The sequence below is a fragment of the Narcine bancroftii genome, chromosome 1, assembly GCF_036971445.1.
Source record: "Narcine bancroftii isolate sNarBan1 chromosome 1, sNarBan1.hap1, whole genome shotgun sequence".
Taxonomy (NCBI): Eukaryota; Metazoa; Chordata; class Chondrichthyes; order Torpediniformes; family Narcinidae; genus Narcine; species Narcine bancroftii.
The window spans coordinates 82,951,784-83,023,872 of NC_091469.1; the positions used below are offsets into that span (position 1 = coordinate 82,951,784).

At 42.9% G+C, this 72,089-nt stretch overlaps 2 protein-coding genes across 3 annotated transcripts in view; both read right to left on the minus strand.

Moving 5' to 3' along the window:
- Positions 1 to 44,252: 44,252 nt before the first annotated feature.
- Positions 44,253 to 52,748, minus strand: fem1c (fem-1 homolog c). Of its 2 annotated transcripts, none has more exons than XM_069931245.1 (2): positions 51,871 to 52,748; positions 44,253 to 49,915 (listed from the first exon to the last, which is right to left on the minus strand). In XM_069931245.1, exons 1-2 carry the CDS (start codon positions 52,454 to 52,456, stop codon positions 48,606 to 48,608), a joined length of 1,896 nt encoding a protein of 631 aa, XP_069787346.1. In that variant the 5' UTR covers positions 52,457 to 52,748; the 3' UTR covers positions 44,253 to 48,605. The 2 variants fall into 2 exon arrangements, with proteins under 2 accessions (XP_069787346.1, XP_069787354.1); XM_069931253.1 differs by having other exon boundaries at positions 51,913 to 52,747.
- An 8,940-nt stretch (positions 52,749 to 61,688) lies between these two features.
- The window catches only part of tmed7 (transmembrane p24 trafficking protein 7), an 18,859-nt gene continuing 8,458 nt past the window's right edge, over positions 61,689 to 72,089 (minus strand). Inside the window, exons 2-3 of the mRNA XM_069931263.1 lie at positions 65,879 to 66,124; positions 61,689 to 63,640 (exon numbers count right to left, since the gene is read on the minus strand). Coding sequence (XP_069787364.1) covers positions 63,404 to 63,640; positions 65,879 to 66,124 — 483 coding nt within the window. The 3' untranslated portion in view covers positions 61,689 to 63,403. The remainder of the gene's footprint in view (positions 63,641 to 65,878; positions 66,125 to 72,089) is intronic.

A 72,089-nucleotide genomic window follows, 5' to 3' on the forward strand; every position in this document is an offset into this window, starting at 1 on the left:
ATTCCCTTCCCCTCCCCTTATATAAAAAAAAGAAAAAAAAGTTCAAACTCTTATAAAATTCTCCATATTCTTCATTTATAACATCTTCAAAATTCTCTATCAAAATTAACTTAATTTTATTAAACTCTTCTCCCTCAATGTATTTGTACTTAATTTTCTTCTTTCTCTTCTTATTACCCTTCCCCTCATCTTCCTCTTCATCTAATTCAACATCCTCAATTTTTGACTTATTATCTTCTGTGACATCATCCTCTTAAAAAAGAAAGAAAAAAGAGAAAAAATCCCCCCCCCCAAAAAAAGAGAAAAAAAAACTCCTAATTCCCTCTCAATTACAATTAGAAAACAAAAAGAGTTAAAAAAATATTTATTTTTAAAAAATAATTAAAAAAAACCTTCACTTCTTAACCCAAAAATTAAAAAGAAAAAAAAAAACAGGTCGGAGGTCACAACTACCTCCTCCTGTTTAAACCGCCCAAAGCGGTAACTCCCCCAAAATATTGGGTGTGAGATAACTCACAGGTAGCTGATGACTTCTGGAAACTAGTCCCCACTCAGTTCCCTCTCCCAACTCCCATTTCATTAAATTATCATCATTATTTAAACTATTTAAACTCTTTTCAAAAAAAAGATAAAAGATTTATTTTTTTAAATCAACGTTACCACTTCGATCACCATTGCTTCCATTTCTTTTAAAAATCTGGATCCAACCTTACATCTCTACTCTCTTTGGAGACCATGAAGAACTAAATCGTTCCTGAAACTGCATGATTGGTAGAGACTGAGCAAAGTCCATAGCCTCTTTAGGATTGTCAAAGAATTTTGGCTAATTTCCATCCTAAAAAATCTTCAGTACCGCAGAATACCTGAATGTTGCCCTATGTCTTTTTTTCCACAACCGTTCTTTCACAGAATTAAATTCGCGTTGTAATAGCATAGTATTAAATCTCCATCTTGAAGCTTTCTGAACATCTTGTGAACTCAAATATTTTAATAATAATAATGAATGATCCAAAACCAATCTAGCCTTATACTCCACAGATGTAACCCTATCCTGCAAATGTGTTGATATTAAAAAATAATCAATTCTAGAAAAAGAATTATGTCGCGAGGAATAAAAAGAAAAATCTTTCTCTGTAGGATTAACTCTTCGCCAAATATCAATTAAATTCAAATCTGCCATCATATTAATCACTTGGATTGCCATCTTAGACTTCTTAATCACTCTTGGGTACTTATCCAATAAAGGCTCCAACACCACCTTCAAATCTCCCCCAATCATCACATTAGAGTTCGATTGTCCAAGTAATAAAGACATATCCACAACAAAAGCTGTATCCTCAACATTAGGAGCATAAACATCAAGCAAAGTCCATGCCTCATTAAAGATTGTACAATTTAATTTTAATAATCTTCCACCATTTTTCTCTTCACTCTGTAACTAAAATGGTAGATTCTTATGTTCCAAAATTGCCACACCTTTTGCCTTAGAATTAAACGAAGAATAAAAAATGTGCCCAACCCATTCACGTTTGAGTTTCAAATGTTCCTTATCTATTAAATGAGTTTCCTTTGCCATTGCGACCACCGTTTCTTCCATTTCTTCCAGAAATCAAATTCCTTTCTTGCAGCTTTGCCCTCTTTGGAGGAGACCGTGGAGGACTACGTCGTTCCTGGAATTGCGTAATTGGTAAAGACTGAGCAAAATCCATAGCTTCTTTAGGATTATCAAAGAACTTTGGTTGATATCCATCCGGAAAAATCTTCAGTACCGCAGGGTATCTAAATGTTGCCTTATATCCTTTTTTCCACAATAATTCTTTCACAGAATTAAATTCACGTTGTTGAAACATAATTTCCTGACTCAAATCCGGATAGAAGAAAACGCAATTACTCTGAACCATCAAAGGAGATCTGTTTTGCTGTGCATTTCTAATAGCCATATGTAAAATAGTCTCTCTATCACAGTAATTTAAACAGCGAACCAGAACAGGTCTTGGATTCTGTCCTGAGAAAAGTCTCCTTCTCAAAGCTCTATGAGCTCGTTCCAATATTAAACCTTCAGGAAACTTATCTTGTCCCAACACTTGTGGAATCCATTCAGTGAAAAATTTTCTTGGATCTGACCCTTCTATGCCTTCTGGCAAGCCAACAATTTTCACATTATTCCGTCTAGATTGGTTCTCCAAATAATCAACCTTTTTTGCTGAATCTTTATTCTGAATCTGTAGCATTTCAATTGTTTTATTCACATCTTGCAATTGATCTTGTACATCAGATAATCCTTGATCACACATCTCAAGTCTTTCAATAGTTTCGACTTTAAAAGCTCCATAATCAGCCATCTGTTGAGTATTGACATCCACCAATGCATTAATCTTAGAAGTAAAATTATTCATAGAATCTCCTAAATGCATCATTGAAGAAAATATCTTATGTTCAAGACTCTTGAAAAGTATATCAACATCAGTAGATCCAAACATGGTGGGATCCTGCTGTTCTTGTGGAATCAGAGGACCTTCTATCCCTTCTTTTAATTTAGTAGCTTTTCTTGCAGTTTGACTCTGTGTAACAGCCCCTGTCACAGACCCTCCAGAAGTATCAGGAGGCTGATGATCAGGGTTATCTTTGATCCAAACCTCCTTTAAAAGCTTTGTTACGTCAGTATCTGGAAGAGCTGTTATAACTGATGGTATATCTCCAACTGGTGGCACCCCAGCCAATTCAGTAGTCAAAGTCTCAGTAGACGTTGTTTGAAATACTGGCATCCGGCCAGCCCTTTGTTCTAAAGACTGCTGAAAACGACCATCAGAAAGGTAGACCTTACGAAATCAGAACGGAGCTCCAAGGGCGAATTCTTCGCTTCTTTTCCTGGATCCATTTCACGCTGAGTCGTGGCTTTTTGTAAACAAGCAGGCTCAGATAATTTCGGAAAATATAATTTTTTAACAATCTGTTGATGTTTCCTTTTACTTTTTTTTTTAAACAAATGTACCATTAGGTATTAATTCAACACCTCATACTATTTATAAACTTTTAAAAAAAGTTTTAACGGGCACTTAAAGACAAAACAATAAGTTAGTGTCAGGAGAGGACTGGAAGGCACGTCTGTTCCTTACGCCATCTTGCCACGCCCCCCCTTTCTTGGCAACCTTGATTTTTTTTTCTTTTAAAGTTTGCAGAAAGTCTTCTACCTCATTCTTTTTCATGAAAAATTGCCGGTTGCCTTCCACTACTTCGACCCTCAAAGTGATAGGATATATCATTGAGTACTTCAAGTTTTCAAAACATATAGTTGTCTTTTCATATCTTAAAATTCTTTTCTTTGTTTAATCAAGATCAGGCTAAAATCTTGAAAGAACAGTACCTTTATGTGATCAACCTCAAGCAGGCCATTATTCTGTTTAGGGTAATCATATGCTGCCTCCTAGAATTATCTCCTGTTCTCAGAAGCTTAAAGGTCTCACCAGAACTGGTCTTGGTTTCTGATCACCAGCACTTCTGGGTCCGAGTGTTTGGAGAGCTCTCTCAATATGGAGTTTTTCTCCAAATTTGTCTTCTCCCAACACTTGTGGGATCCATTTTTGAAAAAGAATTATTTAAAAATTAATTATTTCCTTTTGTTCAATAATTTGGACATTATTCTGCCAACTAAAATTCTCCATATGATCAATTTTGTTGAGCAGTCCTTGTTTATCCAACTCCCATTCTTTAGCTTTTTTCAGAGCCTTGAGTTTTTCATACACTTTGGTCAATTTAAACTCTGCTCGACCCATTCTCTCCATCAGGTCTTCAACAATCTCTTTTATTTTGGTCATTTTTTTCCATCATATCTCTCATCATCGTTTCAACACTTATGAATCAGTTACTCAAATTCTCCACTTTTTTTCCCTCAGATGATGCTCAGATCTTGCCCCAACTCCCCAGCTTTACCTGGTTCTGCCCGAAGAATTGCCATTTTTGCACTGCTCCCTTTCGGATTTTCACCCAACGTTCCTGGTTGAATAGGGACTTCTTCAGTCTTTGTTCTTGGTGGCCTTGGCTTCTTCATGCTGATTTTATCCAGTTTTGATGAAATGAGTCTTGATTTTCAAGTTTTGACCATCTATTTAGTACTCTTCACAGAGAGCTCGACCAAAGCACATCTAAGTCCTTTGCATGCCATGCAACCCCACCTCACCCCCCTCCCCAATACATTCTTATCACTCCTGACATCAGGGTGAGAGTTTAAGAGTACACAAGAAAGAATTTCTTCCCTGCGGCCTTCAGGCTCCTGAATGAACTGTACAACTGTGTGCTCATGCTGCTCTTGGTGCTAATTGTTCTTCCATTTCATTATCATCTTGTATTTTGTAAAATTGTGCTCTTTACATGGATGTAGGAATGTCAGAGATAACCTGTTAGCATGTATGCAGAACACTTCTCATTGTATGAATCAATTCGTGACAAATAAAAACATAGCTGGTAAAAGTGATCTCAGAAGAGATGAAGCAGCGAGGATGAACAAGTCCATCAAAATGCAAATATTAGAAAAAGGAAAAGGAATCTCAGGGTTGTATGTGAAGTCATGCATGTTCTCTGACAAAAAATCTGAAATATAATTGAATTTATTACTTTTTGTGTTATGATCAAAGTCAAATTTTGATGATAAAGTCATGCTTTTGTAATTTTGTACCAATCAGTAAGAGGATTAAGAAACGCAATGGTTACCATTTTAAAACTCCAGCAGCTCATGTCTTGATTTTTCCTTTCCTTAAAGAAGATTCATCTGCAGAAGATTGATCTTTGGGCACACCCTAACCTGGATGATCGAGCCATTAAAATAATCTAAAATTTGACCTATAATAAACAAAAGAATCTGCAGATGGTGGGGTGGAGTTAAGTGCACAAAAGTCCTGGAGAAACTCAAAAGGACAAGCAACATTCATAGATGTTTCAGGCCTGAGCTGAAGTGTCAAAAATCAGCCAGACCTTGGAATAAAATGGTGGTAGGGGAAGGCACACAGGCTAACAGGTAGAAGGTATAAGGTGGATACAGGTGGCCAATTCTTCCATTTCAACTGCATCCACCTTCTGCTCAGCAGAGATAGATGACCTGATGGTGAAATGCAGACCCTTCGACCTACCCAGGGAATTTAAAGCCATGCTGATTACTGGAGTTGATGTTCCTCCTTCATAGTGCCATCTGCAAAGCACAGATGTTCCACCCTGATAGTGCCATGATTGCAGCTGGCAACTTTAAGCATGCCACCCTAAAAGGAGTTCCACCTCTGTTTCAGCAGCAGATCAACTTTGCCACCAGAGGAGAGAACAGCACGAATCAGGTGTACATCAATATCTCTGCTCCTCGCCACCCCACTCCCCACCAAGGATACAACTCAGACAATACATCAGTCCTGCTTAATCCAAGCATATAGAACACTAAAACAAATAAAGGCAGTTTGGCAGGAAGATCAGAACATGGCCAGAGTGTGAGGTCCACAGCACCGCTGCTTTGAGACCATGGACTGGAACTATTTCAGGGAGGCAGCCAACAGTCATGTTAACATTGAGGGATCAATTGCTTCACAACTAGGGCTAACCAGAAACCACAGTTGGATGCAGAGGTCTGGGCCCTTCTCAGAGCTGGTGATGCTGCCTTCAGGTCAGAAGACAAGATGGCAACAAGATCACCTAAACCTGAAGCCTCCATCAATTTCGAACTCTGGCTGCGTTGCTTCAAAGCGTTCCTGCAGATATCATCTGCCATCGCTCGATCAGACAACAACAAACTTCAGGTACTACACTCCCGGGTCAGGCCCTTGGTGCACTCAAATGATCAGGGACACCACGCCATACCCAGAGGCAATGGACATTCTGAAGTGCCAGTAGCTGAAGAAGGTAAACAAAGTCTATGCGAGACACCTCCTGACCACTCAAAAACAATGAGATGGAGAATTGAGTGCCAAATACAGCTGGCCCCTACGAACTCTCAGACGGGCCTGCAACTGCAAGGTTGTGACAGCCACAGAGGACCTGATTCGAGATGCACACATCTCGGGCATCAGGTCCAACTACATCCATCAGAGACTGTTGGAGCAAGGTGAGCTCAATTTGTGGAGAGTGGTCAAACTGGCGGGCATGCAGGAAGTGGTGCTCTTGGATGCCGCCATCTTCGAAACCCAGCAGCACCAAGTGTGAGCCTTGGCGCTGCCGTTTTGGATGCCGCTATCTTGCGACCGAACACATGAACTCTCCACCACAGCTGCAGACAGTGACCTCCATCACAATGGATCAAGGTAGTCCTCATCAACTCACCAGATCGATGATGGACATCCAGGTAAACAGTCACGTAACAAGCTGCCTGTTCAATAGTGGGAGCATGGAGGGCTTCATCCACCTGGACACGGTGCAGTGCTACTCCCTCATGGTTAGGCCAGTGACTCAGTTTCCTTGGCCTCGAAGTCCCATACTACTGATGTCCACAGCTACTGCATAGAAACCCTGACCATGCAGGCCACAGACTACAAAGTTTTTAAACTCCTAGTGATGTCACAGCTAGGCACTGCCATGCTACTGGAACTGGACTTCCAATGCCACCTTAAAAGCATGACAATGGAGTATAATGAACCCCCCCCCATCGTCTGTAACCAGCTGTTAAATCTCCCACTGCGCTTCACCAGCAAGAACCACCCCCCAAGCGTCTATCCCCCAGTTTCCAGCTAGCAACCCAAAGATTGCCCACATTGCATGAACTGTGTACTCTCAACCTTCAAGATTACTCGTCCTCCACTGTTCGCTAATCTCACCCCCTAACTGCAAACTGTTGTCACCAAAAGTAGACAGATGCAGCAATTACTCATTGAGGGGATCATTGAAGCTAGCACCAGCCATGGGCATGCCCAGACATATAAATATACAAATAGTGGTAGACCACAAGCTGTGCTACTCCAGCAACTCGAGGTGCATGTGACAAGGGATCAAAACTATAACAGACCACAAGGCAACCTTGTGAGTCAAAGTCAATGACACCTCCTTTCTGGACAGGCAGAACATCTTCAATGCACAGTTTGATGAGAAAAACAGGGGTATGCCAAAGAAAGCTCTAGGTCCCCCTGATGAACGAGCCCTCTGCATAACCATGACTGAAGTGAGGAGAACCCTATCCAAAGTGAACTCAACGCAGCAGGACCAGACAATATACCTGGCCAGATACTGAAGACTGCACATACAAACAGATAAAGGTCCTTAAGATATCTTCAACACATCACTGCCACTGTCCATCATCACCTGGGTTTCAAGATAGCCACCATCAACCTGATACCAAAGAGGGTGACAGTAACAGGCCTCAATACCTGCTGTCATGTGCCACTGACCACTACAATTAGTAAATTGTTTCGAGCGTCTGTTGAAAGAATACATCAAAGCGCACCTCCCAGATCCACCGGACCCTTTTCAATTCACCGACAGATGGAACTGTTCCACTGATTATGCTGAAGCCTTGAACCTGAAGAATAGCACCTCATACGCCAGGCTGCTGTTGATTAACTTCAGCTTAACATTCAATACGATCATTTCCCCAGGGGGTAATGGAGAAGCTGTCCTTGCTGGGACTCAACATCCCTTTCTGGAATTGAATTCTGGACTTCCTAATGGAAAGACCACAGTCTATCCGAGTCGGCAGCATAACATTAAATACCATCACAGAGGACTGGCGCACCTCAGGGCTGTGTTCTCAGCCCAGTCCTATTCACACTACTGACCCACCACTGCAGCGCCAGAGTCATCAGGTGTGCAGATGACTTATCAGCAGTTGGCCTCATCTGCAACAACGATGAGTTGCACTGCAGAGAGGAGCTGGAAAATCTTGTGAAAGAACAATAATGAGTCTCAATGTGGACAAGACAAAGGAGATGATTGTGGACTTCAGGAGGACAGGAATGATCACCCTCCACTACACATTAATGATTCAGTACTGGATGGAAACCACCAAGTTCCTCAGAGTCATCTTAATAAGTGATCTATTCTGGGCACATAACATCTCCTCACTTGTCAGAAAGATGCAGCAGGGGCTGCACTTACGCAGGAGACAAAAATGGGCAAGGCTGTCAACTATCTACAAGGAGCTCTATCGAGAGTATAGTTGCTGTAGAGCATTGGATTAGAGGTCAATAACAGGTCCATAAGAGCAGCAGAGAGGATCACTGGGGTCCCCACCTCTCCATCAACATGATCTGCCATGATTGTTGCATGAAGAGGACTTGCAAAATCGTTGAGGATCCAACTCACCCTGCACACAGGATCTTCCAGCTACTCGCATTAGGAAAGAGATACAGGAGTATTAGAAGCAGAACCACCAGGCTGAAAGACAGATTGTTCCCATGGGCAGTGAGATTGCTGAATGACTGATGAACTGCTCATACAAACTTTGAGGCTCTCCATGAAATGTTATTTAATAACTTATGTTCAGTATATTCGTACTGCATAGATTACAGCACAATAGAGGCCTTTCAATCCACGAGGTTGTATCTTTCTATCTACCTACCCAAAAATACTAAACCCTCCCTATGTCATAACTCTCTATTCTCTATTTTTCTTTCATCCATGCTCCTGTCAAGAGTCTCTTCAATGCCCCTATTGCTCCAGACTCCACCACTACCACCTGTCAAGGTATTTCAGGCAACTACAACTGTGTGTGTTTAAAAAAAAAACCAGCCCTGATATCTCCCCTAAACCTTCCTTCCTTCATATTGCACAGATTTCTTCTGGTGTTTGCTGTCCACATTATCTATACCTCTCTTAATCTTGTAAATCTCTACTGAGTCATATCTCATCTCTCTTGGCTCCAAAGAGAAAAGCCCCAGCTCTGCTAACCTTCCCTCATAAGACATTCTCCAATCCAGACAACATCCTGGTATATCTCCTCTGCACCCTCTCCATAGCTTCTACATACTTCCTGTAATGAGTTAACCAGACTGACCACAATATTTTAAGTGTGATCCCACCAGAGATCTATAGAGCTGCAACATCACCTCACGACTCAATTCAATGCCCCCAACTAATGAAGCCCTGCATCCCAGAGGTCTTCTTAACTATCCTATCAACCCACACAGCAACCTTGAGAGATCTATGGATTTGGATCTCAAGGTCCCTCTGTTCATCCACATTAAGTATCCTACCATTAACAATGTACTCTGCCTTAAGGTTTGACTTTCTAAACTGCATCACCTCATACTTACCCAGATTGATCTCCATCTGCCACTTTTTCATCTAATTCTGCATCCTGTCTACATTTTGTTGTAACCAACAACAACATTCAACACTATCTATAGCAGCTCCAAACTTCATATTATCTACAAATTTACTGATCTATCCCTCCACCTCATCATCCAGTTCATTTATATAAATCACCAATACCGGGGTCCCAGAACAGATCCTTGCAGAACTTCACTAGTACTGACCTCCAGATAGAATACTTTCTGTCCACTACTATCTGCTTTCTACATGCAAGCCAATTCTGAATCCATACAGTCAAGGTTCCACAGGTCCCATGCCTCAACTTTCTGAACAAGTCTTCCACTGGGGACCTTGCTAAATGCCTTACTAAAATCCAGATACACCACATTTTCCAGTCTACATTCATTAATTCCTTCTGTCACCTCCTCAAAATAAAGGTAATTATGCATAATCCATGACCTTTCCCTTATAAAGTCATGCTGACTATCCCTGATAGTCCCTGAGAAATGCTCGTAAATTCTGTCCTTCATAATCCTCTCCAATGGTTTGCCCATCATTGATGCAAGACTCACTGGTCTTTAATACCCAAGATTCTCCCCATTACCTTTTTCTAAACAGGGGGATCATTCTCCAATCCTTCAACACCTCTCCCATGGCCAAGGTTGACACAAAGATCATGCAAATGCCCCAGAAATCTCTTCCCTCCCTTCCCATAGCAACCTGGGTATATCTCATCCGAGGGATTTATCAATTCTCATGTATTAAGCACTTCTTTCTTAATCTTAAGATGGTCCAGCACATAAGCTTGTTCTATTCTGATGTCATTTTTTTAATGTGAAAATTTTATTAGCATCAACATACATTTCAAATTAACTTGCTATAACATGACAAAATAGATACTAAATAATTTTCAATTTTCACCCCCACCCACCTCCCTCCAACCTCTACAGATAGGAAAAAAAGATAGAAAAAGAGAAAAGAAAGAACACATTCATCATAATTATTATAACCACATTAATAATACCATAATATTTCTTGATGAAAATACCATTTCCTGGTGGGGGGTGGGGGGAGGGGAGATTGGATTAGAAGATCTAGATTAGTCTATATTCATAAATCTCACATAAAGCTCCCCTATTTGACAAAATTTATCATAATAATCTCTCATAAGTAATTTTTTTCTAATGGAAGACAATATTTTCTTTCATCAAACCATTCTTCTATTTTAACATTCTTTTCCAATTTTATGTTTTAGCTACACACTTTCTTGCTATTGCTGTTACTAAACACAAAAATCTATTATATTTATCCAATTCCAACTTAATATCTTCATTATATATTATCCAACAGAAAAATTCTTGGATCTAATTTAACCCTCACTTTTAATATCTTCTCTAAAATAAGAATTCTCTCCAAAAATCTTTTAGCTTTTCACACGACCATACTGAATGCAGAAAAATTACCAACTTTTTTTTTAAACATCTAAAACATTAAGCAGAGAGATTAAAAATATTTTTTCTATTTATATGGTGTATAACACATTTGATGTAAAAAAAATTATATTGAACCATTTGATATCTAGCATTAATTGTATTAGTTACACTCTACATAATTTCAACCATGTACCTTCTTGAATTTGAATATTTAAATCCTATTCCATTTCAATTTAATTTTATACAATTCCTTTTCCTTTGTGTCTTGTAATTTATTTTACATAATGGTTATAAAATCTTCGAATAATAACAGTATCTGTTAGAACATTCAAAATGACTATATTTTGGAAGTCTCAAATGTATATTTTTTCCTTTAACTATGATCGTAATTGATAATATGCAAATATTGTATTGTGTAATATCCCATATTTCTCCTTTAATTGATCAAATGTCATAAATAGTGAACCTCAAACAATCTCATTTTCTGTATACCTTTTTCATTCCAATTATCAAATAAAAAAGTTATTCATTGTAAACTCAAAAAGCTGATTTTGTTTTAAAGTCAATTTGAGCCTCTTTCCACATGTATCCTGTTCCATATTCCAAACAAATGCTTTAAAATTGGTATTCCTTTTCTACCTTTAAGAATTTCATAATTCCATTTATACAATATTTTGTCTGGATTTTCTTCATTTATGTTATTCATCTCAATATCTACCCAAGATACTTTTTCTTCCCTTTGATACCAAGCCATTGGCTTGGGGATGGTATGCAGTGGTGTGATGAAGCTTGATCCCCAAGTGGTCTGCCAGCTGTGACCAGAGGGCGGATGTGAACTGGGCACCCCTGTCACTAGTCATGTATGTCGGGACTCCGAAACTGGCGATCCAGTGGGCAAGTAAGATCCTGGCGCAGGACTCGGTTGAAGTGTCTCTCAGCAGGATGGCTTCCGGCCACCTCATCGCACTGTCGACCACAGTCAACAAATAGCAGGCATCACTGGACTCCGGAAGGGGACCCACAATGTCTATGTGTAGAGTCAAACTGCTGTACTGGGGTCTTTACATGGTGCTGGACCTTGGAGGTCTGACACTGCATGCAGTTTCTCACCATCTGGGCCACCTGTTTCTTGAGGCCATGCCACACGAACCATTCTGCCACCATGCGGACCGAGGGGTGAGCAAAGTCATGGACCATGCTGAAGGCTTGCGGTCTCCATTGCGGTGGTACAAGTCACAGAACAGTGCATTGAGGCTGTCCAGCAGTTTGAGTTCTCGGAGCCAAAGGCCTGTGATGGCGGTGTGGAAAGCTTGTGTGTCTGCAACCCCCTTCTGCACCTGTGCTACCTGGGTGAAGTCCAGGCCGGGGCGAGGCTGTGGATGGTGGGCCTTGAGAGCACGTCTGCAACGACATTGACCTTACCCACTCGGCGTCGGATGTCGGTGGTGAACTCAGAAACGTAGGACTGCTGGCGCGCCAACCAGGGATCCTTTGACATTGCGAGGGCCTGAGTGAGCGGCATATGGTCGGTGAAAACAGTTAATGGCCTGCCCTTCAGGAAGTACTGGAAGAGTCTGATGGACAGGTACAGGGCCAGAGCTTCCCTGTCAAAGGGGCTGTATTTCAGTTCCGGGGGTGAAGGTGTTTGCTGAAGAAGGGAAGCGGGCGCCACTGGCCATTGACTGATTGCTCCAGGATGCCCCTGATGGCTGTGGCTGACGCGTCCACCAAGAACGCAGCATGGGCGTCCATCTGCGGGTGGGCTAGTCGGGTAGCACGCGCCAGGGCATCTTTCGTTGTGATGAAAGCATTCTCAGCCTCTTCCGTCCATTCTGGGTTTTGTTCTTGGTGGCGATCAGTGCAAACAACGGCCACATGATGCGAGGCACCCCCGGGATGAAATGGTAGTAAAGGTTGACCGTGCCTCTGAATTCCTGTAGCCCCTTGAGGGTGTCGGGCTTCGGAAACTGGCGTACGGCTGCAACCTTCTTGGGTGCTGGGGCAGCCCCATCCGCAGAGATAGTATGGCCCAGGAACTGCAGTGACTGCTTGCCAAACTGGCACTTGGCTATGTTGACTGTGAGGCCGAACTCTGCCAGATGGGCAAATAGCGCGCGGAGATGGACCTTGTGTTCATCATGGTCCTGGCTGGAAATGAGGATGTCATCGAGATAGATAAACATAAAGTCCAAGTCTCTACCCACCACGACCATCAGGCGTTGAAATGTCTGGGCCATGTTAAGGCCAAAGGGCTATCTGCAGGAACTCGAATAGGCCGAATGGGGATGATCGCGGTCTTGCTGATGTCGTCAGGGTGGACTGGGATCTGGTGGTAACCCTGTATCAGGTTGACCTTCGAGAAGACCCAGGCACCGGGCTGTAAAGTCCTGTATATGTGGATGGGGCATCGGTCCGGCGTGATCACATCATTGAGACGACAGTAGTCCCCATATGGGCGCCAACCCCCAAAAGCCTTCGGGACCACGTAGAGGGGAAGGCACAAGGGCTATCTGATCTGCGGACGATCACCAGCTCCTGCAGTTGGGAGAACTCCTCTTTTGCCAATTGCAGCTTCTCAGGGGCAATCGCCTGGCTTTGGCGTGGTAGGGGGGGACCCTGGATCAAGATGTGGTGGCAGACTCCATGTTGGGGTACGGCTGAAGTAAACTGTGGCTGCAAGATGGAGGGGAACTCATCGAGCATGCAGAAGTACTCGTCTTCAGGGGTGCTGATGGAAGCTATTCCTGGGCCACAAATGTCTGTGGAGTTGAGGCAGACAGATTGGAAGGTGTGGGCATGTACCAACCACTTTCCTTTTGTTTGGTCCACCAGAGGACGTCTGTGCAGGCTGCGACCCTGTGTGCGTTTGAGAAATCCTCATCTGCCAGCAGGAGTTGGATGACTTCAGGCATCTGTTCAAAGAAAGTCTGTTCGAACATCAAGCAGGGTCTATGGCCCTCTGCTAATGCCAGCATTTCATCCATGAGGGCAGATAGAGTTCTGTCGCCTAGACCATCCAGGTGTAGGAGCATGAGGGATCATTGCCACCGGGAGAGGCCAAAGGTGCCAAGGAGGAGGCTTCTGAGAGCAAGGTATTTACCTTCCACTGGTGGGTCGTGGATAAGGTCATCCACCCTGCCCGCGGTTTCCTCATCAAGTGTGCTCACTCACGACATGGTGGAACATCGTGGCGTCTGATGTGATGTGTCGGAAGTGAAATTGCACTTCGCATGCCCAAACCAAGAGGGTGGGCGATGGGTCCAAAAGGGAGGGGGAGTTTCACCGCACGGCACTGATTGCTGTGAAATCCATATCGGAAGGCCAGAAAACCATCTGGACTCGCTGGGGTCACCAATGTAGCGACTGCTACACAGAATGAAACACACCACTACCACATTGGGGGTTTCAAACGAACTGTTTATTCAAACTTCGCGCGCACCCCTTTAAGGGCAGTGTGAGCTTGTCCTGGTAAACTTGTACCTCTCACTTTGTTCATTTTAGATTGGTCAGTGTTTGAGCTACCAAAAGAAAACAGAGACACACGCCGAAAGCACTTCAGTTTATACAAATCTTTATTACTAAATCTAAAGCTTATTTCAAACTACAATATGCAAGCCCTTCCCAATTATACTTATCAACGCCTGGACTGGTCCCAACTGCCGAAGCGAGGCAACGACTGCACACTTGTAGTAGGTTGTCGGGGTGCCGGTAGCAGCTTCTCCACCTCCCCCAACCAGGACATTGGTTGGACTCTAGAAGTTCTTCTTGCTGAGAGACATTTCTACCCCTCAAAGAGTCTCAAACTTCAGCAGTGGAACCATGGCTTATATTATCCAAAAATTGTTTACTCATAGCCCATCACCCTGGATAAATGGTTTACTTATCTTCAAGGTCTCCTGACAGTCTGCGACCAACAAAAACAACTGCATCTCTGGACCTCATGGTGTAAATTAGATTATGTCTTCTGATTCAACTGCATCCCTGGGCCCCATGGTGGAATTTAGATTATGTCAGCTTCATACATTATTCTCAAAGTAGGTTACTGATACTTAAGCTTGTATAAGCAAAAGCATGGTCTAAATCCTCCATTACAGACCTCCACCCTCGTGTCAGTGGTGACATCACCACACTCGCCCTGGCCTAAACCACGAGGCACAGATGTCCCCCGATGGCACCATTTTCTCGCGGCTGCCCTGCCAGTGCGGCAGTACAAGCGGGGCCTGTTCACCATGAGGATATGCGCTGCCACATACCATATTTTTATTCCTCTTATAAATGTCTCAGGGAATCCGAACTTATCTAATACCTTAAATAGAAAGTCCCATTTTAATCTATCAAATGTTTTTTCTGCATCTAAAGTAACTGCCATCGCTGGAACTTTCCTTTTTTTGAGCCACATTTATCAAGCTTAAAAAAACTCACTATTATCTGCTGCTTTCCTTTTTGTAATAAACCTCATCTGGTCCTTATTAATCAGTTTTGGAAGTAACTTAAACAATAAATTTGGATACAATTTTATAATCTACATTTAACAAAGATATTGGTCAATATGAAGCAGTTTGCAATAGATCTTTTCCCTTTTTTGGTATTTCCATTATCAGTTTAAAGGATTCTGGTACATAATTTACTTCTCTTATTTGATCTAGTATCTCTTTAAAAATTGGTGTAACGCATCAAATGACTCAAAGACTTGTTGACTCAAACCAAGGTTTTTATTAGCAAAAGACTGGAGCGTAGTACATCGAGGTTGACCAGTCCAGACTGACCTGGGTCTGGTTAGGAGCAGCCCTTTATGACCTGCTGGTGGCCATGTCTACAGCTCTCTGCCAATCACTACTATTATATGTAAATATATACAAATATATACATTGGTGATAGTATCCATTCTATCACAATTGGTACCAACAAATCCTTAAATAAAATTCAACTGGAAAACCATTTTCTCCTGGTGCTTTATTATTTTTCAATGTTTTCAAAACCTTATATTTCAGCTTCTGTAAATGAATTAGATAATTCTTCCTTCTCTTCACACAAATTTGGTTACTGGATTTGTTGCAAATGTTGCTCTATTTTAGTTTCATCTTGTTTTTAACTCAGACTTACACAACTTCTCATAAAAAAAAATCGAAAATTTTCATTTATTTCCTTCGACATAAACCATCTGATATTTTTGTCCTTCATTGCTACTATAGTTCTAGATACCTGTTCTTTCTTTAACTGCCATGCCCACACCTTATGAGCTCTTTCTCCCGATTAATAACACGTTCAGTTCACAGAATCTCTTTCAACTTTACATGTTTGTATCATATTAAGCATAACCTTTTATTTTCTTTCCATTAATTTCTTCTTTTTCTCATTTGGACTAATTTTTATAGCCTCCTCTAAATCAGTAATTTCCTTTTCTAATTGATCTACTTCCTTTAAATATTTTTTTTTAAATTTTATCATATAACTGATAATTTGTCCTCTCAAATATGCTTTTAAAGCATCCCATATAACAAATTTATTCTTTACCAAATCTTTATTATTTTCCATAAAAAAAACTTAATTTGTTTTCATACAAAAATCTCCTTTTCATCAATACCTTACTTAATCTCCATCTGTATCCATTAATTTTTATCTTCTTCAGATACTATTGACAATAACAAAGGGGAATGGTCTGAGATAGTACATGCCAAATATTCCACCTGTTGTACTCTAGATTGAACTTGAGCTATCAATAAAAATGTCAATTCGTGAATATCATATGTCAAAAGGAATAAAATGAATAATCTCTTTCATTCATATGCATTTTCCTCCAAATATCTATCAAACCCATATCTACCATCCATTTTTACTTCTTTAGACACTTTACTATCTCCTACACATTTTCACGATCTATCCATTTTTGAATTTAATGTCAAATTAAAATATCCTCCCATCAAAATTTTACCATTAGCACTTGATAATTTCATAAAAACATCTTGCATAATTTTATTATCTATATTTGGAGCATACAAATTCAACAAGGTCCAACTTTCTGAGTATATTTGACATTCTACCAGAATATACCTTCCTGCCACATCCTTTTCTATATTTAACATTTTTACCGGTAGATTTTTATTTATTAATATTAAAACTCCTTGAGCCTTTGAACTAAATGAGGCTGCCACTACTTTACCCACCCAATTCCTTTGTTATTTATCCAATTCCTTCTCCAATAAATGCATTTCTTGTTTAGAAAAAAGTTATATATTCTTTTTTCCATAAATACCAATTTTTTTTAAACATTTTATTTGGTTTTGTATCCCATTAACATTAAAACTCAAAATTAATCTTACAAAATCATTTTCAGTAAATCATCCATTAAGGAAAACCCAAAGGTGTTTGCACCCAAAGGTGCAAGTAGGCTTGCATGAAGAACATTAAAAAACTTTTCTATATTTTTTTAAACTTTTTTAAAAAACTTTTTCAGGGAGAGTAGGGATCATGATACCAACTCCACGTCATCATGTGACATGGCTCCTATTCTAACCTTACCTTGACCATGATCCTTTTCTCTGGTGAATACTGAAGCAAAGTATTAATTCACGATGTCCTCAACCTCTTTTGCCTTCAAGCACACGATGCCTCAGCTTAATCTTCATTCTCATCATCCTTCTGTTCTTCATGCAAGCCTACTTGCACCTTTGGGTGCAAACACTTTTGGGTTTTCCTTAATCCTACTTGTCAAGGCCTTTTCATGTCCTCTTCTAGCTCTCCCAAGTCCTTTCTTAACTTCCTTCCTGGCTACCTTACAGTTCTCAAGAGCCTTTTGTTTTTACTTCCTAAATTTAATGTTCACTTCATTTTTTTTCTTAACTGCTGCTGCTCATGTTTTGTCAACCATGGTTCCCTTTCCCTACCATCTTTTCCCTGTCTCAGTAGGACAAATTTATCCAAAGTCCCACACGAATGGTCCCTAAGCATCCAACATATGTGCTTTCTCCCGAGAACGTCCATTCCCAATTTAATCTCCCTCATTACTGCCTCATTCCATCATAATTCATCCTTTCCCATTTTGTCTGCTTTTATCCTTGTCCATTGCTATGCTAAAGCTCAGGGAGTGGTTGTCATGGTCAGTGAAATGCTACCCCACCAAGAGTTCTGTCATCTAACCAGGTTCATAACTCAGTACTAGATCCAGTATAGTCTCTTCTCTAGTTGACTAGTCCACATACTCTGTCAAGAATCCTTCTTGGACACACCTGACAAATTCTGCCCCATCTATCAGTCTTGCAGCAAGGAGATGCCACTCAGTATTTTAGAAATTGAAGTCTCACATAATAACAACCCTTTTATTTCTACTCTGTGCCAAAATCTGCTTGCTAATCTGGGGTCCTATAGACTATTCCAAATACAGTAACCACTCCCTCCCCATTTCTGACTTCCACCTTCACTGACTCAGCAGATCCTCCGTCTACAACAGGGGTGGGCAATTAGTTTTCCCAAGGGGCCACGTGAGAAACAGAACATATTGTGGAGGGCCGAACCTATAGGCTGAACTAAATTATGCTTAATATTAATTCTCTTTATAAAAGCAGTAAATTGCATTGTTTTGACAAGATGCGACTGGGGAGAGTAAATGTGCTGATTAAGCAATGGAAAATAAGCTTAGGAAAAACATTATTTTTCAATCAAAATTACCCAAAACAATTGTAAACAAAATGTGCATGTTCAGAAATGTACCATTTTTGAAAGACCAGCATTAAATCAGCTTTATATAAATTCTTATTACCCATATTGCTTGTAGTCCAATCACATCATTTGCTGTTTTTCAGTTTTTTTTTTCTTGTTCAGTGAGAGAAATCTAGTCTCTGTTGGGCTTGAACAAGTGCATCAAAGTCAGGCTGAATGTCTGAGGTGGATATACGAAGGACAGCTGACAGATGATCATCAGTGAAAGAGGATCTATACCTGGATTTTTTAAACTTCATCACTGAGAATGTTTGTTCACATATGTAGGTAGATCCAAAGAGAACGAACATCTTCTGAGCATGGCTCCTCATGTGCGGAAAGTTCTCCTCCTTGAGAGAAGAGTAAAAATCCAGCAGTGACACTGACTTAAAGTGCTCTGCCAGTATCATATCACATTGCAGGTCAATGAGTTCCAGCTGTCACAGAGTTCTGTGTTGTGTATTGGCCTATGCGTTGTGTGGTTTTATGTTAAAAAGTGACAGTTTGCCTTAGAGAGCCAAGGTGAAGGTGGACTGCTGAGAGAGTGGGAGATGGACTGAGCATGTGCAGAAAATGATCTAAAAATTTCTGGACTTGGACGATAAACCATCACTGGGTGGTGCTGTGGAGAGGAAGGAGGCCCAGAGCAGGAGTCATGGTCTGGAGGACGGTTTAGAATGTTAGGATTTCAAAAAGGGGTGAAAATTCCGAAGGCAGCCAGAAGGATCCGGACCAAGCCAGTGGTTCCTCTCTCTGCAAGCAACACAAGAAGACAGCTTCGAAATTTGTACGTACATACATACTCACTCACTCACTCACAAAGATCTTTTGGCTTCAGTTTGCCAAACTGAATTTTGTTTATGATCTTTGCTTCAGTTGAGATCAAAGTTTTGTGAGTCTTGTGTGTTTTGTGTCTAAGTTTTTCTGTGGGCTGGTTGGAAGCGTAGCTTAGACTTTGATTACATATGTTATATTTATTAGTTTTACACTGTTATAGAAATTTGCATAGTAACCAGTGGGCATTGTTATAAAAGGAGGGATTTTGAATTAAAGTTTGAAGGTGAATTTTTTTGTAAATAAAGTAATTGTTCATCTTTACCCCTGTGTGATGTGCCTTCTTTGTGGTTGCTGGTTTGATCTTGTAACACAGCTGAACATCACTGGGTGCATTATCCACACTGTAGGTAAAGAGAGAGGAAATCATGTGCATTTCACCCTCTTAAGTCTTCAAATCGTCTTGAAAACTCAGCATGCAGTGCTCCTAACATGGATGAGTAGCTGCGGAGGTGATCAGCTGATGGTGGGACTTCTTTCAGGGTTTGCATGTGAGAGAGACTGCTGCTCTCCAGTTGGCTTGAAAGAAACTGCAACTTGCTCATGAAAGCCTTCACCGGGCTGTACATTTCATGAACAACAAGGCCCCTATGTTGCAGTTTGGTATTTAGTTCATTCATCAGTGCAGTCACATCAACAGCAAATGCAAGATCTGCCATCCAGTTCCCATCTGAGGGCTCTGGTATGTCTTTGCCTTTCTTCTCACAAAATTCTTGAATCTCTGAGACATCTTACAGTTGTGTGGTAGCCTATGTCACCATGTTCAATCTCATGCTCCTCCATGAGTGCAACAAACTGTGATTTAATGCTCGTGCCCTGATGAAGTTAACTATTTTAGTTACAACCTCAACAACATGGTTAAGTTTTAACACTGACTTACACAACACATTCTGGTGTATGATAAAATGTAAGAATACCAATTTCAGTTCTGGATTGATTTCAATCACTTTATCTTGCATCCGTTTCAAAAGTCCATTTTTCCCATTAGATTTGGACAACCATCCGTTGTAACACCTGCCAATCTGTCCCATTTTAGTCCCAGCTTGTCCAGGCATGCATTTACCTCCATGAACAAATCACTCCCTGTCGTCGTCCCTTTCATTGACCGCGTTGCCCCCAGCTCCTCAATAATCTTAAAGTCCTTTGTTGTCCCACGGACAAAGACGAGTAACTGGGCTGTGTCGCGGACATCACAGGTCTCATCCAAAGCCAAGGAGAAAAAAATCAACATTGTCCAGTTTATTTTGCAGCTGAAGCTCCAGATTTCCCGCGATGTCCTCGATCCTTCTCATCACGGTTCGTCTGGAGAGGGGCACGTACTCGAATGCTTCTTTTTTCTCGGGGAATATTAGCACTGCAGAGTCCACCAAACACTCTTTGATGAACTCCCCCTCAGAGAATGACTTACTGTTTTAAGTGATTTTGTAGGATATCACAAAGCTGGTCTTGGCTGCTGCATCCCTGGATGTATGAAGCTTGGTAAAATAGCCTTGTTGCTTTTGCAGCTTAACTAGCAAAGCTTCAGATGTCCGTGCCCATTCCACATCAGTCAGGTTTTTGTATTTCTCTGCGTGTTTAGTCTCTAATGGCGATTCAAATTGTAGTCCTTAAACACGGCTATCTGCTTTCCACAAACTAAACACACAGCTTTACCTCTGACTTCAGTAAATAAATACTTAGTAGTCCATGTTTTGTTAAAAACTCTGCATTCTGCATCAATCTTTCTTTTTTTAGCATGAGCGGACATTTTTGTGGGCTAACACTCGTAAACTCAGTAAAGGTAAAGGTGTGCGCACGCATGGATTTATATACGTAGGCTACTACATATGTATATATGCGTAGCCTACGTACATACGTAACTTGCGCAAAAAAAACCCTTCAAAATAAAAGCAATGCAGTTTTAATCCACGCATGGGGTAAACTTATTTAAGTTTTATTTTCTAATTTCCGATTAACCTTATGCAGGTTGGTCAGGGACAGCCAAAGGGCGGGATGTGGCCCAGGAGCCATACATTGCCCATGTCTGCTTTACAGGATCCTCCCTTTCTGCAGCTGTGGCATTATCACTGACCACCTCTGTTACCCATATCCTATCCCTTTTAAAACATCTAAACTCTGGCATGTGCATCAGCTAATCCTGTTCTTGCATCAACCATATCACTAACAGCCACAAAATCATAGTTCCACACACTGATTCATGCTCCAAGTTCATCTCCTTTATTCCTAATACTGCTTTCATTTCAAACACTCTAACACATATTTGTGCTTCCACCTCTCCGCATCCTTTCACACAGACCCACACCACATGACATCATCCTTTTCCACCTTCTTCCTTATTCTCTGCACTCATATTCTGGTTCCCATCCCCTGCCAAATTAGTTTAAATGCTCTCCAATACCTCTAACATGCTAGACCCTCTCCAGTTCAGGTGCAGCACATTCTTTCTGTACAGGTCACACCTTCCCCAGAAGAGTTCAAATGATCCACAAATGTGAACCCCTGTCCCAACTCTCCAGCCACACCTTACTATATCTACCCTCACTGGTGCATGGCACAGGCAGCAATCCCGAGATTACCACCCTTGAGGACCTGCTTTTCAACTTCCTTCCCAACTGCCCATATTCCTTCTTCAGGACCTCACCCCTACTTCTATCTACACTATTGGTACCTCAGCCTCTGCTCACCAAAACCTCTCAAACCAAAGTCTCCAAATCCTCAGTCCTACACTGGGCCACTCTCAATTTGGCTGCTCTGCTTGAGCTTCCCTCTTTTTATTTGCTGTAAACTCTGTAGCCCAGACTCCAACCAATCATCACTCCACTTACCTTATTAAGTCTCCTGACTCAAACCATAGCTTGAGCCACTCACCAATTGCTGAGTCCTGGCTCCACTTCCCTCCATGATACATACACATGTATCATTTGAATGTATGTGGTTAATGTCAGTTTGTATGTTTTCATGTTTTTGATCTGAGGACGGAGAGCATAGTTTTGTCAGGTTGTATTTGTACAATCGGATAAGAATAAAATTGAATTCTACTTGTTTCCAGGATGAGGTTCTATTCCAGAACAGCTGAGATGTCCTTCAGAAAATGTGGCTTCCCCTCTACTGCCATCAACTCAGTCCTCACTCATCTCTATTTCCTCCACAACTGCCCTGGTCCCTTTGCCCGACGCAACAAGGACAGGGTTCTCCTTGTTCTTGGCTTCCATCTCACCAGCCACCACATCCAACACATCATTCCCTGCAATAGGATCCCACCATCAGACATCTCCCTTCTGCTGTCCCTTTGCATTTTTTAAATTTTTTTAAAAAATTAGACATACAGCATAGTAATACGTACCACCCAATTAACCTACAACCCCTGGTACATTTCAAAATGAGGGAGGAAAACAGAGCCCCCAGGAATAAGCCATGCAGACATGAGGAAAATATACAAACTCCTTGCAGACAGCTTGGGATTTGAACCCCAGTCCCAATTGTTGGCATTGTAATGGCATTGTTCTAACTGCTACGCCAACTGTGCCACACTCTCTACAACTCCCTTATCCAATTCCACCCCCCACCCCCCTTCCCACCAATGACCCCCCACAAGAAATGCTACATTTGCACCTCCTCCATCACCACTATTTGGGGCACCATAACAGTCCTCCCAAGTGAAGCAACATTTTGCCTGTGAATCTGTTGGTGTCAACCAAAGCTCCCAGTGAAGTCTGCACTATAATTAGGAAGACTGGATGTGGACTAATTTTCAGCACTCCATAAAAAAAGCCCAGGTACAAAATATCACCTGCCTTTTATTTTCTATGGATGTTGGTGTGATAGTACAGATCTATCACCAATGTACATAGTGTATATAGTTACTGTATCTAGACTGTGCTTACAGCGATTGGCTGAGAGCTAAGCCACACCTATTGTTTGGGCCTTAAAGGGTTGTGTCCCTAGCCAGGTCGGATCATTCCGGACTGGTCGGCCACCTGTGAAGAGCTCCGGTCTTTTGCTAATAAAAGCCTTGGTTTGGATCAACAAGTCTTTGGTTCTTTCGACGAGCTCTACAGTTGGTAATTCACTGAGATCCTCCAGTACCTTTATGTATTTCATCTCACAGGTCAAGTTCCCAATTTACGAGTACAGTTGCACAATTTGTCCAATGTTGCATAAAGCTCTCCTAACCTAGATACAGGTACAATATTTTCATTCTTTTATTTTTAAATTCCACCCAACCTTGCAACTGCTGCCCAAATGTCTTAAAGTTTTCTATTATGTTCATTAGGTCTTTTGTACAGTATCTGCAGTTTTGTGTATGGCTGCAGTAAATAAAATTCTGCTGGTATTGAATTTAAACATACAACATGGTAACAGGACCTTGTGGCCCACAAGCCCATGCCGCCCAATTACACCCAATTGACCTACAATCCCTGGTACGCTTTGAAGAGTGGGAGGAAACCTGAGACACTGGGGAAAACCCAAGAAGACATGGGGAGAAGGTAAAACTCTTTACAGACAGACAGTGTGGATTCAAACCCTGGTCCCAATCTTTGGTGCTGTAAATGTTTCGGTAATTATGCTGCCAAGATTTGTGGAGTGTCAGGTAGAACCATTCAGAACAGCAGGGAACTAAACACGTCTCCTCAATTGGGACTAGATTCTAATTTTTGATATAGTTCTAGATGTTAAATTTATCCACCCACCCATTACTTGAAATGTATTCCACTTTGACTTTCATGTGGCATTTTAAGTTGTGCATGGCAAACAATGACTACTCTTAAATTTCCAAACCCAACATGCTTTGGCTTGTTGGACAAGAACTGAACTCACAGCTGACGTAGAAGATTGTCTGATTCAACTTTGACTAACAGGAACTGGGTGGAAGCACAATTAGATAGAGTTAGCTCTGCCCCTGCACCTCCCAGTGACTGGCTTCCCTTTATTTCCCCTATTGTTGAAGAATCTGAACCTTGGTTGATGTAACATTAAAGCCAGGATGGAAGAGTAATTCTTAGATTACATGTGAACTTTTAAAACTCATTGAAGAATTGTAGTCAAATTTAGGAATGCCTTGATTGACTTATCTTTCAATTATTGGTCCTGTATTTTTAAACTAGAATATTTTCTTCCTGAAAAGTGGTACCACAACATGCTGTGAGGAAGCTTATGTCCCAACATTAGACTTCCTGATTGCAGGTAACCTGCAGCACCTAGAATCCTTCTCACACATATAAGCAATTTTCCTCTCCCTTTGTACACCATCCCCTCCCCATTTGGTTTCATCTGTCACCTTGAAGTCTCTGTCCCTCCCTGTCTGGTTTTACTTTCATTCACACTGACTTACTCTGGCAATCTTGCCTTTTTCCTCTCAATCTTGACCCCAAATATCCACTATACCTTTTGGTTCTTGACCTACTAATTTTTATTCTGCCAAGAAAAATGCCTTGGATGACAGAAACAATTAGAACTCTAGAGTACAGAAACCACTCCTACTGTCCACCAAGTCAATGCTCTCCATGTTCCATTTTATTCTCCCCATCTGCACTCCCCTTTTGTGTGCCACTCAACTACATAGAAGAGGCAATTTAGAGTGGTGAATTAACCCATCAACCCACATACCTTTGAGACATGGGGGAAGACACAAGAGCACCTGAAGTAAACTCCTGCCGTCACAGAAAGAGCATGAAAACTCCACCTTGACTGCACTGGAACTCAGTTCCAGCAACCTAGCTTCAAGCCTATAGCAGCCCTATTAGCTGTGCCTTGGAAGAAATGAGACCAGGTTAAACTGAGCTACCAGTGGATCTCTAGAAATAAGTCTTTTTACAGTGGGGGGGGGGGGGGAAGAAAGCAAAAGCAGATATTCTGTCTTTACATTGCTTCACTCACCTTCATAAAAGCTCAGAGGGCAGATTCAGCAGGTGAACTTTGATCTGTCTCGGGGGTACCTCCTCCATGAAGCCAATGCTGCAAAAAGCATCTGCAAAGAGGAGAGCTGATGATGTAATCAGCTGATGATGTAATCAGCCTATGACCCAGGAGCGTGAATTTTAAAGCTCTCTGCATGTTCAGATACTTATTACTCACATCGATCACATCATTAAATCTGCGGGTTTGCACCATAAAAAGGCCTATTGTAGTTGCTATGTTATACAATATATCTTCTTTCTTAGGCTTGGCTTCGCGGACGAAGATTTATGGAGGGGTAATGTCCACGTCAGCTGCAGGCTCGTTTGTGGCTGACAAGTCCGATGCGGGACAGACAGACTCGGTTGCAGCAGTTGCAAGGGAAAATTGGTTGGTTGGGGTTGGGTGTTGGGTTTTTCCTCCTTTGTCTTTTGTCAGTGAGGTGGGCTCTGCGGTCTTCTTCAAAGGAGGTTGCTGCCCGCCGAACTGTGAGGCGCCAAGATGCACGGTTTGAGGCAATATCAGCCCACTGGCGGTGGTCAATGTGGCAGGCACCAAGAGATTTCTTTAGGCAGTCCTCGTACCTCTTCTTTGGTGCACCTCTGTCACGGTGGCCAGTGGAGAGCTCGCCATATTACATGATCTTGGAAAGGCGATGGACCTCCATTCTGGAGATGTGACCTGCCCAGCGCAGTTTGATCTTCAGCAGCGTGGATTCTATGCTGTCGGCCTCTGCCATCTCGAGTACTTCGATGTTAGGGATGAAGTCGCTCCAATGAATGTTGAGGATGGAGCGGAGACAATGCTGGTGGAAGCGTTCTAGGAGCCGCAGGTGATGCCGGTAGAGGACCCATGATTCGGAGCCGAACAGGAGTGTGGGTATGACAACGGCTCTGTATACGCTAATCTTTGTATGGTTTTTCAGTTGGTTGTTTTTCCAGACTCTTTGCATATATGATCAAAAGAACACACTCGCTCTTCAGTACAAACATGGAGTCAACCTTCTTTTATTCTTCACAGCAACTACAACCCTTTCTTCATCCCATAAAATGCCACCCAGCCAAACATCCCCCCCCCCCACACCCCCAACCTTTTAATTGGCTCTTCACCACATGGGTGATCATCCTGTGCCTCCTTCATTTGTGCACGGTCAGGTCCATCAGTGTAGGCACCCCCCCCCCCCACCCCGTTCTGACCTGCACATATGTGCTACTTCTCTCATGTATCACCCTGGATATGCCACCAGCAGTGACTGGCTCTACTCTCAACGCAAGAACGAAACCAATATGATGAAAATGAGAAACCCATGTGTAGGGTTCATTAGCCTGTCTTGAAAGTGTGGGGCTTTGTTCCCATTTTTCACTAGGGCAGCAATGCTGGGGGAAGAAAATTGCTGGGATGAATTATCCTATTTTAGAAATTTGACAAAATACTCAAGATATTAATGCTAATGTATTTAGGCTTACCCATCCACAGGCATACATGTACGAGTCAATTTAGGAGGAAATCTTCACCATCAAAGGAAAGTTGTATTATCCCTGAAGTCAAAAAGTGAATCATCTACTTACACAGGAAAGTGGAGGGTGATGAGCTGCTATATTTTCTTAATATTAAGGTCTCAAATATTATTTATAGATGTGGTATGTGGCTTCACACATCCTCTCCAGCTGTAGATGGACTGGCAAATGCAAACTAACTGCAACTACAGAAGACCTTGGTCAGGTTTCAGCATTAAGTGCAAGACCATCTGGAACAGATGCCAAATGTTCAATCAGTGCAAACACATGCCTATCTTGTGATTTTTACAATCACAACCTTTAATCAGAATTTAATTTATTTGATTTGCTACAAACATTCATTTTAAACTCATTTGGGAATCTAGTCCAAATGTATCCACACATCTTAACACCCCAGTTTGTTCCAGCACTATTTAAATTGCTGGTGCTTTGTGGACTGTGTCTTATTACATTAATTGCATTCCAAAAGATAATAAGGCAATCTATTAAGAGGCAAGTGATTTGCTATCATTTATTTTGCCTAAAGAATCTCTGAAACACTTCAGCTACATGGAGCTACAACGGGTAACTTTACCACACTGAAAAGGTACCATCAATGCTACACCCACAAACTTTCAAAGCCCACTGATGAAATAAGTCAACAAACATCTCTCAGCTGACATTCCCAGCCCCATGTTTCCAATGAACGAATGATAAATGATTTTAGAATCAACATTTTTTTCCATCCTGATGTAATGGAGTAGACATGTTCTTGAAAGGAAGTCATTGTTAAATGAACACAGATTAGGTTTATAAGATCCCCAACACTGGAGCTGGCTATAAAATCAGCTTCATCTGGCAAGGAAAAAGGATCCTGTCCTTCGATATTGGTCCTTTAAATTCTTTCACGAATTCACATAGAGCTACTAAACTCAGTCACCTGCTTAAGAGATTTACAATTTCAACTTAAAATGTTAAAGGTGTGATAAAGAAGCTTGATAAAGTACAAAACCTGGTGATTCAAATGGGAAACCCCAAATGATAGGCAGATATACTGGTTGATTGGGCAGAAAAAGCAGAAATGGAAATTAGTTCTAAGAAAAGCAAGGTAATGCACAAGTAGAGCAGTAAAAAAGTAAAGGAATGCACAATAAATGGATAGATCAAGTGGTCTGATGGAACAGGAGTTTAAAAGTGAATGCCCACAGATTAAAAGTGCCCAGGTCAATAAAGGGGTTTAAAATGGCTTTTCAATATTTTCTATTGCTAAAGAGAGCAGGGTGAGTATGCAGAAAATACAGTTCAGGTTACCATCCCTTTGCAGATTAGATGTGATAGCACTAGAGAGTTTCCACAGAATGTTTAAGAACATTGCTACAATTTGAAAATTATAAACATGAGAAATGGCTGTTTTCCTTGAAAAAGTGGAGGGAAGATTTAATTGAAATGCACAAGATTATGGACTTACATAACAAAAACAGCTTTCAGAGATGTCATAAACTAAAAGGCATTGCCTTGGATTAGGCGGAAGAAGGTTCCACTCGAGAGGGTGGTAGGGGAGAAACGTTTGAAGCAGAAAACATTTGGAACGAAGAATTGTACATGTACTTCGAGGGCAACTATTTGCAAGGCTACACAACTGTGGCGCTAGGAGTTTGGATCAGGCTGGATAACCCTTTCTCAGTTGAGGCCTCCTATGATTCTGGGAGAAAGTCCAAGGGGCTTCAATTATTTCTAACACCAAAATGCCACATTAAAAGTACAAAAATCATCTCTGGAATGGCCCCAGACAGAAAGGTTGACAATTTATCTGATATTGACTAACATACCCAGTGCATTAAGTTGACCATTTTACACTGATGTATTTTGCTACCATTGAAAGATACTGCAGGTGCTGCAAGACTGAAATAAATCCGTAAATACAAGTACATTTTAACTTGGAAGGAAGGGATAGATAGATGAGAAATATTTCATCACAGCATTGCCATGGTGATAGGGAATAGAGGCCAGTTTGCTTAGACTCACTAGTTATTACAGCCAATTCATTCCCCATGTACCTCTCCCACACCATCTAACCAAATAAAACAAAATGAGAATGACATTCAAATTTTCACCTGAACAGTAGCTGGCTGAATTATTGTCTAATACAATTCAGAAAAATGTTATTCAGCTGATTGTTGATGTCAATTGAAAACAATGCTGGTCAAATGTCAATTTACTTGACGGCAAATAAAATTAATAAGTGTTTTGGATAGACATGCAAACTCTTCATGGAAAATACAAGATCAAACCTGTTCCCCTGGAGTTGGCGCTCAGTATCTGCATGGTAATTACATTGACTTATATCCTTGCTGACAAGATTGAATGCCTTGGTCAAGTCAATGAAAGCGACATAGAGGGTGTTTCTGTTATTCCCTCCTGGAGTTGACAGAGTGAGAAAATCTTGTCAACAATTGACCTCCATGTGAGAAAACTACATTTAGACTCAGGGTAGACCCGTTCTGCCAGAGTTTGTAGACTTGTCAGAGTTACACAAGCAAAGACTCTGCCAACAATATGCAGGAGGAAGATACCCCTATAATCGTTACAGATGCTCCTATCACCCTTGTTCTTTCACAAAATGACATTTTTGGAGTTGCGCATATCCTGTGGTACAGCTCCTTCCTTCCAGCACTGACAAAGGACCTAATTTAAAGGTTGGATAAGTGAACTCATACAGTTTTTAAAAAAAATCAGGTCTGGAGGGATCCCATCATTGCCAGGAATTTTCACTGGTGCCAGATTGCCTTGCTGAGGTCTCAATGGTTTGGTTCAAAGTGGAGTTCATCCATGACTGGACAATCAATGACATCATTGCTGAGCAACCAATAACATTTTTCCTTGAATAGAGTCTCCTCAAGATCAGCTGTCTCCTATCATCAAGTCATTCCATGATGACGTGAGGGCTACTGTTCAATTCGAGGGCACTCATCAGCACCCTTCGCTATTCATAGAGGAGTCGAACAAGGATATAGTTTGGCCCCGTTATTCAGCATCTTCTCTCTGATATTGAGCACATCAACAGAAGGCATCTACATGCACACCAGGTCTGATGGGTGGCTGTTCAATCCTACATGTCTGAGAGCAAGTACAAAGGTGCAAAAGATTTAAGTAAAAATTGCATGTCTCGCCAAGAGAGGTAAAAGAAATAGCATGACTCTGAACTAAAGACAAAGAGGAATCATTTCCTCCCAATGTACTGAAGACCTCCACCAAAGTATTCAGTATTAAATCTATATTAAAATTTTTGTTAGGGTTTGGAAAGGTTTTTACAATCACATCCTTTAATCCAGTATCTTTCTAGACTAGGACATATGAATTAATGATGCTTCTCCGCTCTTACACCTGTCACACCAGGGAGTCATATCAGATTAAAAGTGAGACAATTTAGCCTTAGACAAATGTGCTCTATGATCCACTTTGAATTATAATAGACAATGTCGAGCACATAATGAAGAGCTATTAACCAACTTAAGATTTATGCCCTAATCCACATCCTATAGTCAAATTTAAATCCTGTTCCCAAGTATTTTTTTTTTTATTTTAACTAATGAGGCCTGATTTAGCAGCATAACAATTTTTCTTAAATAATAGATATTAAACCTTTACAAGAAGCCATTAAGCAAAAAAAAAAACTCATCTACAAAATTTCATTCAGACTCTTGGAAAATTAGACACTTGTGATTCAAGAAAATACTGGACATGCAAATATCTTTAAAAATTTGAGATATGAGCAAGTTAAATGAAAGGATACTGCCCCACCTATTCATGATCAGTGGTTGTATGACATCATGTCCTGTTTGAATATGGAAAAGAATTGTTATTCAGATACAAGATTCCAGAATCTACAGGGGTCATTTCTGACTCACCATCTTACATATTTTCACTTCAATGCAATTTAATTGTCAGACTTGCATCTTTTCCATGTTCTTCATATTAATTTTTTTAAAACAATTTTTCTTTTAATACAGTTATATATAGCATCTGGCAACGTAGTTAGGTAAGGGGTCTGAATTTTTCACCTTTTTTCTTTCTTTTTTTTGCATTATTAGAAAAAATCCTAAGGTATATACTATTTAGAATATGAATTATGGATATCATTTACAATTTATATGTTAGTGTTATATGGAATGTCTTATTTAGTTTGTGTAACTGTCCATACCATCTTATTGAATAATACCAATTTTTGTTTGTACGTTATTAAAATCAATAAAAATATTTTAAAAAAAGAAAGATCTTACTTCACAATATCCTCTTTGTCAATGATGCTACTATAACCTCACACACCAAGCAACAACTACGGACTCTTACGGACTGCTTCTCTAAGGCATGCAAGGACCTCGGAATTACCATCAGCCTAATGTCTAGAACGTGGTGGAGACACCAGTCATTACCATCAACAACTACGATCTAGAAATGGTCCACAAGTTCATATACTTGGGGTCGACCATTAGCTACACACTCTCGCTTGATGCTGAAACCAATAGACATATTGGCAGAGCAGCATTTATCCTTGCTCGACTGTCCTCGCAGGTCTGGGAGAATCAGAAACTCGCTACAAAGACCAAGACTGCTTTGTACAATGCATGCATTATCAGCACCCTCCAGTTTGGTATCAAGACTTGGACTAACTACTCTAAGCAAGAGAGGAAGCTCAAAGTGAGCCTTCTCCGCATCCTCAGCATCACCTGGAGAGACAAAGTCCCAAATTCTGAGATCCTCTCCCACACTGAATTTTCCACAATGTTCACGCTTTTAGGACAATGCAGACTGCGCAGGCTGGGCCACATCTGTTGTATGAAGGATGGTAAACTGCCAAACAACATCCTTTATGGAGAACTAGCAATAGGAACGTTAGTAGACCGCGGCTTCACTTCAAGGACCTCTGCAAACATGACATGAAAACCTTAAAAATCAACAGTGCTGGAAGGATACAGCAGTTAACCACAACAAATGGGGAGGTACTCTTCATTAACATCCAGAGCAAGGCAGGAGAGTGATCTTGAGTCAGTTTGAGGAGCGGAGAATAAATGGACAATTCAACGTTGCCCTACACATGCTGCACCTGTGGCAGAGCCTGCCATTCCAGTCGATGCTGCTCAACAAGTCAGTGACTGCCTGTGGCACAATAGCCATGGTCAACCATGACTGGAGGCCACACACACACACACACAGTGACGCAATATGCCGATAGTTAACCTACCTTATGGTGTCCAAAATGCATGAATGATGATAGAACAGTGGACATTGTTTACATAGACTTTAGTAAAACATTTGAGGAGGCACCTCATGGTCCGCTGATTCAGAAGATCAAGTTACACAGGATGCACAAATGAACTGACAAATAGGATACAAAATTTACTTGGACATAAAAGACAGGGCAGTGGCAACAAGCTGTTTCCTCACTGGAGGTCAATAACTGTGGTTTTCAGCAGATTAGTGTTCAGACTTCATTATCCACAACAACACCAACTTTAATATCACCTGGAAATTTTCAGATTAAAATGATGGTGATCGGCAAGTTTACAGATAACATGAAAATTGGTGGAGTTGCATTCAGTGAGGAAGGTATCAAAGGATACAGCAAGATAAAAATCAGCTGGAAATATGGACAGAAAAATGGCAAATATCTTAATGTAGTGTGTCCGGTCAGTGCTTGGAACACACTGGCAGGGAAGATGGGAGAAGCAGATTTTAAGAAGCATTTAGACAGATAAACAAGCAGGGAAGAGAGAAATATGGACCATGCGCAGGCAGTTAGGATTTGTTTAGATTCCCATCATACAGTACAAAACAGGCCCTTCTGCCTTCCTAAGCCATTCACAGTTGCTTGCATTAGACGGATATCCCTCAATCTTTACAATGCATAAACCTGCCCAAATAATTTTTAAAACTATAATTGTACCTGCCTCCTCCACTTCCACTGGCAGCTCACTCCATGTACCTTCACCCCATGCAAATAAACTTGCCCCTCAGATTCCCTTTAAATCTTTCCCCTCACCATGAATCTACGCACTCTAGTTTTAGACTATGCTGGGTAAAAGTGCCATTCTCTTTATCTAGGTTCCTCATGATGTTGTACACCTCTACAAAGTCATGATAAAATCAAGAAATGCTGGAGGAACTCAGCAGGTCTTGCAGTGTCCATAGGAGGTAAAGATATAGAACTGGCATTTTGGACTGGAACCCTACAAGGTACAAGTAGATCACCTTTCAGCCTTCTACAGAAGTTTGCTTTTGTTTTCCACAAAATTGTCTTTATATACTCATGCATTTTGGCCATAAATACATTATTTATACAACAAATTTATGCAAGTACTGGATTTTATCATTCCAATTTAAAACTCCTATACCATTCTGAACATCACAGCTGAGCTTTAATACAGCATATGGCTTGGTTGCAGTGTCTATCCCAGTGGTTCCCAACCTTTTTTTATGTCCTGCACCCCTAACAAATTTTAATATGTTCTTGCACCCCTTAAAGTAATAATTTATTTAAGAATAAAGGTGAAGGTGACCAAAACAAATTTGTATAATCAATTTTTAATAATATATAAACAAAAATGAAACATATGGAAAAGAAAAAATATTACAACAAATTAAAAGTTGCATAAACCCTACAAAAAAATTAAATTTTCATCCATGCATAAAACTTCTTTAAAAAAATTAAAGAACTAATGTTCAGATGTTCATAAGCCAATTTAAATTTAATGACTTTTTTGTTCCTGTTTATTGCTTCAGAGTTTTTCAAAACGAGGCACTTTGTTGCTGATGGCAATCCGCACGTCTGCCTCTGCACCCAAGCGATTTCTAGGTTTTGTCTTGATTGACAAAAGGGCACTAAATCCAGATTCGTATGTCGTCGCGAATGGGATGAGCACAGTTAGTGCTTTTTCACAATGTCTTGGAAACGTGTCCATTGCCGAAGACCAATATTGTTCTAAAGTTTTGCTTTCAAACTGCATTTCAAGAACATGATTTGTACACAGTTCAATAAGATCTTCCTTCAGCTCTTCATCATCTGACATATTATCCAAATTGAAGGAGTATGGATTCATAAAAAAACTGAAATGTTAGCTCGCACTCCCGGTTGGAAAACCCTGGTCTATCATGTAGCTCAGTTGCTTAAACTTTAATACAGATTTTATCAAGATACAACTACCATTGGTGTATTTGCTAAACCGATCGTTTCAGTCTGCATCCAAGTTAGACTTTCATGATTCTAGGTCAATGTCAACTTCTCCCTATTATTTTAATCATCACTTTTTTTTTTAAATATCCTAATTCTGGATTTCTCAGATTTTTTGGTAATACTTTTGTTTAGACAACCCTGCAATGCACTTCCCTTCCATCTTGGTCACTTGGCTGCAACACCAGGCTTTGACACGTAAATGAGTAACTTTACCCCAGCATAGTTTGGGATGAGTTTGTTTAAAATCTGTGCTTCTATGATTTCTGCTCCATGTTTACTCCAAGACTACTCTACACATTCTCTCCTGCTTTCATCTCTTCCTTTGTTTCCCCTGATTGCCCTCCGGCCCAACCCTTCTCTTGGCCCTCCGGCCCAACCCTTCTCTTGGCCCTCCGGCCCAACCCTTCTCTTGGCCCTCCGGCCCAACCCTTCTCTTGGCCCTCCGGCCCAACCCTTCTCTTGGCCCTCCGGCCCAACCCTTCTCTTGGCCCTCCGGCCCAACCCTTCTCTTGGCCCTCCGGCCCAACCCTTCTCTTGGCCCTCCGGCCCAACCCTTCTCTTGGCCCTCCGGCCCAACCCTTCTCTTGGCCCTCCGGCCCAACCCTTCTCTTGGCCCTCCGGCCCAACCCTTCTCTTGGCCCTCCGGCCCAACCCTTCTCTTGGCCCTCCGGCCCAACCCTTCTCTTGGCCCTCCGGCCCAACCCTTCTCTTGGCCCTCCGGCCCAACCCTACTCTTGGCCCTCCGGCCCAACCCTACTCTTGGCCCTCCGGCCCAACCCTACTCTTGGCCCTCCGGCCCAACCCTTCTCTTGGCCCTCCGGCCCAACCCTTCTCTTGGCCCTCCGGCCCAACCCTTCTCTTGGCCCTCCGGCCCAACCCTTCTCTTGGCCCTCCGGCCCAACCCTTCTCTTGGCCCTCCGGCCCAACCCTTCTCTTGGCCCTCCGGCCCAACCCTTCTCTTGGCCCTCCGGCCCAACCCTTCTCTTGGCCCTCCGGCCCAACCCTTCTCGGCCCTCCGGCCCAACCCTTCTCTTGGCCCTCCGGCCCAACCCTTCTCTTGGCCCTCCGGCCCAACCCTTCTCTTGGCCCTCCGGCCCAACCCTTCTCTTGGCCCTCCGGCCCAACCCTTCTCTTGGCCCTCCGGCCCAACCCTTCTCTTGGCCCTCCGGCCCAACCCTTCTCTTGGCCCTCCGGCCCAACCCTTCTCTTGGCCCTCCGGCCCAACCCTTCTCTTGGCCCTCCGGCCCAACCCTTCTCTTGGCCCTCCGGCCCAACCCTTCTCTTGGCCCTCCGGCCCAACCCTTCTCTTGGCCCTCCGGCCCAACCCTTCTCGGCCCTCCGGCCCAACCCTTCTCTTGGCCCTCCGGCCCAACCCTTCTCTTGGCCCTCCGGCCCAACCCTTCTCTTGGCCCTCCGGCCCAACCCTTCTCTTGGCCCTCCGGCCCAACCCTTCTCTTGGCCCTCCGGCCCAACCCTTCTCTTGGCCCTCCGGCCCAACCCTTCTCTTGGCCCTCCGGCCCAACCCTTCTCTTGGCCCTCCGGCCCAACCCTTCTCTTGGCCCTCCGGCCCAACCCTTCTCTTGGCCCTCCGGCCCAACCCTTCTCTTGGCCCTCCGGCCCAACCCTTCTCTTGGCCCTCCGGCCCAACCCTTCTCTTGGCCCTCCGGCCCAACCCTTCTCTTGGCCCTCCGGCCCAACCCTTCTCTTGGCCCTCCGGCCCAACCCTTCTCTTGGCCCTCCGGCCCAACCCTTCTCTTGGCCCTCCGGCCCAACCCTTCTCTTGGCCCTCCGGCCCAACCCTTCTCTTGGCCCTCCGGCCCAACCCTTCTCTTGGCCCTCCGGCCCAACCCTTCTCTTGGCCCTCCGGCCCAACCCTTCTCTTGGCCCTCCGGCCCAACCCTTCTCTTGGCCCTCCGGCCCAACCCTTCTCTTGGCCCTCCGGCCCAACCCTTCTCTTGGCCCTCCGGCCCAACCCTTCTCTTGGCCCTCCGGCCCAACCCTTCTCTTGGCCCTCCGGCCCAACCCTTCTCTTGGCCCTCCGGCCCAACCCTTCTCTTGGCCCTCCGGCCCAACCCTTCTCTTGGCCCTCCGGCCCAACCCTTCTCTTGGCCCTCCGGCCCAACCCTTCTCTTGGCCCTCCGGCCCAACCCTTCTCTTGGCCCTCCGGCCCAACCCTTCTCTTGGCCCTCCGGCCCAACCCTTCTCTTGGCCCTCCGGCCCAACCCTTCTCTTGGCCCTCCGGCCCAACCCTTCTCTTGGCCCTCCGGCCCAACCCTTCTCTTGGCCCTCCGGCCCAACCCTTCTCTTGGCCCTCCGGCCCAACCCTTCTCTTGGCCCTCCGGCCCAACCCTTCTCTTGGCCCACCGGCCCAACCCTTCTCTTGGCCCTCCGGCCCAACCCTTCTCTTGGCCCTCCGGCCCAACCCTTCTCTTGGCCCTCCGGCCCAACCCTTCTCTTGGCCCTCCGGCCCAACCCTTCTCTTGGCCCTCCGGCCCAACCCTTCTCTTGGCCCTCCGGCCCAACCCTTCTCTTGGCCCTCCGGCCCAACCCTTCTCTTGGCCCTCCGGCCCAACCCTTCTCTTGGCCCTCCGGCCCAACCCTTCTCTTGGCCCTCCGGCCCAACCCTTCTCTTGGCCCTCCGGCCCAACCCTTCTCTTGGCCCTCCGGCCCAACCCTTCTCTTGGCCCTCCGGCCCAACCCTTCTCTTGGCCCTCCGGCCCAACCCTTCTCTTGGCCCTCCGGCCCAACCCTTCTCTTGGCCCTCCGGCCCAACCCTTCTCTTGGCCCTCCGGCCCAACCCTTCTCTTGGCCCTCCGGCCCAACCCTTCTCTTGGCCCTCCGGCCCAACCCTTCTCTTGGCCCTCCGGCCCAACCCTTCTCTTGGCCCTCCGGCCCAACCCTTCTCTTGGCCCTCCGGCCCAACCCTTCTCTTGGCCCTCCGGCCCAACCCTTCTCTTGGCCCTCCGGCCCAACCCTTCTCTTGGCCCTCCGGCCCAACCCTTCTCTTGGCCCTCCGGCCCAACCCTTCTCTTGGCCCTCCGGCCCAACCCTTCTCTTGGCCCTCCGGCCCAACCCTTCTCTTGGCCCTCCGGCCCAACCCTTCTCTTGGCCCTCCGGCCCAACCCTTCTCTTGGCCCTCCGGCCCAACCCTTCTCTTGGCCCTCCGGCCCAACCCTTCTCTTGGCCCTCCGGCCCAACCCTTCTCTTGGCCCTCCGGCCCAACCCTTCTCTTGGCCCTCCGGCCCAACCCTTCTCTTGGCCCTCCGGCCCAACCCTTCTCTTGGCCCTCCGGCCCAACCCTTCTCTTGGCCCTCCGGCCCAACCCTTCTCTTGGCCCTCCGGCCCAACCCTTCTCTTGGCCCTCCGGCCCAACCCTTCTCTTGGCCCTCCGGCCCAACCCTTCTCTTGGCCCTCCGGCCCAACCCTTCTCTTGGCCCTCCGGCCCAACCCTTCTCTTGGCCCTCCGGCCCAACCCTTCTCTTGGCCCTCCGGCCCAACCCTTCTCTTGGCCCTCCGGCCCAACCCTTCTCTTGGCCCTCCGGCCCAACCCTTCTCTTGGCCCTCCGGCCCAACCCTTCTCTTGGCCCTCCGGCCCAACCCTTCTCTTGGCCCTCCGGCCCAACCCTTCTCTTGGCCCTCCGGCCCAACCCTTCTCTTGGCCCTCCGGCCCAACCCTTCTCTTGGCCCTCCGGCCCAACCCTTCTCTTGGCCCTCCGGCCCAACCCTTCTCTTGGCCCTCCGGCCCAACCCTTCTCTTGGCCCTCCGGCCCAACCCTTCTCTTGGCCCTCCGGCCCAACCCTTCTCTTGGCCCTCCGGCCCAACCCTTCTCTTGGCCCTCCGGCCCAACCCTTCTCTTGGCCCTCCGGCCCAACCCTTCTCTTGGCCCTCCGGCCCAACCCTTCTCTTGGCCCTCCGGCCCAACCCTTCTCTTGGCCCTCCGGCCCAACCCTTCTCGGCCCTCCGGCCCAACCCTTCTCGGCCCTCCGGCCCAACCCTTCTCTTGGCCCTCCGGCCCAACCCTTCTCTTGGCCCTCCGGCCCAACCCTTCTCTTGGCCCTCCGGCCCAACCCTTCTCTTGGCCCTCCGGCCCAACCCTTCTCTTGGCCCTCCGGCCCAACCCTTCTCTTGGCCCTCCGGCCCAACCCTTCTCTTGGCCCTCCGGCCCAACCCTTCTCTTGGCCCTCCGGCCCAACCCTTCTCTTGGCCCTCCGGCCCAACCCTTCTCTTGGCCCTCCGGCCCAACCCTTCCCTTGGCCCTCCGGCCCAACCCTTCCCTTGGCCCTCCGGCCCAACCCTTCTCTTGGCCCTCCGGCCCAACCCTTCTCTTGGCCCTCCGGCCCAACCCTTCTCTTGGCCCTCCGGCCCAACCCTTCTCTTGGCCCTCCGGCCCAACCCTTCTCTTGGCCCTCCGGCCCAACCCTTCTCTTGGCCCTCCGGCCCAACCCTTCTCTTGGCCCTCCGGCCCAACCCTTCTCTTGGCCCTCCGGCCCAACCCTTCTCTTGGCCCTCCGGCCCAACCCTTCTCTTGGCCCTCCGGCCCAACCCTTCTCTTGGCCCTCCGGCCCAACCCTTCTCTTGGCCCTCCGGCCCAACCCTTCTCTTGGCCCTCCGGCCCAACCCTTCTCTTGGCCCTCCGGCCCAACCCTTCTCTTGGCCCTCCGGCCCAACCCTTCTCTTGGCCCTCCGGCCCAACCCTTCTCTTGGCCCTCCGGCCCAACCCTTCTCTTGGCCCTCCGGCCCAACCCTTCTCTTGGCCCTCCGGCCCAACCCTTCTCTTGGCCCTCCGGCCCAACCCTTCTCTTGGCCCTCCGGCCCAACCCTTCTCTTGGCCCTCCGGCCCAACCCTTCTCTTGGCCCTCCGGCCCAACCCTTCTCTTGGCCCTCCGGCCCAACCCTTCTCTTGGCCCTCCGGCCCAACCCTTCTCTTGGCCCTCCGGCCCAACCCTTCTCTTGGCCCTCCGGCCCAACCCTTCTCTTGGCCCTCCGGCCCAACCCTTCTCTTGGCCCTCCGGCCCAACCCTTCTCTTGGCCCTCCGGCCCAACCCTTCTCTTGGCCCTCCGGCCCAACCCTTCTCTTGGCCCTCCGGCCCAACCCTTCTCTTGGCCCTCTGGCCCAACCCTTCTCAACCCACTTGTTATTATCATGGTGAATTTCCTTTCAGATACACCCACATTTCACCCCCCCCCCCCACCCATGTCTCCCTTGGCAGCCAGTTCAAAGCCAAGCACTTGATGCAAGCATTTCATTTCAACTTGGAGTCGATAAACCTCAACTCAATGTGAGATTAACTTTTTTAAAAAGTAAATCATTAATAATGGCAATAAAACTCAGCTCTGCTCCGGAATCTTCTCGTTGACATGTTTGCTTGGATTGTCTAAACCTGCCCAAATTCACAATTTAAAAAGCATGTTAAACAATGTTTGGCATTGTAATATGGAATGTGCATAACTCAATTTCTTTGCTTTACTTCAATCAGTCTGCCTTCCACATGCTGCAGTGGTATCACTTCCCCATTCCATTTTTCATGCAGATTTCAGATTTTACCAAATTCAGCACACCGCACTTCTCCAAATTTACCCGCACCTGCCATTCCTTAGCCCAGTTATCCATTCCATTGCAAACTAAGGTAACCTTCCTTCTTCACTGTCCTTCCAGCACACATTTTAGTGTCATCAAACTTATTCACCACACCATGAACCTACTTGTCCAAATTCCGTAACAAGCAGCAATAATACTCATACCAAACCCCAAGGCATTCCACTGGTCACTGACTCCAGTTTGATAAACTGTTCTCTCCAACCACTAACTCCTATCATGCTAATTTTTTTAAAATCCATTTGTCCTATACAGTGGGCCCCAAGCCTCCAGACCAACCTACCACAAGGGATCTTGCCAAACATTTCACTAAAATCCATGCAAATATTATCAACTCCCCTGCTCTTATCACCAATTCAAAAGAAATTGTCGAGTTTGAGATATTATTTCTCATGCACAAATCCATGCTGGTTCTCCTTAATTTCCCTGACAATCCAAATATTTATAGATTCTATTTAAATTTTAAAAAATTAGACATTCAGCACATAGACACTGGGAGAACATACAAACTCCTTACAGATAGCATGGATTTCGAACCTCGGTTCTGGTCGCTGGTGCTATAAAAGGGTTTATGCTAACTGCTACGCCAAACATGCTTCCTTGCTAAAGTTTCCCTACAACTTGCATTAAACAGATTTGTAGTTTCCCAGATTATCCTTACTGCCATTTTTTAAACAGCATATTTGTTATCCTCCAGAACTTCTGTCTTCAGCAAGTTTTAAATGTCAGTAACTAGCTTAAAGGAAATAGAATTGTAGTCACTAGTCCCAAGTTGTTCCCTGACTGAAATCTATTACACAACCATCTTCATTCCCCAATACAAGGTCCAATAGTGACCCAGCCCTAGTAGGCCTATCCACTTCTTGCTGACCAAGTTTCCAAGGACATGCTTTGACATTTCCAGTCATGCAATGCAATAACAGGTCTTTCCAACACACTAGCCTGTGCTGCCCACATATACCCAATTAATCTGCAACTCCTTACACTTAAGGGTGGGAGGAAATTAAGAGCGCCCACAGGAAACCCACACTGACACAGGGAGAACATACAAGCTCCAGGTTGTTGGGGGTGTTCTTGGCAAAGTTGAATCATTTACAATAACAGCTTTATCCAACAGAATACATTTTTTGTGGAAACTATGGATTGACTGGCAATTTGCTCATCTTTTATTAAAATATGCTGTTCCAAGACTGTTATTGCATTACAATATTTACCTATATTAATTTTATTGATCTAAAAGACCATTCACTATTTTAGCAAGTTGGGGGGGGGGGCATTTTTAGGGACTGCTTCATTTCCTTTATACAGATTTCATGTCAGGTGAGGAAAAGACAATTAATGTGACAAACCCAAATTATATTTCCATTCTTCATATATGAGACTTGGTAATGATAGATAGATTAATGGTAGTTTGCTACCAGTGTTTAACTTTGCTCAGTGATAAACAGCAGCTTTGGCAGAAAAGATAGAAGTAGCACAGCAAATAGTTGTTAACAGATTGGCAAACTTAGCTAAAAGTAATTGAGCAAAATACAAGGATCTCTAATCCAAACTCAGATTCTATGAAGATTGTCATCATTCCCTTGTGTCACATCAAAGAGTTACTTGTCCAAAGCTCCATTGACCCATTTCCTCTTGTGTTACTCATCATCAACATGGAGTCATATAAAAATCTTGTATCTGGTTCCATGTTCACAAGTCTTTCACTACATTCACCAACAATGATATCCCCCCCACCCCCAACCTCATTTTTAAAAGCAAAGCCTGTTGTAGTTATGGACATAAACTTCCATTTGAGGCTTAAGGCTTAGGATTTAAAAAAAATACAGAAGCAATGCATGAGGGACAAGAAATGAAAGTCAGTACCAAACAAACTGAGAAATGATCAAAAATGAATTTCAATTAAACATTTTAAAAAGACTATCTGAACTTTCAAATGCTGGCTTCAGGTAACTCAGTCCTGAGAGATGAAGACATCTACTAGGAGTCTCATTGGAACTGGAGGTTGAGCAGGCAGGAGCTTTATCCCTTGGATTGCAGGAAGATGAATGGTGATCTCAGAGATATATAAAATCAGTAGCTGAATAGATCAGACAAACACAACCTTTTTGTCTAGAGTAGGAGTTTCAATAACTACAGGACATAGGTTCAAAGAGAGGGGGAGAGATTTAACAGGAACCTGAGGGACAACTTTTTTTTTATAAAATGGAATGGCTGGCAGAGGAGGTAGATACTAATACAATGTTTTATACAAATGGATGGATATGGGGCACGAGAGAGCAGCTTATGGAGCAAGTAACAACTTACAGAACTCCTGCAAATTTTATTAATAAAGTATTATTTAAACAGCAATTCAGATACCGATTATAGTTGGCAATGCTTCGAAGTAATGGGTGGATTTTTGAAGTGTTGAAATGCCTAACAGGAAGGCTAAAAGTAGAGACAACATTCAGCAGCCCGAGGTCCACTCTGCAGACTGAAGCCTCCGCCTCACCTGATCCCGACTCCCCGAGCAGCTCACTGTTAGATCAAGAACCAGTAACAGACTTGGAGCTGCTAAAGCTAGCAGTGCTAACTGGACTTCGTAAATTGTAGAGACCATTAAAATGGTGATAAGAATACATATTGGAGAACTGTCTGCCCTTAAATTGTAGCTACAGACAGTAAAAACGCAATTCATGGGCGAAAAGCTTGCCAGACACCAAACTGAGAGAAATTAAAGATATTGATGGGGAGATAGAATGTTCAATGTTGGGGTAATAAGCGAAGACATCTGCTCAATGCAAAAGAAAATCAACTTTTACTTCCCATATGGCTGGAAACAGATGTGAAGATTGGAAGCGAGGTCCTGGAGAAATTACATCAGGACAGTGGGGTTCCCGACAGACCTGACAGCATGAGTAAAAATAACAGGTTAAATTGCAAGTGCAATGGGGCGCTGCCACTCATTGGGCATTCTCTGCAGTTACCAAACTTGTTAAGGTTAAGGGGGAAATCCAAGACTTGTAGAATATGGTATTACTACTTTTAAATATAGACATAGATTTATTGGGCTGAACAAAATAGACCAGACTGAAGTGCCTTGCAAGGTGCCTGTAAATCTAATTCAAAATTTGTGGGATGAATGGTTATGTTTCTTTAAGCCCACTCTCTAAATGCTTGCAGGGCTTAGTTAGGGTGAGTGTAGCAAGTATGTATGCAGATTTATTTTGTGTATGTTGGTGCATGTACTCAATTAGGATAGTACAGCCCACAAAATCTAAATGTATAATCCAATGAATCCAAGCACTCCTGGGAGGGAGACACCTGTCAGATTTCTCAATTGGACTATCAGAGAAATGGGAAAGCCCCATCAAAAGATCAAGTGTTCTCCCATCCGAACTTGCTAAAACCAAATTATAGCATTTTCGCATTAAAAACCACTTCAGCCACAAGGTCCATGGATAAGTCATGTTTTTACATTCCAATTTCAACTCTGAATCAGGAGGGATATGTATCTTAATAACTACAAATTATCCAGTTTGTATCATCTAATATGATAGGAGACAGAAATAGTCAATATATCATAGTGGCAGGTAAGCTTTTGCAGAAACAGGTCTATGTACCAAACTTTGATGTCATCTCATTTGCTAACACGCTAGAATTTGGTAAAATCCTAGAATATGGATTGTGAACTTTGGAAAATTATGAAATTTTTTTGTTGGGACAATTGCAAAATCTCCAAGGCTTAATCAGCCCATTCTGTAGATTTGTTAGAAAATGACCTATTAAGTAGGCTTCTCTTGTTGGGCACCCACACAATAAATTTTGGAGGGAGGGATTTAAATTGTGTTCTGGATCCAGTTCTAGACCGATCTAACCCCCAGTACTTCCCAATCTGCTACAATCAGGTCATTTTCTAACTTAATGCTACAGAATGAGGCTGATTAACCCTTGGAGATTTTGCAATTTCCCCCAACAAAAAAGTTTCATCATTTTCCAAAGTTCACAATCTATATTCTAGGATAGACCATTTCTTTCTGGATGGCTCTCTCAATCCATGTGGTTTTCTCAAATTATTCCACTATTCCGATTTCTGATGATTATTAGTCCTTCAACTACCCAATCATCCCATTAACCCACCACACTGGAGACTTAATTCTCTACGTCTGGCAGATGAAAAATGTGAACCTATATCAAACTCCAGCAGTGATTTCCTCTCAATCAAAATTAGTCGACCTCCTACTCCGGGAATCACCTAAATATTATTTGAGGGGTCAACTAATTTCATACTCAGCTTCAGTAAGAAACACTGCCAGGATCAATCAACTAACATCCACTATTAGTGAAATGGATCAACATTATGCAGTTTGTGCATCTCCAGAATTATACAAACAGCATCTTGGTTTACAAGCAGAATTTGATCTTGTGTCAACCACATAGGCAGAGTGGTTATTAATGCAAACTTGTGGTTCTCGTGATAAACACGAGGAAAAGGCAAGCTGCCTATTAGCCCACCAACTGAAACATCAGGCTGCATCAAGGCTGAATCCCCAAATTAAAGACCGCTCCAATAACAGAATATCTGATCCCATGGAAATCAATGCTGCCTTTCAATCTTTCTGCTCATCACTCTACAAATCCAAAAACACTTCTGATGCCACCAAAATAAATCAGTTTCTTAACAATCTTACAACTCCAGTCATTGACCCTAGCCAGGTTAAGGAACTGGATGCCTCAAGTCACTTTGGATGAGATTACACTGTCGATTAAACCAATGTAGGCTTTGATGGATTTCCAATGGAGCTTTATAAAAAGTTTAATGATAAACTAGTCCCATTGTTAATATCAATGTTTAATGAAGCACTGGAACAAGGAGTTTTACAAATTACTTTAATCCAAGCATCAATAATTTTCCTCCTGAAGAAAGACAAGGATTCCACATCGTGTTGCTCCTATAGGCAGTTATCTCTGCTTAATGCTTATGTCAAAGTGTTAGCCAAGGTCATAGAATCTCAACGAGGAGTATTATCAAAGATCATGCAGAATTGTTTCATAAAACAGCATCACTTATTGTTTAACATTTGTACACTCAACATTATTTAAACACTCGACAGAAGTCTCCAGAAGTTGTAATTTCGATAAATACTGAAAACCCTTCAATCGGATAGAGTGGAAGTATCTTTTTGCAGACTTTGAATTTGGTTTCATGCTAATCTCCTGGATTCACCTCTTATACAATGCACCACAAGCATCAGTTCACACAAACAACAATTTTGTATTGCAACACAGTACCCAACCAGGGTGTCCCCTAGCTTCTCTTATTTTCACCTTTGCAATTGAACCATTATCAATTATGTTACAGGCTTCCCCACCTTTAAAGGCATTATCTGAAATTGACTTGTAAAGGTTTTCATATTATGCTGCTGTTTGTAATAGGCCCCACAGAGAAGAATTCCCTCCATTCTGGAGGGGTTCATCTTTTTCTAGTAACAATTGGAACCTTCAAGAGTGAATGCACCACCTTCTCAACACAACAGCTCTACAACTTAACCTGCTTTTTCAGTTTTGGCAATCAGGTTTCAAGTACATTCTCCAATCTCCTAATAGAACATTTTTTCTTCACTTAACGACTTGGTACCGATGATAATGTCAGCAAAGCTGCCAAAGTGGTCAGGGAACTAGGGGGAGGGACCCTGAGCGTGTATCCGAGGGTATATATTTGTTGGTTTTTCGGTTTTAAAAAATTGAAAATAGGAGCACCATGTACATCTGTATAATGTGTATGAAATGGTTTTTGATGCTTAATAAATACTTTAAAAAATGAAATGGATATATGGGGAAAATTCTGATCATGCACTCCTTGGAATTCACTAGTGACCCATTGTGGACACTCAACATCTCACTTGTCAGGAAGGTGCCACAGCACTTCCTGAGAAGACTGAAGCAGGCAGGCTAGCAGCCACCATAACGTCTATCGAGAGCATCCTGGCCTGCTGCATAATAATGTAGTACAGTTGGTGCAGAGAAATGGATCAGAGGTCAATCCACAGGGCCACGAGTGGTGAGGATCACTGGAGTCTTCCTCTCCCCCACCCCCTCATCGACATGATCTACCAAGATCATTGCCTGAAAAGGGTGCACGAAAATCATTCCACCCTTTCTGCTGCTCTCGTTGGGGAAGTGACACAGAAGAATCAGAGACAGCACCACCAGGCTGAGGAACAGCTTCTTCCACAGGCAGTGAGAACACTGAATGACCAAAGAAACTGCTCACATTAAACAATGTTTATTTATTTTTATAGATATAATAAATGTTCTGCACGTGTATTTTTTGTCTGGATGTATGTTATGTCTGGTTGTATGTCTGCATGTTTTTCCACTGAGGATTGGAGAACTGTTTCATTGGGTTGTACTTGTACAATCAGATGACAATAAACTTGAAATGTAGGCAGGTGGGACTCATGTGGGCGTGTTTTGGCCCAACTTGCCTGTGCCAGTCAAGGGCCTGCTTCCACACTGTAGGACTAAAACAAATCCCAATTAACACCATCTTAAATACTTAAATATTGTAAGAATCAGCATCTTAACTCATTACTTTTCATACGCTGGGGATCCAAAAGATGTTGAAAAGAAACAATTTACCAGTGAATACAATTTGAAAGCATCAAATGCCGTTTGGCAAAACTGCAAAGTAACTAGTTGCACTGTTTTGATGGCATTATTTGGGAGGTTAAAATGTTGATCTCGATACATGACCTAATTCAAAGCAAAAAGATTAACATCTTATGATCAAACCCCTACTTGAATATCATCAGAACCATGAAACAGGAGGAAAATGTTCAACTCGCCCAGAATGATCTTTTCATACCACCATCCAAAGATCAATTAAGTTCTGAAACCCTCCCAAAATTGCTTGCTTGAAGATAGTAACAAACTTGCACCCCAATATCTCAGCAAAACTCATATCATCCACATTGTACACAAAAGTGCTAAATTTAGCACTTTTTATGCATGCTTGCACGCACCAAATCTTCACACCAAGGCCAATCTGACTGAATACATTTTAAATTGGAACAATTTCCAGAAGCTACTGGACGAATTCAACAATAGCCTCCTACTGTGCAGTTTTAATTGTAAATTGAGCTACATCAGCCAGCCAATTGTTTTGAGACTCTTCCATTTCATTGGAGCAAAGATGTAATAAACATTATCTTTCCAGAAAATTGACATGGTCTTTATTTGCAAAAGGTACTGTGAGAGTGGTTTAAAAAAAATTGAATCGAGAGGTGGAGCTAATCAAGACACTAGTACAAACAAATGAGTAAAAAATGCACACAAATCAAGAACTAAGAGAGGAAGATGGCAAGCCTGAAAAAAGTTAATTAGACAGCCACATTATGGGAAAAAATTAAACATGAGAATGAAATAATACAGATCAGCAAGGACAAGGGGAACTGGATTTTAAACAAAAATTGAAGTGTGCAAAATTCAGCACACAATTAGCCCCTGATAAAGTGACCATTGGGTACCTTGACAATAACTGTTCATCCTACCTTGAAGCCATCAAAGTCTTCTTGGTTACCATCTGGTTTAAACAGGAGCCTGAAAGTTAACAATTCCAGAAGCTAACACTAATGAATTCTAACAATGCATCTAGAATAGATTCTACAAAATTTCACTAAAACCAGCAAATACACCACCAGATGAAAAATAGCCATGATTAGTGACTATAATACATTATCAAGCACGCTCACCAAACCAAAGCAGATTGTGCAGGAAAATAAATGCGTTGATATTTATATTTGAATCAGAGAAAGTTTATTTCAGCAAAGTTGAAATAAGTGGAGACCTCAAAGCTCCTGAAACAAGTACCAACATCTGTCCTGTCAATGAAAGTTTAAGGACCTCGAAGCCAGTTCATGCAAAATATTACTGGAGATTTACATCATTCATCTGAGATCAGTAATTTTCCATAACTTCAGATGTGCATACACAATTACCTCCCTTATATTGAACATTTATCAGGCCAGTCAGTACAAGCAACTGAATTCCACTTGGTCAAGAAATTCATTCTATAGATTAAATGGTGGTTAGTAAATCAATACTGATTATTTAAATCTCTCCATTTCTTTCTAACCCCCCCCCCCCCCACCATGTCAGTTAGCTACACAATTGACACTAGGAAAGGCAAACGTAGAGTTTTCATTTTTATTGTGAATGCTTCAGTTAAGACATACATGGCCATTGTGCCATTAATTCATTTCTTCCAGTAAAGTGCAGAATTATAACAATCTGAATCAAACAACTTTCAAAAATGTCACCCTTTCTGTTCTGTACAGTGGATACTGTTTATCAGATACAAATTTCCAATGCAATAGATGACAAGTATATAAACAGCCTGTGAGAAGCAGGAAATAAATTTTGTCTGCTGTAAAAAGTCTTATAAGATTTGCATCTCATGACAGGGTTTCTTTAACAGGTGTGCACCAAAGTAGCTCATTATTCCCTCAGTAATAGACACTTGAAAAAGTCAAATGCAGCAACTTTAAGGGTGAATATACAAAAGCCCATATGTACTTCCAACAGCAAAGTGTCTGAAATGCAGTTTGGAAAAAAAAATCTTTACACTAAATGAACACTAACTGAGAGCACAAGAAACATAACCAACATTCTAATCAAGTTCCAGGATCTGCATAGTGACGTGTGAACAGAGCAGTCTTTTCTCTAAGCCTCTCCACTGGAAACTTAAAAGCACTTAAGGTATTGTTAAAGCCAACTGTGACAGAACACATAATGGTCCACAATGTGCAGGGTCAAATAAACAGACAAAGCTGATTTTGTTTTTAGAAAGGGAATATTGCATTAACACTAGTCAGCACAAAAGTTTATAAAGGCAGCTTGAAAATACAATTCCTCAAGTAAATACTGGAACAAAATCAAGTTCAGCTGAGGTTGTTAGAACTGCAAACTAATCAATCCCAAGTTTAACCAAAAGCAAAGCATCTTCAGACATCCATTAAAATAGTGATGAACAGATATAATATACTTTACACACATGCATTACCACAGAGAATGAACTGGGTGCAAGATGACCAAGGCAGCAAAAACAACATGCAGTCAAAATTCACTAAAAGCTGTTGAATCTATTCAACATCCTTTAGCATACAGATGAACTAAAACATATGACCATTTCTTCCCATATTTGTAGACATTCAAAAAATTGTGTGAATCATCTGTGAAGCAAAATGAAAGCTTCCAGTTTTTCTGGAATATGTCCTTCATAAACTAATTGGTGTTTTACTATGGCACGAGCAGCAAGACATTGCAAGGTTGTGTGGTTGATTGGCTGGATCAAGTTTTTTCCCATTTCCTTCTCATTCAGTAAATCACAGGCTGTCTGTTTATGAAAGTTTGTGGCATCAAAGTGGGCACCCGCATTAATTAAAAGATTCATGATTTCTGGGTGATTGTTATGTGCTGCAATGTGCAATGGACTGTTGTTTTCAAAGTCTCTTGCATTGAAATCTGCTCCGCACTCTAGTAGCATTGCAGTGACTTGCAGAGATGGAAATTTACAAACAGGATAACGACCCACTGAAGTAGTATCTTTATCAACTGCCAGATGAAGGGGGGAAAACCCAGTCTTTCCTCGAGAGTTCAGTTTGAGAAATCTATAGATGGTTTGCCGCTTGAGATGTTCTTGTTCAGAGCTGCACTTCACTTTCTCTAACAAACAGATTAGATGCAAGATTATTGACAAGGCTTTGCTCAACTGTGTCAAGTCAGACAGGGGTTGTTCTTGCTTCATGGCTCGGTCTATTTCCAAGACACTTTTGCTCAATATTGCCATCAAATCATTAAAAGATACAGAAGTCCCCAAGACTCCTTTTGTCCGGTCTTGCAACATAAAAGAAAAGAGTTCAGCAAAAGAAAGTAAACTGCTTGCTGTCATTGGACTCAAGGGATCCAGATTATTCTGTTGCATGTCCAATGCATACTTCCACAAGTTGATGCACCTTTCAAAACTGCCAGAATCAGCATATACAGCACCTCTGTATCTTATATAATAAGAGGTATCCGGGTGTGAAGGGCCCAGTATTCGCTCTCTGATTAGCAGTGCCTGCATCCTCATCTCATCTGGATCAGCAATCAATGCTTCCAGCTCCTCTCCAGAGATCACTTCTTTGGCATAATCATAAGCCATTATCAACTGCTGGGGCTCTGGTTTTGCAAGGATATTTGTTCCATCACTGTATCGCATGTCCATAGCTTTCTTCCAGTATTTCATTGCTCCCAACAAATCTCTCTTCTTGTCTACAAATGTGGCTCCTAGCAATTCTAGGGCATCAATACGTTCAATCTTACTTGTTTGTGGGTGTTGGGTTAAGAACTCTACAATGTTGGTATGACCAGTTACACTGGCAGAAAGCAGTGGAGTCATCCTATAACCATCCTTTTCCATTTTGGCTCCATTTTTAAGCAACATCTTCATGATCTCCAAGCTCCCAGATTCAGCACAGTCATGCAAAGCTGTATTTCCTTCAAGAAGAAAAAGTGAAGTGAAATTTATTACATTCAGCTTTTTAAAACATGATGAACACACAGAGAAACAATTACATAGGAATTACATTATCCCAGTGGTTCTCAATCTTCCCCCTCCTCCCCTCATATCACCTTAAAGAATCCCTTACCAAAGAGCACCTATGCCATGAGTGTTCTGTGGTTGGTGAAGGATTACATGAGGTGGTATGTGAGTGGGGAAGAAAGGTTGAGAACCAGTGCACTATCCCAACTCTTCCTGGCTCATCCTATACAAAGGGCAACTGGGGGCCACACGACTTGTCACAGCGAGTGAAGCTGCACTTTGATTTTCAAGTACATCACATTTTCATTTTAAAAAGGTCACATTTCTAAATCCTTCCCTTCCTGAGCTTCATTTGGCCCATCTCCAAAAATTTCCACAAAGAACAGCTATTGCAACATTACTTAAAATTGTTTTTTTTTGGTAATAGTGTGTTCAGCAGCCAAAGCTAACCTGCAGATTTTCATTAAACCCCTTCTAAGAATGTAAATAGATCACTGTCATACAACCCAGTTTTCACATTAAGTGAAATGTAATTTACACATTGAACACATTTTATAAGTGCAAGTCATTAAAGAAATATATGCTTAACCAATTAAAAAATACAATATTATGAAAGAGAGCACTTTAGATGGATTCTTGAGATGTGTCAGCCTATGGCAAATCCAAAGTTTATTGTGGTTTAATAATGGTTTAAAATTAATTCATGTTAACCTGTCATGGTCTACATTGGATATTAGCAGTAAATTGAATAATCATCTGACAATAAAATTATTACAATATATTACTATCAATGAAGGATTTTGAAGGAAAAAAATGGAGGTCAAGGCTTTGCTGCTCTTCACGAGACATGACACACTGATGGCTGACAGAATAATTGTGATTAGTGCATGGGGAAAAAAAAAAATTAAATGGGCCCCATTGCCCTTGAAACTGTTGGAGCTACAGTCATTCAAGCACAAAGAATTTCAAACTCTTGAATACCAGTTAAATGAACACATTGGGGACGGTTTCCCTCAATTTCAGATTTACTACAGCTTGACTATGGAATGACTATTCAAATTTGGGATCAAAAGCCTAGAGAGGCGAGGGTCAAATACAGTTCTATATAGGGGACAATATACTGGACCAAGACATCAAAAATGTTCCTACAGCAAATATTGGGGCTTTTCATGAAGACATCACTGTCAGAGTATCTGATTGAATTTAGGTCGATAATGACCTACTTTAGAGCACCATGGAGCATCAAGAAATTGATCCAATTTAATCGCCTAAGTCCCAGACTTTGGCAGTGACAATACAATGGAGGCAAGTTTTAAACACAGGATGTTTAACTTTTCACATTAGCATGCCTTTTTGTGTTGGACAGGAAGGTGAAAACCACCTCTTGTATCAAAAATGCAACCCTGCACTACAGTGGCTCGCGATTCTCAAATCAGGGCCAAAAGGTCGGTGTGGGAGCCTTGAAAATTAAACGAATAAATCTGTGATCGCAAAAAAGAAATTCGACTCATGACTCGCGCTCGTCACTGAGGAAACACGATTTAACCAAGTGTGATGTGAAATGGAAACTCGTGAAAATAAACATTTTTTTTTTAAAAAAAAGATCTCTTAGCAACTTTCTAATTTTGAGACGTCTCAAAATGCAGTGGAAACGACGAAATCCAAACCAAATTTGGAAATGACTACTCAGTACTTCCCAATTTGACATTTCGAAAGATACATTTAAATGTTACTAAAAATAATATTGCGGCTCCTCGTCAAACATTTGAAATATCTGACAATGGACAAGAAAAGCGTCATTTAAGTTGTTTTTATATAAAAACTTTACGCAGACCCTTTACGTTTAGAGAAATTTCAGAAATTGGGCTCGAACAGCCGTGTCGGCGGCAGCGAGGTGAGGGGGTCGCACCCGGAGGGGGAAGGAGACGCAGAGCCTTCCTTTCACGGGTACCTTTGACGCTCTTCCTATTGACATTAGCTCCCTTCTCCAGCAGGAACTTGGCGATGTCTCGGTGCCCCTTGTAGCAAGAGATCATGAGGCAAGTGTGGCCGTGCCTGTTGGCCACCTCCATGTCGGCGCGATGCTCGATCAGGTACCTCACGATGTCCAGATGGCCGTCGAAGCAGGCGGCCCGGAGCGGCGTCGAGTTGGTCAGGGTGGTGTTATTGACGGACGCGCCGTGCTCCAGCAGCGACCTCACCACTGACAGGTGACCGGCGGCCGAGGCCGCCCACAGCGGCGGCGCCCCTTCGATCGTCTCGCCGTCGAAGTTGACCGAGCCACCGAGCTCCACGTCGGCGCCGCACTCCTCCAGCAAGTAGACCACCACGTCCAAGTGGCCGTAGCGGGCCGCCATCAAGAGCGCCGTGGCCCCGTTCGTCTTCTCCGCCGCCAACACCGACACCTCGTCGGGGCTCTTGGCGGTCAGCAGCTTCTGCAGCAGCCTCAGCTTGCCGTCGCGGGCCGCGTTGAACACTGCCGTCTTGAAGTCCATGGCGAGCCGATCCGGAGCCTCGGCCTGGCCCCTGAGCGCCTGCCGGCCTCCTGGCTCTGCTGGGCGCCTCACTCGCCGCAACTTTTTCCTCGAGTTTCGCTCTCTTCCTCGGTTACCGCGGAGACATTTTATAATCCCCCGCCCCCCCACTCCGGATCGCTAACCAAAGGCGACCCGCCGCGCTCGTACCGGCCCTTTCTTCGGCCTGGGACACCTCCTGATGGCCCCCGACTGAGAGGCGACCGAGGAGCCCCGTCCGCCTAACTTTATGAGCGGAAGTTGAACTGCTGCATAACTGACAGGCCGCTTAGCCAATGAGGGAAGTCGCGGCGGAAAGCACGGGGGGCGGGAGGGCGAACGCGGTCCATTGTGACGAGCAAGAAATCCGGTTTCTATGGTGTCCGGGGAACCAATGGGAGAGCGGGGCTCGCAGGGCGCGGCCTGTGGTCAAGCCCTTGGAAGGGTCGGGGGTTTAAAGTGGGGACGTGAGCACCATCTAGTGTACTGCTCCCAGCCGCAGGACCCTTTCTTGTGCCGAGATTGCCTGCGGTGGTGCACCATCCAAGTGCTATTTTCTGTATCGGCAGTTTTCATTTTAAAACTCCGCTTCCTCACGATGATGAGGGAAACACGGACGTCTGCAGACAGCGTGGTGGAAGTCGGAACAGAAACTCAGCTTGCGATAGAGATCTAGATCTGGTGATCTTCTCGCATCTGGCGAATTTGCATTCATCGGCCGGTTTTCTCTTTACATTTTCTTCCGGGGACGGGCAGGGAACACTCGGAAAAGCCACCCCTCCATCGCTGCTGTCGCCTCCCTCCCTATCATCCCCCCCCCCCCCCACCTTTGCGACCACCATCACCTTATAGCCTGGGATGATCTGATCTCGGAAGCTCAGCAGGCACAGGACTGGTCAGTACTTGGGCAGACTGGGAAGGAACCAGGTGCTGGAGGGTTCTGTAAGGTGGTCTTCCTGAATTAAAGAAATCTCATGTACATTAAATGTAGTATTATGTGACATTAATGGAACTTGTTCCCACACCTGCCGACATTGTTCCAAACCTTGAAGGGCTCAAGCCCGAAATCTTGGTGTTTTTTCGCCTTTCCTGTCTAAAGGACACTTTTGACCAACATTGTGCTTTAACAAAAACTCTTCAACCTTGGGACAAGTTTCCTTGAAACCATCCCACAGTAAAGTCTAGGTCCATATCCCAAACTGGCAAGGTCAAAAATGCAAAAAAAAAAAGTATATACTGTATGCTGTAAAGCGATGGTGTCATTTTTACAAAGAGAACCCGAGTTAATGTTTCAGAGGAAACTCAAGAAGTGCAGATACTGGCCCCTTAAGCATAGAGTGAAAGGCCTCCGCACCCATGGATAGAAATGGACAGTCAACGTTTCTGCTCACCACTCAAATGTTTAAGGGCCTTTCGCTACATAAATTCATTTCACAGCAAAAGAAAGAAACCAATGACAAGCAAGATCACGTTGACTGATATTTTCTTATGGATATTTGCTCCACTATTACTTCCCTCTATAGCGCTTGGACCACATAACTAATCTATTTGTGGCAGTGGTAAAATACAACGCTACTGAATTTGAACCTAACTAGTTTCCTTGTTTTGTCGGCTGAGATATAATCAATTTAATACACATGAACAAGAGATGCACAAGACCTGCAGGATTGATTGGGTAATCTGGCCTTTATAGCATGTTCCTTAATTGTAAAATACCTTTTATGGTATTCAAATAAAATAGCATCTCAGCATGATTTATAGGGAGTTACTAGACCATGAAAACAAACTTAAGATTTCCACAGGATTTGAAGTAAATGGCTATTCCATTTCCAATGAGAGAGCAAAGATAATCCACGTGTATGCTTCAGATCAAGGTTTTATTCAACTGAATATTTAAACCATATTTATTAACCCAATCTATCCCAAATTGACTGTGATGGTATTTCTCAACTTCATGTTACCCTTATTAATTTCTTAAGGGGCATTTAAATATCTTATGATATATTAAACTCAGCTATTATAATTGTTGTTTGTTAGATCAATAATTGATCTTTTTTTTCTTGCAGATGTACTCCAGGTTTAAACTTTCGTTCTTCTTAATAATGCAAAGGCAAATCTCTACATTTATTGGTAATCTGTACATACTTGAAGATTAATACAAAAAAAATGTCATATTACCATCAAAATGTCACACATTAATCCATTAAATATTTTCCATGACTTTATTTAGCCTGAGCAATCAAGTAACACTGCACCAAATATTGCTCCCAAAATACTGAGGTGAATGATCTTGGCTGTTATTGGGTAAATGCTCCAGTAATGCTGAGAAAAGAAACTCTATGAATTGCAAATTGCCATTAGATGTTACCATTACACCCACCAGCTACACGAGATTGCAATATTGGTGCATTTGATTACAAATCTCATTAAACATACCACTTAAAGTTAGCAAATTCACGATCAAGATTCCTTTATTAACAAAAAGCCTTTTGATGAGGAAATTTGAGAGTGAGCTACCACAAATTCACATTTATCCAAAGTAATTCACTCTCAGGTCTATAAATTTCTTAAATATTGTAAATTATTTTAAATGTTTTAAACTTACTTTATCTTTCATTTATTTATTAAAATCAAAAGTGTAAAATTTTCTTTATTTATTCTTCTCCATTTGATTTGACTTACTTTAATTCAAGCTCCACCTTGTTAATCAGGCCAATTTTTCTTTGGTGGGCTCCACTACCTGCACTTAATTTGGAAACCAAACTAATCTGTCCTTCATATTCATAGCTCCAAGCTTGCTGGTTAAGGCATCCTGGAGTTAACAGCTGAGGCTCTGAGTGATAACAAGACCCTGCAAAATGCAATTATGTCATGATTGAACATAACTATTGCAAAAAAAATTTCAATGATCTACCATCTAAAAAGTTGTCTTTGTAACATTTTGAAACACTTTGAAAGATAAAATGTATATAATTCCACTAAAAACACCTTTAAATAATTAAAAATACACAGCACTTTTTTGTTTACATAGTTTTAAAATCTCCTTGGTCTCACGGATCCAGTGTCAAGTGCAATGTTCCACAGTTTAGGTATTGTGAAATCTCAAAGTTCATGCTCCATCAGTTTCAACAATAAAGCATGTTGACAAAAATCACTGTTAAGTCTGTCAGCAAGTTCAGAAATCTCAAACCCAATAGAAGAGTACAAAACCTCAAACTTGCTTTCTTTACTGAGGTAAATACTGCTGGTTCACCACAGAATTGACAGCATTTACAAGAAAGATGGATCATTTTGCTTTTCTTTAATTTTATTGTCATACTTGATCCCACTATTGACTAAAATGTCAGTTGTCCTATCATCTCCATTGAGCTGCTGCTTCTTACGGAGCAAACTTAATTGAGATAAAGTGTAACCATTTGTGTAACTATGTTTATTGTGATAAAAATCATTGTGAAGAGATTCACATTCATGTAAAGGTCCTGAATATAAATGTTTACTTTTAATCTTCAAATAAAATAGTAGTGGTTTTGAAAGAAGCAAACGGATGTGGTGGTTGGAAACTGGTGCAAAGAAGCCATTACTATTTTCTTTTAAATCCATACATATTTTTAAAATCCAGATCTATGAATGAATTAAAACCAATACAGCATTTTATGACAGAGAAATGTGAGATGATGAATTTTGGGAGGTCTAACATGGGCAGTGGTGTGTTGAGGAGCAGAGGAATCAAGGAGTACATGTATATAGTATGTCGAAAGTGGCATCACAGGCAGTCAAAAAAGCTTTCTGCTTACTGGCCTTCATCAGAGAATTGAGTATAGAAGGTGGGAAGTAATTTTGCAGTTCTACAAGACATTGGTGAGGCCCTATTTAGAGTACTATGATCAGTTTGGGGCACCATTCTACAGGAGGGATGTTGTCAAACTGGAGAGGGTGCAGAGAAGTTGCCAGGGCTGTGGACAGGAGCTCATTTGGGAGCAGTTGAGCAGGCTCGAGCTTTGTTCCTTGGAGCCCAGTAGAATCTCATAGATGTACAAAATCAGGACAGGAACAGAGTCTTTTGTCCAGAGTAATGGAATTGGTAGAGGACACGTGGGTGGGGGGGGGGGGGGAGATTCAGGAACCTGAGGGACAATTTTTTTTTTAAAGAAAAAAACATGGCTGTGGGTGAATAGAATGGGCTGCCTAAAGTGGTGGTAGAGGCAGGTACTATTGCAATGCTGGAGGAAAAAATTTGGACATATACTTGGATAGGATGAATTTAGAGGGATATGGGCCAAATACAAGTAAGTGGGACAATTTGGTCAGCGTGGGCAAGTTGGGCCAAAAGGCCTTTTTCCCCATATTGTATGACTATCATCTAATGAAACTTTTTTTTTCTTCTTTCTTTGGCTTGGCTTCGCGGATGAAGATTTATGGAGGGGTAATGTCCATGTCTGCTGCAGGCTCGTTGGTTACTGACAAGTCCGATGCGGGACAGGCAGGCACAATTGCAGTGTTTGCAAGGGAAAATTGGTGGGTTGGGTGTTGGGTTTTTCCTCCTTTGTCTTTTGTCAGTGAGGTGGGCTCTGCGGTCTTCAAAGGAGGTTGCTGCCCGCTGAACTGTGAGGCGCCAAGATGCACGATTGGAGGCGATATCAGCCCACTGGCGGTGGTCAATGTGGCAGGCACCAAGAGATTTCTTTAAACAGTCCTTGTACCTCTTCTTTGGTGCACCTCTGTCTCGGTGACCAGTGGAGAGCTCGCCATATAACATGATCTTGGGAAGGCGATGGTCCTCCATTCTGGAGACGTGACCCACCCAGCGCAGTTGGGTCTTCAGCAGCGTGGTTTCGATGCTTGCAGACTCTGCCAGCTCGAGTACTTCGATGTTGGTGATGAAGTCACTCCAATGAATGTTGAGGATGGAGCGGAGACAGTGCTGATGGAAGCTTTCTAGGAGCCATGCCTTCTGGGAGTTGTAGTTTTCATGGCTGTTTTGGCAAACAGTTTCACAGTAAAAGCACACTCCGGCTCATCCGTAAAGTGCCTCTTTCACTGTGCAGATTCTAGCCGCCCTGGATTTCACCCCCATCCGGCAGGTGAGTGGCCCCCGACTGGTTTCCCCATCCCTGAAGGGTAGTTGTTCCTGTCCCCAACGCGTTCATGGTGGACACCCTTCTGACAGTTTCTCTCCTTCGTTCTCCCATTCAGTCCCCGTGTTCCCTACTTTCTACAGCCCTGTGGACAGTGGTCATAGATCTCCAGATATGATTCGACCTAAAAGGGAAGGCAGGCCTCTTCAGCCCGTTTAAGCAACCTGCATAGAAGGACACTCCGATATAAAACCTACGACCCAAGGACCTCGCTGCCACGTCCCAGCTTGCTTGGCCACGGCACACGAATGAAACTTATATTGTGTAATAAAAGCACACGGGGGCACTCTAGCAAATGTTAGATGCATCAATAGAGCAGTTTCCTTACCTTTGCTTGTTCCTTCCTTTGCTGTTTTTGTTCTGCAACTAATTTTATTCTTGTATTTAATAGGACCCCTCTATTCATTTTCTGACATTTCCTTGTTAAAGTAACCTTTCAGACACCTCTTTGTCCATTGGTATTTGATTCATATAAACTGTGAAAATGGAATACCAAGCCATCCTGCTTCGTGTTTCAACTCAACAGCTGGCCTAACAAACTCGCAATCCGTTTTGAATGTCAGAGGATGTTCCTGATATATTTAGACGTACAAGTCAGTGTAAGTGGATGAATTTCAGAAATATCATGGTACTCATGGCACAAGTATCTCAGGAATCTTGGGAATTGAAGCTGTTCTATGTGAAATGTTGAAGATTTTGATTGCATGATACAAAATGGGTTGCAGCTAAAATTCAAGAGATGCAAAAATAAACTACTGATTAATTGTTACTTGATTCTCTTCCAATTTCAATTGCCACCTTTTTATTTTAATATTTTTAATCAGAATTAAGTGTAGTTCCTTAATAAATGGCATTTGCCATTTTCCTTTACAAATTTGAATTTTCTGTAACCTTTTCTGTGTCACCAGAAGCCTTAAATCACACATACAATCTTGATAAAATTTTTCAACTGAATCAGATTTCTTAGAGGCATGGGACTTGACAAGAATCATTAAGATGTGACTAAGTGAATGTGAATTATAAATAAAACCAAAAAAAATATTTCTTGCTTCTCTACTTCAGAATTATCTGGCATGAATTTATCAGACTAGTTTTTAACAACACTTCCCTGCTTTTTAAACTTATTACCCTAACACATACTCTATGACCATCCCATTCAAAGTATACTTTTAACCAAACTAGAAAATAAATGGGAGCATAATAGGAAAACAACAACATTTTAATATTGCCATTACCTTTTTAACCACAAGCTGTCAACATTGAGAAATGTGGCAGTTTAAAGCAGTTTGAAAGGCAGAATCATAGAGATTGGCTGAGGTGGGGGCGGGGTGGTGGTGGAGTAATAGTGAGAGAAAATTTCCTCCAAGCCAACAAGTTATCTGCAACGTCACACCTACTTCATCAACCACCAACAATCCGATTCCTTAACAACTGATCTCAGACCCCTGACGAACTGAGCTCAAAGTTCCATCTTCCAATACTTTTGTCTTTCAGGATTATACATGTACCATTCATCTAAACCATCTTTTTGCATTCCTGTTATTTGTAAGAAATGTTTAAAAGATATCATGTCTTTGATACAAAAGCTTAAGAAATATTTCAGAAACATCTAAGTTTCAAATAAAGATTAAGCAATATTTCAATGGATTATTAAATATACATGTAACAATTTGTTTTCCAATTGCCTGTTGTTTTAGTTCCCTGTTCAATCCCTCCTCTGTCCTCTCCATCTCAGCCCTCCTAACCTTTCCAATGATATTCAACACAAGATTGAAGAACTACTCATCCTTCATCAGGATACCTTGCAGTTCATGGAACTTGTTATCTGAAATTGTTGAATTCAGAATCCAGTATTTTTCTATCATGGATGTTGCAAGTTATTTCATTTACAATTTGTTCTCCTTTTTCTGTTTCAACTATTTATGCTATTGTTACCTTGATCCCTTTTGCCTGTACTCTATCAGAGATTTCCTGGTTCTCCAAGCCTGCCCCTTGATGCAGTTCTAAACATGCTTTTTTTCTCACTTTCTAGCTCTGATGATCTGAAACAGTTTCTTTGCTCATGGATTTTTTGACAGTTTCTTTTTATTGAGGTATATATTAATCTGGTGAAAAGAAAAGCATCATTGTTAAGCAAATTGAAATTAATGGCCAAGGTGCTGAATTTTTTAAAAAAACTTACATATGTAAACATGGTATCAAACTGGGGAAATTATTATGCACATCTACAAGATTTGATTCTCAAAACAAGTTTGTGCAATGGCCAAATTTTAATTCCACATACTGATGCATGCAATTATTTAACCTTATTCTTAATATACCTTTGTGTGATGTGGGGTCTGGTAGCTGCAAAGCTAGAAGTCAGTAGAGGATCTTCAGAATAGCTGAGATCACTGGAATCTGCCTTTCCTCTGTTGACGTTATTTGCTGGTAGTGTTTGCTTAAATAGAGTTCAAAACAATTATAAAAGACCCTTTCCATCCAGCACATGGTATCTTTGATCCACTACCATCAAAATCAAGACTGTCAGGCTGGAAAATAACATCTTGCAGGCTGTGAGATGAATTAACAGTTGTGTGCGTGTGCAGTAGTCTGGAAAAACATTTGTCAGCTTGAATATTATCAGATAATGAACTTTTCACATTAAACATTTCAACCCATTCTCAATGGATTGCATTTATGCTCCATCCATTCCCTGTCTTTCTTCAGTTTTACTGCACATTGCATCTACCTTTCTACCAACTGCTTCTTCATATGGCCTAACACCCCAGTTCCCATCCTATCTAGCTATTCCAATCTAAACAGCTCAAGAAAAACTGTTTGCAAGGATATTGGTGGCTCTCAAGCTCAGGTGCAACCTGGCCCTTTTGTACAGACCATATCTTCCCCAGAAGAGATCCCAGTGATCCGTAAATCTGAAACCCTGTTGTCTGAAACAACTCTTAAGCCACACATTCATCTGCCATAACTTCCTATTCTTACCTTACTTACACATGGCACAGGTAACAATGTAGAAATCACTGTCTTTCAAGTCCCTCTTTTTAGCTTCCTTCCAAATTGCCTACATTCATTCTTGAAGACTTCATCTCTTTTTCCATCCATGTAACTGGTTACAATATATACTACAATTTCTAGCTGCTCTGCTCACCCTCCCACAGACTCCAAGATGTTTTTGACCCTGGCACCTGGGAGGCAATAGCTCTTCCAAGTCTCAATCGCCTCTGGAGAATCTCCCATCTGTTCCCCTAACCAATGAAACCCCTTTCACCATCGCTCTCCTTGCCTTCTGAACCATGGAGCCAAACAGCTCAATGCTGCGGCTTTACCCTCAGGTCAACCCCCCAACAGTAAGCGTAATTGAGGGAATCAGACACAGGGGTTCCCTGCACTACTCCCATTTCTTCTCCTGACAGTCACCCAACCACCTGCCTCTGAGGTGTGTATCTCCTGTCTATTAACCCTCAGTCTCCGAAATGATCTAGAGTTCGTTCAGCTTCCTAACACAGCTATAAGGAGATCTAGCTAAGTGAACTTCTCACTGGTGAAGTTATCAGGGACACAAGTGGTGTCTGATTTCCCAAATCCTACAAGAGAACCATACCATTGCCTTGGCTGCCATTCCTACTGCTCTCTGTGCAACAAGAGTTTGGTTCTCCTGAACCAAAGCCTCAACATTTTCTCGCAGCACATTTGCATCAAAGGCAAACCTGTTCTCACTTGTGCGTTCTAATTAAAGCCTTTATTTCTTAAACAGTTACTGCCACTGCCAACACCAGCACGACTTCCTTCAACTCTTGATCCAAAGTTGTCAAATCCCACTCTTACCCTGGCCACTTCTACGCGAGTTTCTCTTTTCATTGGCTGCTGGGTCAACTCACCACCTCAAAAAAAAACTACCTCTTGCTCAAGTCCCTTTGCTTTGCAATTTAAAGAGAAATCTCACAGCACTCATTTCTTTAAAACCCGCCTTTTAAGTCAATGCTCCAGTATTCTGCAATTTAAACTTGCCTTGTAAATCAAAACAGCTGTTATTCAATTTATAGTAAATTCAATTGCAAGTTTGAATTTTCAAAATTGAGTCAGATGCACAAGTTTTTTTTTTATTGTCCAATTTCACAGTCTATATCTTACATTTACCAATAACCTTCCAATGCAGGTTTACAATGTTGTCTAAAAACTGAAAAAGTGAAAAAAAAACGTTGGCTCCATCTGGTTAGTAGTTTAGGTGCAAGATTTAATACAAACTTGTCAATACAATGTCTTGTATTTCAATAATTTATGCATTTGTAACTAATCTAGTCTCTTCATTCGTACAAAATAAAACTATCCCCTCATTGCTTCAGAACTTACAGTGCATTACAATTTTTTTTAATTAAATGGAACAGACTGTAATGTTTCACACAAAAACTTATCCTACATATATGTTTTAAACAGTTACTATTAGAAGTACTGATCTAGTTTGTGATTCTGGCAAAAGGACTGTCAAAATAGCCAGCTTGCAAAATGTATAGTATTTTTAAAAAAACTGACATAGGTGTTGCCACTCAAACAGGATGGGTAATATGCAAGGCCAAGCCTATTACATAACTGCCAGGTGTTGGAAGATTCCAGAAAGAAAAAAAAAATGAAACTAATCAGTGCATCCTTTAAACTTAGAACTCTTAACTGCATGAATAGAAAAAAAAACACAAATCTAATGTTTCCCAGTTAGAACATGGGATTTATCAGACCTCCCAATTTGTGAAAATGACAATATATCTGTAATTGCATTTTGATTCGTTTTAGTTATATTTTGATTTCTGGCCTTAAGAAGGCCCGCTTGTTTCTTTTAAGATGTGACTTAAAAATCCCACTTCCACTCATGCAAGTTTTGCCAGGAATAATTTATTGTTATCCCATTTACACCAAGCTGAAACAAATTTACACCCTAGTTTTTGTAATAATCCCAAATTCCTCTTAATCCTTAAAGATTTCATTTACTCAACACTTGGCAATTTCATACTAGACAGAAATACACAAAGCAAATAAGCTTTCACAAAACTAAAGTGAAAACTGCAAAGTTTATTATAAAACAATGTCTTCTCTTGAAAATGTTTTTCAAGTCAATTTTTAAAAATGGCTGCTCCATTGTAGATATAGTTATAATTAGAAAACTGAAAACTTAAGGGAAATCTTAATAGGTAAAACATTGATATGATGTAACCTGGCTGGATTTCGAATACTGTCAAGTTGCAAATCAATGAAAAAAGTACAAAAGCTGCTTCTCAAAGCAAAGGAAAAGAAGCATAAGAAATGCCACAGTATTTCCATTGCTACATCAAAACCAACATGAATCAAATGACAATTAATTGAATTGAATTACAGTACAAGATCTCCAACAGTTGACAGATAACATTTTGCAGTGGTGGTAAGTGATCTCCATTGGGCTTGAAAATAGTTTAGATGTGTTGAAAATCCCAAGAATCATACTTTCACTTAAATTGTTTCAAGGGATTGATGCATCACTTCACTTTGTTCAAGACATGTGAGCAGTGAATCATTAAATCCAAGCAGTTACATGTCAATGGCTTGGCCATCTAGAGGACACAGCCTGTAATACAAGTAACTGTTGGACATACAGCTGATGTAGCTTTACAATATTTCATTTGGAATATTTACTTTAGTAAACAGTCCAAAGTGAAGAGAAAATAGTTTCAATAAGGATTTCATTCTTAACAGTGTTCCCAGACTTAATAATCAAACAAGTCCATGAACTGAAAACTGTTAGGTACTGGTTTAACCTTGTGGCTACCAGTTATGAACCAAGACGTGAATAAGTGCTTCTTTTATCTGAGAAGAAGCTCCTGAGAAGAACCACTTGCCCAAGACTCACAACCAACAAGATGAGCGCTTCTCCAATGGACCAAAAAGCAACCCTTGAATTCAGGTCTTCAGCACGACTTCGCCCTTGTGCTTCCCTGAGACGGAAATGGGTCTGGTAATCAATGACCGACTTCATTGCTTCATGCATCGTAACGCAAGCTGACTCCATCTGATTTGTTATTAAAAACACAAATGTTTTGAAAAAGAAATGTTAGCCCTATTGTAACATTCATTTGCATACATCAACTTTCACCAAGTACATCCCATCTTCAAATTCCCTCCATATTGCTCACTTGGAAAAATAGCCACAAAATACAGTGCACAAAATTTGTTATTTCTGATTTCACAAATATTAGGTAACTTTAAACTTTGTGGACATGTGCACAATTTCTCCATTGTAGTAATTTCCCACGAGTAATTCAAATGGATGACAGTGGTGCAGCAATTAGTACTGCTACCTCAAATCTCTAGGGATCCAAACCTGATTCTGGCCTCACATGCTGTCTGTGTAGTTTTGCACATCCTCCCTGTGCCATATGGATTTCTGTCCATTTGAGTTTCCTCCCAGATCCTATTGATATGCTAGTGTGCTCAGTGGCTGATGAAAATTAGCTACGATGACGGCAAGTGGCACATGAATGAGAACAAGTTACAGGGGAACTTAGAACTCATATGGACTTTGGCTGAATGGCCTCCTTCTGTGCCATACTCAGTATATACACAAAATGTAATATGATTTCTGTGAATTTTCAAAGAATTTTCTACTACAATTGCTCAGGAGCTTTTACTGCATAACATTCAAAAAGGTTCAGGAGAATTACTTGCAAAATGATTCAATATCATTTTTAAAGTTTAAATTATGGCTGAACTATTGAAGAACAAGCAAGATGTGTATTTATAATATTCGATCTAATCATTTTTCCAAGAAAGATGACCACGATATTGCCTGGATTGGAGAAGGCGTCTTAGGAGGCAAGGTTAAGAGTTCAGGCTTTTCTCTGGAGTAAAGGAGAATGAGAGGTGACAGAGGTCGACAAGATTGTGAGAAGCATTGATAGTGTGGAAAGCCATCACCTTTCTCCTGGGGCGACGGTAGCAAATACCAACATCAGGGTGGAAAGTTTTAAGGGAGACGTCAGGGTAAGATTTTTTTTTAAAAAACACCAAGTAGTTGGTGCTTGGAACACATCATCATGGTGGTGGTGGAGGAAGAGGCTGATACAATAGGGGCATTTAAAAGACTCCGGTATATGGATACATGAAAATTAGAGGTTTATGGGTGTGAGATAGAGAAGGTTAAGATTGTTGAGTATGTTATATAGATCAGCACATCATCATGGGACAAAGGGCCTGTAGTGTGCCCAGTTCCTTGCTATAACAGCAGACCAGCAAGTGGGTCAGCAGCTGAAGGACATACACAGGTGAGCTGTTGGTGACTTGTGGGTGAGGAACACACAGTCTGCTGGTGACTGGAGGTCAAAGGACTCACACCAGGTTGTGGGCAGCTGGAGACTGGCTCATGAGAACCAGGAATTGGAACTGGGATTCAAAAAGGCACTGAGGTCAAGAAAGGCCCTCGGCTCTGAAGGTTTTCTCATCACGTCAGAGGTTTGGATCTGGACTCAGGTTGCCAATGGTTTGAACTGAACTGGGGTCTTGTGTGGCTGGAGAGGTGCTGGGGGTGAATCCGATGATACTCAATGACTCTCTTTTGCTTCTTTTTCGATGACTGTAATGGCCGCAGGGAAATGCTAAATAGCAAATCTTTGCCAGCCTTACAGCAGACCAAAGGCAATTTAGTGTAATATTACATTTGTTTTATTACATGAAAATAACTGGTATCAGATCTGATATAATCACAGGCTATCTTGATGAAATAATAACAGGCAATCTGTTCATGAAATGTTGTTAGTTGCAAATGACCATTTCACCCTCCATGCAGAGAAGGCTCTTCACAAGACATGTTATCAGCTAGAAAGGTGGCAGCACAGTGTTATTCCACAGCTAAGCAATTTAGAACCTCTCAATCTCATATTATACTCTTCCTGATTCATCACCAGTTCTATAATCACAATGAATCGGGTTTGCATATTCTTGCTCTCAGATTTTGTTTTATTTTGCCCCAATACCACCTCATTTAGCAGCTTCTCCATCATTAACCCTTGCTTTCATTCCTTCCCCCTCTACATCTTAAAATTTTCTGACTTTTCCCAATCCAATGAAATATCACTGGCCTGAGATTACTATTTCTGGCCCAGACACTTAAAAATATGCATTAAACCAACAAGTTCCTTCTCACCTTTAGTCTGTTCAGTACCGAGCACTGGATCAAGTTGAAGGTGACAAATATCACTGCATTCAACCTTACAAATCTATAAAAAACTGACAAAAATCCCATATTTTATACCTGAGTCAGTGCTGACACCCGGTTTTCATTAGGGAACAAGGGAGGATCATCCCCAACTTGGAAATCAAAGTACACGGTTTTGTGCGTGAAAGTGGAAAACTCATTGCTGAAACAGAACTTATAAGTTCCATTTTTTGCAGCTGTAAAGGTGAAACTGTCATATTGTTTCTTCATCTCCTTGTACAAAACAGCACCGTCAGCATCTTCTAACCGACAGTCTACATCATAATGGCCTCCAGTAATGACCTGTTAACCACAAGAATTTAGAAGACAAATTTGTAAAGCAATGTGGGATAAACGCAAAAGCAAACCGAATACATTTTCCACCTAGCATAAAAAAAAATTCAATGTCATGGCATCATTTCAGTTAAAACCAGTTGTTACATTGCATAGGAAAATTAAAAACACTAAATGCTGAAAGTCATTAAATAAAAATAAATTCTGGAAAGATTCATCAAGTCAGGCAAATAAAGAAATAAACTAACTCTTTAGGTTGTCAGCCCAATGTTATAACTGGGAAAGGTGAATACAAGATGAATATGAAAGTGCAGATGCTGTGATTGTAATGCAATACACAGAAGTACTAGAGAAATTCAGCAGATCACGCAGCATCTATAGGAAGCAAAGGGTACTCAACATTTTGCGACTCAAAAAAAAAGTATGAACATCACCCCCTACCCTTGTCACTTCTCAGCTTTTTTCTCCTTTACCCTCCAACCCATACCCACTTATGATCTCTTACCTGTTATCCTGTGCCCCTCCATCTCTGTGCCCTTTCTTCCCTTCTCTCTTCATCTCCCATCCATCCCACTTTTTTTTTTTTAAATTCAGACACCTGCCTGCTTTTTGTTCATACCTTAATGAAGGGGGTCAGGCCTGAAACATTGGTTACCCTTTACTTCCTATAAATTCTGTGTGATCTACTCAGTTTCTCCAGCACTTTTGAGTATTGCATAGGAGTGAATAAAAAGTTAGTTCTACATGGCAGAAAAGGTGAAAAATGGATAGGAATCAAGAGATAATGATGTCTTCCTTGCTGTCATTGAAGAGGAATCTGAGAAATATTCCATATTTGCATTGGCTAAAGATACCAGAGACAAAACAAATAGCTAATTCTGGCTTCTGGCCACTGACAATGCTGTCCTTTCTGAAGTGTTAGGCCTGCAACATTAAGATATCCAAACCAGATGAGGATGCATTCCACAAAATGATTCTGCTACATCTTAAATAGGGCAAAATGTATGAAGTACATCCAGGAAATTTTCATGAAGCAGCCTGTAGATAGTCCATCCTGGAAGGGGCCATACCAGAACTTGTATTAACTTATGAACCTGGTCAAATTATTGGAATTTCAGTGAGAGAACATTTCAGAAAGAGTGATAACATTCCTTATTTTTCAAGATAGTTCTGAATAAGGATGAGCTTGGGCTTTGTAGACATGTTCCAGTACAAAGGAAGGTAAGAGAATCCAAGATATCAAGAGAGGTCATGAATTTAGTCAAAAAGAAAAAGAGCATATGCTCTTTTTTAAGGTTTAGGAATCTCTTCTTTGGCTTGGCTTCGCGGACGAAGATTTATGGAGGGGGTAAAAGGTCCACGTCAGCTGCAGGCTCGTTTGTGGCTGACAAGTCCGATGCGGGACAGGCAGACACGATTGCAGCGGTTGCAGGGGAAAATTGGTGGGTTGGGGTTGGGTGTTGGGTTTTTCCTCCTTTGCCTTTTGTCAGTGAGGTGGGCTCTGCGGTCTTCTTCAAAGGAGGTTGCTGCCCGCCAAACTGTGAGGCGCCAAGATGCACGGTTTGAGGCGTTATCAGCCCACTGGCGGTGGTCAATGTGGCAGGCACCAAGAGATTTCTTTAGGCAGTCCTTGTACCTTTTCTTTGGTGCACCTCTGTCACGGTGGCCAGTGGAGAGCTCGCCATATAACACGATCTTGGGAAGGCGATGGTCCTCCATTCTGGAGACGTGGCCCATCCAGCGCAGCTGGATCTTCAGCAGCGTGGACTCGATGCTGTCGACCTCTGCCATCTCGAGTACTTCGACGTTAGGGATGTAAGCGCTCCAATGGATGTTGAGGATGGAGCGGAGACAACGCTGGTGGAAGCGTTCTAGGAGCCGTAGGTGGTGCCGGTAGAGGACCCATGATTCGGAGCCGAACAGGAGTGTGGGTATGACAACGGCTCTGTATACGCTTATCTTTGTGAGGTTTTTCAGTTGGTTGTTTTTCCAGACTCTTTTGTGTAGTCTTCCAAAGGCGCTATTTGCCTTGGCGAGTCTGTTGTCTATCTCATTGTCGATCCTTGCATCTGATGAAATGGTGCAGCCGAGATAGGTAAACTGGTTGACCGTTTTGAGTTTTGTGTGCCCGATGGAGATGTGGGGGGGCTGGTAATCATGGTGGGGAGCTGGCTGATGGAGGACCTCAGTTTTCTTCAGGCTGACTTCCAGGCCAAACATTTTGGCAGTTTCCGCAAAGCAGGACGTCAAGCGCTGAAGAGCTGGCTCTTGTAGATTAGGAATCTACAATCAGACAAAACCCTGGAATAATATAAAGTTTGGAGGAGAGAGCTCAAGCAGGGCATTAGGAAGGCCAAACAGGACCTTGAAATATCCTTAGCAAGCAGGATTAAAGAGAATCCCAAGGCATTTTATAATTGCATTAAAAACAAGAACATGATAAGCGAGGGGCTAGGAAAACTCAAGGACAAAGAAGGGAATTTATACGGTGTCAGAGGTAATGGGCAAGGTATGAAACAGATACTTTACATCTGTATTTATGAAGGATAGTGATAGGGGCACAATGTGGAGAATCCAAATGTTAAGGCATTTTGAGAATGAAGTCTTGCTGCATCTTCAGACAAATTCGGCCATCCTGATGGGATTTTTTTTTTCATATACACAGAGTGGTGGGTACATAGAACAAGTTGGCAGGAGTGATGGTAGAAGCTGATTCAGTAATAGCATTTAAGAGATAATTGAATCTGAAGAGGATGGAGGGATATCTATGAAATGCAAGCAGTGCAAAAGTTTTATTTAGACATGTTTGACACTAGTACATGGGCTGTAGTGTTCTATATTCTATATTTTTTTTCTGAATGCCTATAGTATTTGAAACAAGGTCAGTGAACTTGTGGCACAAATCAGTACAGAAACTTGGTTAAAGGGTGGAGGCAACTTGGAATTAAATACCCAAGGGCATCAGGTAATTCCGAAGGATAAGCAAGACAAAAAGATAGCGGTATTATACAAGGATGAGATTTGGGCAACAGTGAGATATTGTACAAGCTCCAAGGAGCAGAACATTGAATCCATCTCTGGGTAGAGATTTGGAACAGCAGAGGGGGAAAAATAGTGGTAGGAGTCTATAGGCCACATCATAACAGAGTGGAATAGGAAATAAGCCAAGAAATATCTGATACATGCAAGAACAAAACAAGTCAAGGGGGATTTTAACTTGATAGACTGGACGAACCAAGTTGGTTGAGGCAGTCTTAAGAAGGACTTCATAAAATTAATCACTGATAGTTTTCTTGAACAGCAGAGGAACATGCTATCTTCGATCAAGCCTCATACAATGACAGGCAAAATTACGATCAGGGATTTTGACTGAATTTCTCATACAAATGGAGTGTGGTAGTTTGATCCAAAACTAGACTATAACACACAAACAAGGGACTACAACAGGATTGGGGAGGAGATGGCTATCAAAGTCACCAAGAATATTGAGAAACTGAAATACTTTAAAAAGTAATTCAGACAACTTAGCAAGCAATAAAAAAATAGATTACAAAAGTAAACTAGCATAAAAGAAGCAGAAATGGTTGCCTAGTGAATGTAGGTCGCTTGGAAGATAAGGATAATTAATCTTGTGTCATGCAGAAATGGCTGAATCCTTGAATGACTGCTTTGTTGGTCTTCACCATGGAAGACTCAACTACCACGCCAGATGTGTTATGGATGCAATGGCAGGCAAGGAGCTCAGTATAATCGCCATCACTAAAAGGGAGTGCTGAGCAAACTAGTGGGTCCAAAGGCAGACAAGTCCCCTTGGTCCTGATAGAATGCATCCCAGGGAGCTAAAAGTTATAGTTGAGGCATTTGTGATAATTTCCCAAAGTTCTTTAGACTCTGGCTAGGCCTTGACAGACAGCAAATGACACACTAATGTTTAAAAAATTATGCAGACAAAAGACAGGAAACTTTCAGCCAGTTAGCTTGGAATTTGTGGTCTAGAAAATACTTGAATCTTAAAGGAAGAAATAGCAAGAAAACTGCATATAAACTCTTCTATTCGGCAGACACAGCTTGGATTCAGGAAGGGGAAGTAGTGTTTGACAAATTTTTCGTGAGTTCCTAGAGGATATAATGAGTGTAGCAGATACACTTGGATGTACACTTGGATTTTCAATATCGCATAAAAGACATCCACAAGATACATAGAGTTGGGGTATAATGTAATAGCATTGATCGAGAATTGGTTAACTAATAGAAGGCAGGGAGTTAAGATAAATAGGTCTTTCATTGCCGGGAGAGAATAAATTTAGGAGCAGGGACTTTCTGCTGCAGCTGTACAGAGCACTAGTGATGCCACAATCTGGAGTATCATGTGCAGTTCTGGTCATCTTACTGGAGAAAAGATGCACTGGCTTTGGAGGTGATTCACTTGGTTAATTCCAGAGACAAGGGGCTACTCTATGAGATGAGATCAAGTCACTTGTTGGAATTCAGGAAATGAGAAGATCTTCTAGAAACATGAAATTATGACAGGGCTAGAAAGTTATTGCCTCTGGTAGGCTAAACCTAGGGGATATTGCCTGGAGATCTGGGGGGAGTAGATTGAGGACTGAAACAAGGAGGAAATGCTTGTCCAAGAAAGGATGGAATCTGTGGGATTCTCTGCATAGGAAACAGTAGAGGGCTGCCTCATTATATTTTGCATTGGAAGGGAATTAAGGGTTATGGTAAAAGGCAGACAGGTGGAGTAGTCCCACAGCCAGAACAGCAGAGCAAGCCTGATGGGCCAGATGGCTTACTCCTGCTCTTGTTGATGGTGGATCTCGCAGCATCCATAGAAAGTAAGGATATTAAACAAAAGTTTTGGGCCTGAGCCCTTCCTCAAGGAATGAGGAAAAAAGCAGGGGGGGGGACGATGGGCAGGGGGGGACGATGGCAGGGGGGGACGATGGGGCAGGGCGGGGACGATGGGGCAGGGGGGGACGATGGGGCAGGGGGGGACGATGGGGCAGGGGGGGGACGATGGGGCAGGGGGGGGACGATGGGGCAGGGGGGGACGATGGGGCAGGGGGGGGACGATGGGGCAGGGGGGGACGATGGGGCAGGGGGGGACGATGGGGCAGGGGGGGACGATGGGGCAGGGGGGGACGATGGGGCAGGGGGGGGACGATGGGGGCAGGGTGGGGACGATGGGGCAGGGGGGGACGATGGGGGCAGGGGGGGGACGATGGGGCAGGGGGGGACGATGGGGCAGGGGGGGGACGATGGGGCAGGGGGGGGACGATGGGGCAGGGGGGGACGATGGGGCAGGGGGGGATGGGCGAGGGGGGGCAGGGGGGGGGGACGATGGGGCAGGGGGGGGACGATGGGGGCAGGGGGGGGACGATGGGGCAGGGGGGGACGATGGGGCAGGGGGGACGATGGGGCAGGGGTGGGGACGATGGGGCAGGGGGGGGGACGATGGGGCAGGGGGGGGACGATGGGGGCAGGGGGGGGGACGATGGGGCAGGGGGGACGAGGGGCAGGGGGGACGATGGGGCAGGGGGGGACGATGGGGCAGGGGGGGGACGATGGGGCAGGGGGGGACGATGGGGCAGGGGGGGGACGATGGGGCAGGGGGGGGACGATGGGGCAGGGGGGGACGATGGGGCAGGGGGGGACGATGGGGCAGGGGGGGACGACTGGGGCAGGGCGGGGACGATGGGCAGGGACGAGGGCTGGGGACGATGGGGCAGGGGGGGACGATGGGGCAGGGGGGGACGATGGGGCAGGGGGGGACGATGGGGCAGGGGGGGGACGATGGGGCAGGGGGGGACGATGGGGCAGGGGAGGGGACGATGGGGCAGGGGGGGACGATGGGGCAGGGGGGGGACGATGGGGCAGGGGGGGACGATGGGGGCAGGGGGGGACGATGGGGCAGGGGGGGACGATGGGGGCAGGGGGGGACGATGGGCGCAGGGGGGGGACGATGGGGCAG

Coding starts and splice junctions, on each gene's coding strand:
- fem1c (XM_069931245.1), bottom strand. CDS start 52,456: ATGGACTTCAAGACGGCAGTGTTCAACGCGGCCCGCGACGGCAAGCTG. Junction 49,916..51,870: donor GCGTCTCCTTCCCCCTCCGG/GTGCGACCCCCT, acceptor TTCTTCTTGAAG/GAAATACAGCTTTGCATGAC.